The following is a 72,089-nucleotide window of genomic DNA, read 5'->3' as shown; positions in this document are numbered from 1 at the left end:
AAAGGGCCCTCCTGAGATAGTGTAACTGTTTGAAGATAGCAAACTGGTGCTGAGAGGAGAGGCGTTTCGACGATTTTAGTCAGCGTCATTGTTATCACTTTTTCACTGATAAATATTTTCATTTTTATCAGTGTCATTTGTTGTTAAAATTATTACCATTATTACCATCATCATTAGTATCAGTTTTACGATTTTTTTTTATAACCTTCATTACATCAGATATTTTTGTCACCATTATTATGTTTTATCACCATTATTTACCAGTCATCGTCATTATTACGATTATTTGTGTTCACATCATTATCGATATGAGTACTATCATCGTGATCATCAACAGCAACAGCAGCGTTACAATAAAAAATCTTACTACTGCCTCTCAGCGAGTTACTTGCAAATGACATACCTTAATTCCTTTGTCACCATGACTTTCATTGATGTTGTTATAGGCAGTGCAGCTACTCAGAATTTGAATAATTATTGATATATAATAATCTGTAAATGAAATAGAGACGTGTGTGTGAAGTACGAGACACCTGATGTTTTGTGGTCATTGCAATTAACGTTACATGTGTAAAAAAAAAATATAAACACTCGGGATCCTCATTATTTTTATCATCCACTCAATTAATCTTACGTTGAAATTAATTGCACATAATTGTAAGTCCAGCTTACAGCTTTCAGGAACACAATAATTAAATCATCATCACATCGTTTCCACTTAATTACGTGTTCTTCTGCAATACACACACACACACACACACACACACACACACACACACACACACACACACACACACACACACACACACACACACACACACACACACACACACACACACACACACACACACACACACACACACACACACACACTTTTCTATTCCTCAGAACTGCATCACTCGCATACCCTCTCATAGTCAGTCTCTTACTCTCCAAACTATCCAGAAACATGTTACTGGACGCAATGTTTGCCACACACACACACACACACACACACACACACACACACTTTTCTATTCCTCAGAACTGCATCACTCGCATACCCTCTCATAGTCAGTCTCTTACTCTCCAAACTATCCAGAAACATATTACTGGACGCAATGTTTGCCGCGGCAGAGTCATTAATAAAGCTGTAATTATCAGTCTGTTGTTTCTGCGTGTTTGGTGGTGGTGCAAGTGAGTAGTGATGGTGGTAGTGGTGGTGGTGAAGAATAGAGTGCTGGTGGTGGTTCAATGAGTCGAGTGGTGGTGGTGATGGTGGTGGTGACATACACCCTAAGAGTTTTATCGCAGTCACTGTGGATAAAAGGAGGAAGCTTAGAATTTAAGCCTATCGCCTGCACCAAGGACTGTTAAGGCATATAATGAAGTTTTGCTAAGGCCCAGTCCTTCCACAGTATACAACACAAAACAGTCGAATTTACATTCAGGTTGCGAGCTAGATATGCTGTCATTTCACCGCCGGCTACCATAGGGTATGCTGTAGATACGTTTGCGCTGGGGCGGCTTGCGAGTTTTGCGCTACATGGAAGCTCAGAATACCGACATTAGAGCAAATTGCGTTTTAGATATATGGATATCTTGTGAAAATAGCTTTGGGAAAATAACAAGTGCTTGGAACACAACGTTCGGCTTCGATTTAACTGTAAATAAGGAGAATAATAAGAAGTTTCTCAACTCTGTGGAAAGACGGACGGTTTCCTTATTTATGGATAAATTGAAACATTACATTGCTCAACAAGTACTTGATATTATGTCAAATCTATTTACACACGATATTTTCTTGTTTTCAACGCGCTATATGGTAATACTTCGAAAGTTATTTGTCGTTATTTTTATCATTGTAGCTCAGAATTCGCAAGTGGTCAGTTATGGTGAAGGTGCTCATCGCTTCAGTCCCTAAGGCTGGTGATTGGTTGACTGATTCTGGCAGCATAATGACAAAGGTCGTGACGGCTGTGCAGTTAGGGTAGGATTACATCATCATCCCAACCTCTTTGTCAATCAGTGGTGGGGCGAGGGAAAAAAATTACAAAATTACACATTGAGCTTCACACACACACATACCTCAAGCACTATTAAGCAATACACACACACACACACACACACACACACACACACACACACACACACACACACACACACACGCACGCACGCACGCACGCACGCACGCACGCACGCACGCACACACACACACACACACACACACACACACACACACACACACACACACACACACACACACACACACACACACACACACACACACACACACACACACACACACAACCTATAACTTTTTTTTTTTTAACAGTAGAACAGAGGAAGGAAAAACAAATGAATAAAAAAAATAATCCATACACTAGATTACAGGTGTCCCCCATTCATAAAAAAATCTGTAACTGTTGGACTTGAACAGCTGTAGGTTGAAGTTTAGGGGGAAACAACTATGGGGAAGCGAGTTCCTAAGAGATGCAGTTCGGGGAATAAAAGATTTCTGATAGGCGGAAGTTCTGCAATAGGGCAGTGTGATATTCCAGTTATGAGCGCTACCAAATGCCCATGTAGCACAGGGGAAAGCATGGAAAAGTGGCAAAATGGATGCAACTTCGGTGAGCTTTTGCCATAAAAGTATCTGTAAAATAATGCAAGGGAGGCAACATTCGATCTTACCTGTAGGGGAGGTAGTTCATTTGTAATACCAGGGTTAATAATAATTCTAACAGCTTAGTTCTGAATTTTGTCTTGTTGCATTAGTGCAACCTCCCCACATCCACTCCACAAGGTGACCAAGGAAGCATGTCTTCTTAACAAGTGAAGCGATGGTTTCTCCCATCATATGCTTCTTCTCATCAAGCACTGTTGACGATCACCTTTCCTTAACTCTCCATGTAATGACGTCTTATTTACAATATTGTAACACGGCCCGACAAATTTTATTCAGTGTATGGAAGTCGAAACTGTATGTTTCAGAATGCACATACTCTGGAACTAGTTTTTATGTTCATGTATAATGATCTACGGTGTTGATTATTGCATTTTATTCATATTGTTTTTTTTTTTTAAATCTTGTAGTCATCATAGTTAAGTTATATTCATAATGGAGAACAAGTATCTTTCATCTGCTGTATCAAGGATATCATTTCACCCGGTAATGGACAGGTTATAAAGTCATGGGTCTGTAGTCTCGTCGGGTAAGGAGGCTCCGTAGCACCTTTCCCTTAGCGATTATTTTTTCCATACTGTACAAATAGTTTTTCTTTTTATGTAATTTACTGCATGCTAACATCGATATAATTTCCATCTGTGACATACAAGAGAAGAGTAACGTGTCATGTCCAGAAGTAAGTTGGTAAAGAAGAGGTGTCAGGGAGCTTCCATAGCCGACCAAAATACGTGCCATAATTTATTGTGCTCATACCTGCTTGTCCAAGACTTTGGCCCCTTTGCAGCTTATTTCACATAGGTCAAAGGCGAAGTAAGTCAATACTTTAGCTCTGCTTCCTCTTCATAGCAGTTCTTTGCAGCTTGCATCCTATTCTAGTTTTATTCTGTTGTCACAACTTAGTATTCAAGATGGAGAGATAGCAGTTTTAGGCCCAGTTAGAAAAAAAAGAGTATAGTATAGTAGGGAAGTTATAGATTAAGGAGGTAGAAATGAAGTAATTAGTATAGTACGGTATGCAGTATAAATATAGTTGGAAAATATAACGTAATTAGTACAGTAAATAAATATACAATTGTAGGTAAATATGCAAAGTAATTATTAAGAGTAATTAGATTTAGTATAGTAGGTACATAGGAAGTAAACAGAACCTTAAGTAAATATAGTATATTAGGCAAGTATAAAGTAATTAGTGTAGTTAATAAATATAGCAGGTAAATGTAAAATAATTACGTCAGTAAGCAAATACAGAGTAATAGATAAATATAAAAATAAGTACAGTAAGTAAATGTAAAGTAAATAGTACAGTAAGTAAATATAAAGTAATAAGTATTGTAAGTAAATATAAAGTAATAAGTACGGTGAGTAAATAAAGTAGGTAAATATAAAGTAATTAGCAGGGTGTTGGTGGCGGCGACAAAGAGCCTCGTATTTTTCAGGCCACTCACGGGGAATGAGTTCTTTCGACTTGGGGCGCCATTTGGGACGCGAATCCTTAAAATGCTGGAAGTTCTTCGATCATTTTACCCAGAAATTCACTTATTGTGTAAGTAGTAACAATCAGACCAAGAAATGGATGCCTGGATGTCAGGTAGTTTAAGGCGCCCCAGTTGGATGTAGTCCTTAATGGTTTGAGTCTGAGGGCTGGTTGGGGTTTATTTCTTTATATAATGCCTCATTGGGGAAAGCGGATACTCACTTGCATTAAATGTTTGAACTAAATAGCCTAGCCCTGGGCCCCTGCGCTCCTGATGGGGCAGTCAAGAATGAAGAAAGTTTGAATTAATTCCAGGTTCTGTACGCATGGATTTGAATCCCTGTAATGCGTTTGAAGGTTTTTCGATCTTGTATTGCTACCATCATGGGACTAGACGGTCATCTGTTTTAGCATGTATTCAGCTTGGACGATGGGTGGTAAGAACGAAGTCGTGACATGTGAAAGATGTTCGGGACATAAGAATGCCGAACATTAGGGAACAGGCTGTTAAGCCTGTGCACAGAGTCGGACGAGAAGAGAGAGAGATTGAGAGAGAGAGAGAGAGAGAGAGAGAGAGAGAGAGAGAGAGAGAGAGAGAGAGAGAGAGAGAGAGACGCCTTATGCCCTTTTAAAAAATTCTAGCTAAATTCACAGTTTTATCCAGCTTCGGAGAACCCCGTAGAAGTAATAGGACTATCCGCTTCAGTTCGGTGACGTATTTTGTATTTTAGTGTGGCTATCTTACAAACGATTTTATTCAGATTGTGAAGTTTTTCGAACTACTGTACAGTGATTAAATTGCCTTCATTAACCCCTTCACTACAAGAGGTTTCATATCAAGTTGATTGAAAACGTTTAGTAGCAGACAAAAAGATAAGAAAAGAAATACGCCATGGGATCAGAAGAGTTTATTGAAGAATATATCGAACACCTCCAGTTCGTAAAATTCTCTCTCTCTCTCTCTCTCTCTCTCTCTCTCTCTCACCCAGCTTTAAAGCGACCGTCCTCCACACTCCCTCCACATTTAGTCTATTGTTCTCTAAACTTCCCCGCGAGGTATAACTCTGGCTTAATGGTCTCTCTCCATGTGGGGTTTCAACTGTTTACTTTACACGCTCCCCACAATTTGGTATACTTTCTCGGCATATCACAGATTTAGAGTCAACTGCATTTTAATCCTGGCACCTGCGCCTCTGAAATTCGTAGTTTCCATTAACGTATTCATATGGGATGCTCGAGTTTGTTATACTTTCTCATCACTGCACTGATTTAACAATCAACATTATTTTCCTCTTGCCTCCTGCACTTCTATAGTTTAGCTTCCACTACAGCCTACTCATAATGCTGTACTTTTCGCCAGCAGTAGTTAGGCTTTCTATTTTCTTATATATACATGATTTTTTCTTTTATTCATCACTAGATCTTCACTATCTTCACCTAGTGTCAGTCCTTTTCACAACAAGGTCCTTCCTTATTTCGTTTCTCTAATCTGTTCCATCGCAATTCTGTACAATTGCGGACGTTGTATCTGGTTCTCTGTTTACCTTTTGTTATATTATTGAGCCAGCGCAGTTGGCTGGATATCTGTCGTTCAGTTTTCCACATTTTTCTCTCATAAAATTTTTGAGTATCTGTTAGTTGCAAATCTGATATCAGTTCTTCAGCACAACCCCTCATTGGTGTCATAAATATTATATATCGCAATGATTAGTGAGGATGGAATCATACTAGGCAGATTCAGTTTGGGGATTAGGCAAATAATATTCCTTTCACTAAATGTAAGTATGGCTCAGTCATCCCCCTCCCCCCCAAACCTCTGTGACCAGCCCAAGGAAGCAGTGACCTCCAGCACATAACTGAGAGGTGTGGCGGAGTGATAAAATGGAGTGAAGAGGACAGCTAACTGCAACAGAATTATCGGTCCTGTCGAGGTCGTTTGTTACAGGTTTATTATATCTAAACTGTCTATATTAATTCATTAGAACGATTACGTATTTTTCATTTTACTCTTGCCAACTGACAGTTTTATTCAGCTTTTGGGAGACATTCGTACTGAGGAGGTAAGATATGACCTTCAATTGCCGCTAAAAGAGTTTGTAAAAAAAAAGTTTAAAAAAATTGTTTGAAGGTCGAAAGGATAAAGCACAAAATATGTTACTGAATTGAAGGGGTTAAGCATCTCCAGTAGAGGAACTGTCAGTAAAGGCCAGTGAAATGGCCTGGTGGTAGCAAGAATAAATCAGAAGGAATGTCATGTATTAAATAGGTGTCGTAGTAATACTAGTTGCCACCCCAGGCTTATCTGGATGTCAGCCGGTGGACTGCTGGCTGAAGTTACCGTGTTTGTGCAGTCCAGAGTCCTCCTTTTGGGGGGAAGAAGTTGACGGATGTATGTATAACCTGGCAGTAGGTCCGCCGAGTTAGATTGGTGCCACCACGTGAAGGTGTCCCTCTCCAACATCGTTGAACGGATGTGATAGGGCAAGGCAGTGGGTGAAGGGGGCCTGCAGATATCACCCGCTGTACATACTGGTGGCGCCAAACAGTCTCGCCACAAAACTGGAGCCGAGTTATACAGTTTGGCGGCAGGAGAGGAAACCCATTACTGTGGAGGGTAGTGAATGAGTCTGCAGTGGTAGTGGGCGTTTAGAGGCCGGACCAGCCAAGATGTAGGCGGGTGTGGCCAAGGTGGTTGGGTCGAGAAGCGTGACCAGTTTTGAAGGTTGTTAAATAGATAGCAGCAGGGCCAGCAGTAGCTGTAGTACTAGATAGTAGTAGTAGTAGTAGTTGTAATAGCAGTAGTGGTGGTGGTGGTAGTACTAGTAGTATCGTGGTAATAGTAACAGTAGTAGTGGTAGTATTAGTAGTTCCATAGTAGTAGTAGTGGTAGTAGTAAAGTCGTGGTGGTGGTGATCGTGGTGGCAGTATTAGTACCGTATTAGTAGTAGTGATAGTAGTAGTAGTAGTAGTAGTTGTTGTTGTTGTTGTTGTTGTTGTTCTAGTGGTAGTACTTGTAGCAGCGGTAGCACCAGATTTATATGAAGTGTGATCCCGGTCGATTTCTGGGTGAAACCGTCCTCCTGCAACCCATCTTCCTTTCGAGAGATAAGGGGCAGTTAAAACACACACACACACACACACACACACACACACACACACACACACACACACACACACACACACACACACACACACACACACACACGTACATGGCAGCAGAGTCGTCCACATGAAGGCGTCCCTCTCCAAAACTTAGGCAGCGAAGGCTATTATCATGGTGAATAGATAAAGATATGCCCCATAATTTTAATGCATACGCCCGTATGCTTAAAACCTGAATGCGATGGAAAGGCAAACCCAAACTTTATGACTGACTGAATATTGTAATACGCCGGATATGGAGAGCGAGTCGCATATTGTGAATGCAGCATTAAAGATTAGTTTTGAAAATGGGCTAAACCATTTTGAGTCTGGTATATGTAACAATTGGAGAGAGAGAGAGAGAGAGAGAGAGAGAGAGAGAGAGAGAGAGAATTTTTTAGAATCGTCATGGTCGTTGTGTGTGTGTGTGTGTGTGTGTGTGTGTGAGAGAGAGAGAGAGAGAGAGAGAGAGAGAGAGAGAGATTTTAAGATCGTCTTGGTCGTTGTGTACATTTTATAATTACATGATACAGTAATAATAATAATAATAATAATAATAATAATAATAATAATAAATAACAATAATAATAATAGCAATAATAATAATTAATAATAATAATAATAATAATAATAATAATAATTATTATTATTATTAATTGCTGTTATTATTATTAGTTCATACTTAATTAATTTATTTATTTATGTTGCTAAAATCTTCTCCAGCTTCAACTCTCAGCCGTTATGAGTAGTAATAGCTGATGTTGACGAGGTGCAGGGGTCGGGGGCTAGTGTATACAGTAGACCTCCAGTACTTTCAAGGTTAGGTGACCAAGAGGTGACATGTAGAGGTCTGTGGTATGTAGGGGGACTATTGGGCCTTGGGAGCAGGCTGTGAAGCCTTTGCACAGAGTCGGACTCGTTAAAAAAAAAAAAAAAAAAAAAAAGATACCCCCTGTATGGCATAATATGATGGATCATATCTTAGACATTGAAGCCATAGTCAGACGCTCCATCTGAGTGTTCCAACCACAACACCCTGTTCCTCTTAACATGCCTAAGTTCGCCTTCTCTCCAGTTGATTGCTGAAATGTAACAACAGATTGACACGACTACGATGTTAGTCACACAGCAATGCGATGGCGGTGACGTACAGCTGTAGCATTGTTTCTTTCTTCCTTCGTGTTACGTGAAACAAACAACAAAAGAATGGAATTCTCCGTCAACATAAGATAATAGAACTATAGATCACTAGATTTCCCCTAAATGTTCTGATGTTACAGCAAGAATACAATACTTGAAAACTTGAATCACCTAAATTTTCTGACGTTATAGCAGGAATATAATACTTGAAGGTTTGAATCATGTCTGAGTACACTATACTGTATTGTGTATTGTCCATTTCGCTGGGTACATGGAACACACACACACACACACACACACACACACACACACACACACACACACACACACACACAGACGTGGTTGTTTCTGTTTTAAGTGTTCCCTTGTATATTTTGAGCCCTGCCAACTTTTATAACAGTGGGAATAGGTTAATGCTGATGCTGATGATGGTAATGAGGATGATGAAAATGATGTTGATAATAATAATAATAATAATAATAATAATAATAATAATAATGACGATGATGATGATAGTGATAATAATATTTCTACAGTAATGAAAGCATCAAGGATATATTTCTTTCTCAGCGTCTGTTTTTACATAATAGCAACGAAGATAATGTAACACAGTAAAGCAAAGCAGGTGGGAGGGAAGGGAAACAAGGTGAGGCCACAACCTACCAACAAAGGCCCCGCCCCTGCTGACTCTGGGGATCCCGGTGCCTCCCCGCTGCTCGTGAGGAAAGATTTAATTACTAGGACAAATATTTCTCTTTCTGGGCCCTTCTTGATGGAACAGCCATGGAACTCACGCCACTTTTTCCTCTCTCTCTCTCTCTCTCTCTCTCTCTCTCTCTCTCTCTTCCCCCCCCCTTCAGTAGCAGACTTCCCACTAAGCAACTTTTCCACATGCGGGTAATGCCTTAGTATCGTATTACAAGTGGCTGTGGGTATTTCGTAACACGTTTTCCTTAGCGGTTTATTCTGCACATCACACTTCCGTATCTTTTGGTACTTGGTGGTTGATGCAAATTATTATATATTAAAACGATATAGGTAGTATAGAAGGGAATGTTAAGGTGTATTAAGCACAGTCCTGTTTTATATTCATCCTGTCTCACACAGTTTCTCAGAGACATTTTCCATGACTGTATTGTAGGGGCACAGGAGTCTTCGCAGCATCTCTGCCTTGTGATTTGCATTGCACATTATACATTAACATTCAATTGCCTGTTATTTTTATCGTTATAACATCGACATCGTTTGCATCACTATCTGGCCATTTAGACTACGACCGTTTGTATCTCCATTTTTTTCCCTTTCGTCATTTTTGCTTGATATGGAATAAGTGCTGATGGGAGAATATGAATATTTAAAAGATCCAGTGGGGTGATGTGCACTGAAAAGAAAGAATGAAAGAAAGAAAGGCAGAAGAAAAAGATGGAGATAAAGATAAGATGAAACTGGAGTAAAGGTAATGAAAGTTAGGCAGAAAGAAAGAACGAAAGAAAGTAGGAAGGTGAAGTGGGAGGTGAAACTCGAGTAAAAGTAATGAAAGTTGGTTAGAGGTTTGGGCAGCACCTGAGACGTGCAGGTAGGTGGTGGTGAAGGGGACGGGAAGACACTAATTGTGAGCTACGGTGTTGGCAAGTAGTGGCACGCAGGAACAGTGTTGCTGTGTGTGTGTGTGTGTGTGTGTGTGTGTGTGTGTGTGTTTGTGTTTGTGTTTGTGTGTGCGTGGGAAGGGGGATGATTGAGTTGTGTTGAACAGCGCCTGTTGGTGCATCGGTACACCTCGCGCGATCCTTAGTGAACGATCGAGCTCATCATCGCCGGAAACATGGCTTAAAAAAACAAACAAACAAACAAAAGTCTGAGTCAGGTAGGACCTCATTCGTTGTTTCAGGACGTAGGGAACTCTGTGTAAAATGCCCGTCTCTGCTGCCCAAGTTCCCCCGACAACCTGGCTAGAATTACCCCTTGCTAGCTCCCTCCAGACCTGACTGTTAGATTTTTAGATATTCTTTCATTTGATGTTCACAGTTCATTTGACGTATTTATGTCCTAATGTCAGTCGGTCTTATTTAGTGATTCATATAACTTTACATTATTTACGGAAACTGTGTAGGTATTTAAGTCCCATAAACAGTATAAAAGACAGTATTAAGGTGCACTATGAAAAATATATACTTAACATTCTCTTGCATGCTGTTTCTGTGGCTTTTGATATCACCAAAGTTTGTATCACTAACACACAACAAGATATCGAGGCGTAATATGCAGAATAAATCGCTAGGGAAGAGTTGTTACAAAAGCTTCAAAACCACTTATAATACAGCCCAGTGCCTGAAGGACTTTGATAGTCAAAATAAGACTCAGAACAGGTCCCTGATATACTCTTCACATAATTTAACCTTTTCAGTCATATAACGTCATTTTAGTTTATTCCTTCTACTTCCAGACTATTATTATTCGGTATAGGAATGCATTAAATCATTAAAGCTTTTCATGAAGGTTATATATGACTCCTCCAGTTCGAAAAGTCGGTCAAATGGTGAATAAAATCCGAGAGTAGCAAGTATTAAAAAAACAACATATTATTTGCGGTAATAGTAGTTGCAACCCCAGGCTTACCTGAACTTGTACCTGGTGGACTTCAGGCCACAGTAACTCTACGCAATCCGCGATCCTCTTTTCGGGGGAAAGTGAGTGAATTAAGGGACGTTTTTATAACTGGACAGCTCCACCGCTTGGTCATATCAGTGCCACTACATGAAGGTTTCCCTCTCCATCGCCGCCATTGGACAGATGGCTTTAATGCAAACTCGTTTCTCTCAACACCTTCCTCATCCGCACATATTCTTGAGTTATCATACATATTTATAGCCACGTTTGGACAGGGACTACTTCGTGTCCTGGCACTGATATGAATGTGCGGCTCAACTGCCTGGTTATACAAGCGTCCCTCAGCTATGGTAGGCTACTTTCCTCTCCCTCGAAAAGAATATGGTGGATTGAGAGATAAGGGCAGCTTGGGTCTGCAGTTCACCGGGTTCACATTTCAGGTGACCCTCTGGCCACAACAAAAACAACAACAGCAACAACAACAACAACAACAACAACAACAACAACAACAACAACAACAACCACTACTACTACTACTACTGCTACTACTACAACTACAACAACAACAAAAACAAAAACAACTACTACTACTACTACTACTACTACTATTACTTCTACTACTACTACTGCTGCTGCTGCTGCTGCTGCTGCTGCTGTTGCTGGTACTACTGCTAGTACTACTACTACAGTTAGTTATAATCACAACTACAACAACATAACCACATTTAGAGTATAATAAAACAAGAGAACCGATCCTTAATTTTATTGAAAAAATACATATAAATATCATACAGTTACCATAATTCACGATGACATAAATGAAGTAATAACCTAGGTGAAATAATAACACAGACGAAATTGCATTGGGCACTGGAAGCAGGGAGTGGGATTCTAGAACATATTATCGACTGATTTCCTTTTGTGATTTAGATTTCGTTTTGCAGGGGGTATTAGAGACAGGGGAAATTCGGCATCATCTCTTCCATTCTCCTCCTGCTAGTAGTAGTAGTGGTAGTAGAGACGAAGGTAAAGAAGGCTATATCAATCCCTTCTAGTTTGAAAGCTTTCGCAAGGTTAATACAATCTTCTGGAAATAATCAAGATTAAAATTTAATAAATCCAGTGAGTGAAGGGTCTGATTATTTATTTTGCTTTTTAATTAATGTTAATATCAGAGTCCCTTATGATCTCTTGTGCCGTTCTTGCACAGTTCCCGCGGTGGGGTGAAGTGTGTATAATAACTAGTGATAAAGGATAGGATATAGCTGAGAAAGCCTAGGCAGGAGTGGATTATTTATGACATCCTGCCACTCCCCCCACATTCGTTGTATTCCAAATCAGTCCGAAGTTGTATTATCGTCAGCTTAGGAGGTGTCTGTCCCGATCTTCCTCCGGGTCCACACACCCACTTTCCACTGGAGTTATGTTCATGATACCTTTACCATGTGCACTCCCAGTATTGTATGCTAATATTTTACCAGATGGTAAGTAAAGTGAGTCTTGTTTATGGAACTCCATCAGAGTTCATCATTTCTGATACAGAAAACTGTTTTCTCTGGAGGAATTCCCTAGAGTCCTAGACTATCTAAAATCATGCGATGTTTGTCACTGAGCAAATAAAAATAAATGCTTCTGTTTCCACGTTTGGGTGGAGGGTGTTCGTATGTAATTTTGAAATGCCCTCAGCCACAGTCCTTGTTCGATAATCTCTGTTAATTTCTAAAGCAAAGGCGATTAACTATTCAGGAAGTGACCAAAAAAAAAAGAAAATGTACTGGCACTACATGTCAGAGTGTTTAGAGTTATTCACTATATGCCATCCTTTAGATTTTTTTCCGATAAAGATACAGTCTACAAAGAGAAGCCTGAAAGTTATTCATCGTACACTGTTTTGGCGCTAAGTAAACGAGAAAACTTATATTTCATAACTGTTATGATTGATATTTCATAACTGTTATGATTGATGACAGAAAAAAATATGAACTTGAAATCCAATAAAAATTCTGTTTAAAAAACATTGCGCACTTTTTGCTGTACAGATTACGCTTATTTAACACGATAGTCATACAAACAAACTCTGCCAGCTACTCATCCATAATATTTCCCCAAGTACAGCTATTATCAGAATCACTCTCTAACCCTTTCAGTACGATGGCACTTCAGATCAGCTTCAACTCTCGTACTGAAAGGATTAACTGAAGCGAACATGGGATATGGAAGAAGAGAGGAGACGTAGGAGGGGGGAGAGGTAACCATAGGTGTTGTGGGTGTATGGAGGGTGTTGGGAGAATATTAACTATGACACAGACGATGAGCCCCGCAGTTACCAGTGTTAGCGAGGCGGGTTGGCATACAGAAGAGATGCAGGAAGAGAGAGAGGTGATCATAGGTGTAGGTAGGATGTTGGCAGAATATTGGTGATTACACAGACGATGAGCCCAACTCCTGCCACTGTTAGAGGGGCAGGTTGGCAGCACACAGCATCACCACCCTCCACCTTGCCCACACCGTGCTGCATAGCTGCCGGGGTCTTGCCTGATGTGGACAGAGAAGTGATATGAGATATGTATCAATAGAATATAAAAGTTAGGATAGTAAAATAAATAAGAGGTGAAGGAAAAAACTTCACCTATTATCGCCTGTATTAGGGACACTCCCCCCCCCCCTTCTTTTATTAATAGATTTGAGAGGCTTGGTATGCGTCCCTGCTAGTGGAGTATTTGCTTTGATATGATGTGTCTGGGAAGAAAGTGATGAATGTGCCACTTAGGGCTTATTATTTTAAAAAGCGGGAAGATATGGAAAAGCCCTTAGTTTTTTTACGAGACTTTCAGAAGTATGTGGTGATCATATGTCTGACTTTTCCTGAACCGTTTTTAGTTACATTGCAATGTGAGATACAGAATGATCGCATCTGACAATTACAGGTGTTCCAGTACCTATAAACATTGGTGATTAGCTTACATCATCGCTTGCTCAGTTTTTATAATATGGACGAAAGTTTTAAGAATAAATCATTCACTTTTACCTGGCGGAGATTGCCGTCCATTTGCAGCCTGTTTACCGTAGCTCATTGGTAGGGTGACAATGCTATATGGCTTCACATCCTTTCCGTGATACTTTTTCGTGACTAGTGCCATATTCTAGTGTTAATCTCTTGCTACAGTTCGGCATTCGTGATGGAGAGATGACAGTTTGCACCAGGTTAAAGTGAACAGAGTATAGATACAGTGGAATAATGTAAGCGATTTCTTTCCTGTGACTGTTCCTCTTGTGTGTGGCATTGAGTGAGCACTTGTGAGGCTGGGACCCCGGCACACACCTCTCTCCCACTGATGCATGGATGGCTATGAACATTATTTACCAGCTCACTTTCCGGTTTCCCTTCCCTTCCTCCTCCTCCTCGTTCTTTTCCGATCTCTCTCTCTCTCTCTCTCTCTGTCCATCTGTATACCTATCTGTCTATTTGTCTTTATTCTTTTTCTCACCTGTGACGACATGCACGGTAATGTTGGCAGGTGTGGCGAGGTGTGGGTCGCAGGTGTAGGTGCCAGCGTCAGAAGGCCTCACCCGTGCCACCACCAGGCTGCTCGTGTAGTTGTCGTGCTCCACCTGTGCAACGGAGAAACACGCACGAATTCTAATCACTGTTGTTAGACTTGATGAACCTTTTTTATGCATTCGACTCTACAGTAGTATCTATCGTATACTGAACGGGTATATTAAGGCTGTATTAACCACCCTAGGACGAAAATCTCTACTGAGCTGAGTAAATTCGTCGTGTGGTAAAGAAGACAGAGAGTACATCACCAATAAGCTTTCCCACCTGCAGTGAGTTCTGTCGTCCGTAGTTAACCATGGTAGAGTTGTGGTACCAAAAGATGTAGACGGGAGGGGAGGTAGCGCGATGGACCTCACACTCTAGGGCCAGCTTAGAGCCCTCCTCAATGTGCATCTCGCTTGGCCCGTTCACCACAGCCTCCGCCTCTGTGGGTGGGAAAGGGTATGTGTGGATAGTGGGTGAATGAGGAGGAATGGCCTTAGTTGAAAGCTCTAAGTTTAAGTTGCGTGCAAATTGCTTGTTTTTGTCTTTACCCATACAGATACCAAACACTTCACAGTCAGATCAGAGTGAATATTATCCACCGACCTGGTAGCTCTGTAGGTCTGATACTGGCTTCATAGGTTTGGTACTGGCTTCATGTTCGAAGGACGTTATGCCGTGAGGTCTAATCCCCGGACTGTCACTGAGCTTGTGGGATGGACGGTCACAAGCTATCGCCAGTCCGCAACAATAAAATAACCAAACCTACATCATACCACTATTTCCAGTTTCACGGTTTGTGTCATGTATCTATCCTATTCTTCTAATCCCCTGTGTCTTTACCATAGCCTGCACCATATCACTGTCTGCCTATCTTCTGTTTCACTGCCTGTGCCATGTGCTGACCTACCCTCCTCCTAACCTCCATGACTTTACCCTTTACTACATAAAGGTGACGCCTACTCACGTGTCACTTTCAGGGTGAAGACGAATGTGACGGGCGGGTGTGTGGTGAGCTGACATTCATAGTGGCCGGCGTCGTTCAGCTGTACGTCCTTCACCCACAGCTGCCACGCCTACACGCAGACGGGTTGGCAGGTTATAGGTGGGTGAGAGGATGATAATTATGATGACTGGTGGATGATGATGATAGGTAGGTGAGGCGATCAGGAAGATGAAAGGTGGATGAAAAGGTGTAAATGTTGTAGATGACGATCGGTGGATGTGAGGATAAAGATGGTAGGTGAGTGAAGAGACGGTGATGAAAGGTGAAAAATGATGATGGTGTTGGTAGTGGTGGTAAGTGAAATGATTATGGGAGAGATGATGATCATGATGATGGTAGGTGGATGAGAGGATAAAAATGATAAGTGGGTGGGACGATGAGGGTGATAGGTAGGTTAGAAATGATGATGATAACGATGATGATACGTAGGTAAGTTGATAATGATGATGATGGGTGGGTAAGAAAAGTATGATAATGATGCTAGGAACGCGAGATGATGATGATGGTCAGGTGAGTAATGATAACAAGGGGAAGTCGTATGCAATTATGGATGATGAGGGAAGCAGAACAGAAAGTAATCCGTTCAGTATTGTTACGTATTTATTTATTATTTTTTCGTGTCCTCCAGATTATTTTATTCACTTCAACTCTTCACAACGATATTTATATTTTATTCTTACTATGCTTGAACGATATTACTTGATTTAAAAAACATTCATAATGAAGGGGTTAATGAATCTCTCTCTCTCTCTCTCTCTCTCTCTCTCTCATCTTTCAAGCACAAAAAGTCCCTCCTACCCGGAATATAATCGTCTAGAGACAGCAAGAATTTAATTTTAAAATACGTCCTGTGGTTGAATGGGTTAAAAAAAGAACTCGCACTGAACAGGGTAGCATATGGGGGGAAAAGTAGAAAAGTATTTGACAAATGCCACTGTTGGAGTACCGTATATATGTGAGAAATTCAGGAAGTAAAGAGATGTAATGAAAATGGACAGTGTGCGAATGAGAGAGAGAGAGAGAGAGAGAGAGAGAGAGAGAGAGGTTTGATGGAAAGGTGGATAGAGAATTTGGGGCAATGGCTGTGATGGGGAGTAAATTAAAATCTGCAAACGATGGTGTGGGTGTGAGTGATGATTGCGGATAAATAATGGCATGGATGGAAACTGTAAGCACTGAGCGGAATTGGAAATGCATGAGAGGTTATAACAAACTCAGCACCACGACACCACGCTTCACACCAGTAAACTACAGTTTACACCATTACACCACGCTTCACACCACTGCACTATACATTACACCACTACACCACGCTTCACACCACTACATTTCACACCACTACACCACACTAAACCAGACTACGCTGCATCAGACTTCACAGTACTAATACCATACACTATTAAACACTCCACACACCACACCAGGCTCCACTAAGCCACTACTCCACACCACTACACAAGTAAACCACACCACACCTTACCAGAAACCAACATTATACCACTATACCACTCTATGAAACAGTCCTCACACCATACAGGCACCGCTACACCGCCTCACACCAACATTACACCACTATACTGCCCGTGCAACACTCCCCATGCCACCAGACACCGCTACACCGCCTCACACTCCACACACCAATTTGGGCCCCGTAACGCGCTGAAATTGTAAAAGGCCAGCACCAGTAAAATTTTAAATATGCTAATAGTTGCCTGTAATGGAGATTTTATGAGGGCGAAACAGGAGAATATTGAGTTGTGGGCCATTATTGCTGGCACGCTAATGAAAGGTCGCCTACTCTTTTTTTTTTTTTTTTTTTTTTTTTTTTTTTTTTTTTTTTGATACTGCCCGTTACACTCACGATAGCGGTAAGAAGGCTATGGTTGTGGCGATGATGATGATGATGAGGATGATGATCGTTGTTGTTGTTGTTGTTGTTGTTGTTCATCCAATCTTGGGGTGGGAAAGAATTTGTGGTTGATGATGATGTTAATAATGATGATGATCATGATGATTGTTGTTATTATACTTTTTTTTTTAAAGAAATGACGACAAAGGCAAAGAGAGAAATTCTGATTCGCAATCGTCCAATGTACCACAGACCTCTACATGTCACCACTTCAACGCTAACACCCACCTTCAATACTCAATACATGCTAGGACTGTCCCATACAGGACATGGGTACTGGTATTAACGGGGGTATTTTTAAATATTGATGGGTCTCATGGTAGATCAGTAAATTATGTTTTAACAATATTCTAATCGTGAAACTGTTCTCTGGCCAAGTTGGGAAGTGAACTCACGTCAGTTAGGTTAGGAAAGCAGACCATCATTCAACCGACTTGGCCACCACAGATATCGTAGATTTTTTTTTTTATTTTTTTATTTTTTTATGTGTCTGACTCTGGGCATAGGCTTCACAGCCTGCTATCAAGGCCCAGCAGTCCTCCTACATACCATACACCTCTACATGTCACCACTTCGGCGCTAACACCCACCGTCCATATTGAATACATGCTAAGGCTGTCTCATACAGGACTGGTGTATTGGTATTAGCGGGGGTATTTTTACGACATGTCGGCGGGTCTTCTGGTAGATCAGTAAAACCTGATTTAATGAAATTCAAATCCTTAAACTGTTCCCTGCCCCAGCCGGGATTCGAACCTGGGTCCGTTAGGACTGCAGGCCACATCTCTACCGATTGAGCCACCGCTTCCCCTAAATGGTCTTTTACGGGTCCTTAGGGATAATTAGGTATTCGATATTATTGGCTGTTACCTGGATAAGTACTTCAGAGAGAGAGAGAGAGAGAGAGAGAGAGAGAGAGATTTCAGAAGTCCAAAAAATTATAAGCTAGATTTTAATATTGATAAACGCCATGAAGAACTATGTATGGATTTGAGGAATATGAATGTGATAAATTCCTTCAAAAGTATATCGGGATTTTAAAAAAATCATGTTTATTATTTTTTTAGAACTGTATGCATAAACTAGGTCTGTTCCCTGTGACCCAGCTGCCCTCCCACACAATGATAGATGACCCCCACACACGCACATGTCACCGCTTGGGCACTAATATCGAACCACTTTAATTGAAATACCGGTTTGCTCTCTCTCTCTCTCTCTCTCTCTCTCTCTCTCTCTCTCTCTAATTATCTATCTGTATTATTTCTGTCTCTATCTGCCTGTCGATACGTATAGGAATCTTTCGATGTATCTATCTCTCAGTAAACCATTTCGTCATTCTCTGTTATATCTACTGTATATCCGTCCATTCATCCATTCATCCACCTGTCTATCTATCTGTCTGTCTATCTGTCTGTCTATTTATCTCCATCCATCATTCCGTCTAACAACCCACTTATCTGTCTATCCATCTGTCTCACCCACCTTATTCTGACGTGAATATGTAGCGGTGAACCTGCCCTCAGCTGCATACACCTGCTGTCCCACTGTCAACAGCTGGTCGTCATCCCGTCTCAGCCACGTCACCTGTTACGTACACACAAAGAGGTTGGAGAGGCGGGGTGTTGGCAGGGAGTGTATAGGAAAAGAAGTTTGTTAGGGTGTAGTGTGCAGGAGACGTAGTAGGTGGTGTGGTAGTATGTTAGAGGATAGTGTGTTAGCAGGATAGTGTGTCAGCAGGGTAGTGTGTTTAGTAGGGAGGCCGTAGGAGAGTGTTAGGGTGGTGTTAGGAAGTATGTTAGTAAGTAGTGTGTTAGCAGGAAGTCTGTTAGCAGGTAGTGTGTTAGCAGGTAGCGTAGTTGTAGACAGTGTGCAGGACAGGTAGAGTGTTGATGTGCTTTATTAATCTCCTTCATTCTGGGACTTTATTAGCACCCATCGTTACCTCTTTCAGTACCAGTCATATGCTGTAGACTGACATCTAATTCAACTGCACGTAGTAAGAATGTATGAAGAAGGACGTCCTCGGGCTGATGGAGTAAACAGGGAGAGTCATTGCATGAAGGAGAAACTGGTCAAAAACTTGCAGCCTTTTGTACTCTACCTTCCAAGTACTTCATTCCTAAAACCCTTGATATAGCTGAGTGGGGAAGTGCCGACTGCACCAAGTCATAATGAAGGACAATGTGCAGTTATTAATTACGGCAATATCGTACATGGCTTTCAGGTCGGTAAGGGAGAAGCTAAGTCGCCAAAGCGATTGCCTCGTTAAAATGATGCGGAACCCTCGTTTCCCCAGAGGGACAACTGGACCGAGAGACCCAGGGCATTTTTTCTGCATTGTATATTAAGCCAATCTCCTCGCTACCCTGTCCCAAGCCAGCGTGATGAGGTTTAACATGCATTCATGCTGCATACTTTCCACTTTTCCCCTGCTTTTACAAGCAACTGGAAGGAAGTCGTGACCAGCGTTTCACACTGAATGAAAACTAGTCGTTCAGTGTTAAGTTGTTGGTTGGAAGTTTTGTTAGCCGACAGGAGGAACAGTTCGCGATGGCAGATTTACTCATCTGTTTTAGATAAATTTTCGAACCATCAGTAACTGCTCTTTGCTCGGTGTAAAACCCTGGCTACCACTCCCATTCACCCAGATGTGGAATTAGAGGGTGAACAGAGACTTTGGTTTAGGATTGTGCTTCTGCTGATAGAAGAGGTCCGATTCAGTAGTGAACCAGTCACTGGTTGTCTGTGATGATGCTGACGCTAGTGTATCCTTGGATCCAAGCTCAGTTACACGGAGAAATGAGTTTGTTGATATATAAGTGACATGACGTAAAATATTCATATTCCTTGTATTTTTGGCCTCAGTAAGAACAAATCAGAATAACAGACAGATTGGGTGCACAAGGATTGTTTAAATATTTGGCAGATGCATACAGGACAGAATACATAATCAGCTGTGCAGTAAGCTTCTAAAACCACATGACTTATTCATACCCACAAAGTTCATCAAGTTTACAACACCAACTTCATATCTCACGCATTATTCCCTTCCCCATCTACATCTAAATTCGAATAACTCGGCGGCAGAGTAAACGGCAATATTCGTTATATTAATTCAGTCAGACTTTATTCTCAGTTTGTGCAAAGCCTGACTTCATTTTCAATTTGTGTACGAGGGAGAGAGAGAAATAAACTGCATTTATATTGCACATGAAAATTAAGTGGAAAGGAAAACGAAATTACTTTTGTCATTTTGTAAGATCGCGCCATGAATTTAGACACTCCTACGTATAGTTTTACCAAAATTATAAAAATATTTAAATTTTATTAGCATGTAAGCCATCCACGAGCAGAGGTCTCTTGTATGCTGTATGGAAACGTCTGGCAGAAGCAGGACAATAATAATAATGCAGATTTCATCGTCGTGAGAGGGTTAATGGAACTGGTTTCCAATACCCTTACCACAAGAGGTCTGCCCAAACATGAAAAAAATAGTTTGGGTTTGGTATTCCCTCTCCGTTACGGTGGGTTTACCATGCCGTCTGTGGTTTACCATGCCGTCTGTGGTTTGCCATGTCAGTGGCTTGCCATGTCATCAGGGACTTACAGGTCGTCAGTGGCCTATATCGTTAATGGCTCACAGGTCGTAAGACCAGGTCGTCTGCGGCTTACAAGTCCTCTGTGGCTTACAGGTCGTCAATGTCTTACCAAGTCGTCTGTGGCTTAAAGGTCGTCAGTAGCTTACTGGTTGTCAGTGGCTTACCAAGTCGTCTGTGGCTTACCAGGTCCTCATTGAGTTGATGTGTGTTTCAGAGTGTCAGTGGCTTACCAGGTCGTTACTACTTACCAGGTCGTTACTGCTTACCAGGTCGTCAGTGAGGTGGTGTGTGTAGCAGGTGAATGTTGCCTCGCCTCCAACTTGGGCCAGAATCTCAGTGTTATTGTGTCCCTCTGGCGGTGTGTCTGTCATGGCCGCTAACCACATGGCTTCCTCTTTTTCTTTCTCATCCTTGTCTGTTTTCCTCTTCTTGTCCACTGCCCACCTGTCCTCCACCCCCACTGCCGGGAATACGTGGTGCTGGTCCCCCTCCCTCCTCACACCCAGCACCAGGGACGAGGTTGATGAAGGTGGTAATGAAGGGCCCCCTTCCCTGGCCACCGCCATTACTACGTCTGTCAAAGAACAAGAAGTGGCTTGTAGTATGGTACCGTACCAAGAATAGCCACTCCAATCAGCCAATCAATCAATTAGTCAAGCAAATGGAAATGACAATAAAAATTATGCTGACAGTCACTTCGGTCTTTGCGCTTTGTCATTTTATGTAAGTATTGAGTACACACACACACACACACACACACACACACACACACACACACACACACACACACACACACACACACACACACACACACACACACACACACACACACACACACACACACACACACAGACAGAATTAAAAGTTTGTGATATTGGCTGTGTTGAATTGTGCGCTGCTGTCAACAACCCCGAATTTACAGCTATAAATGCATTATTAGTGTACGGGTTATTACAGTTTTATCATGAACCAGCAGCTGAAATGTAGCGCACAGAGTAATGTTTATCAGAAGTTGTCGGTCTTCTTTAACATCCCACAAATTCCGCGAGCTTTTAGACTGCGACACCGGACGAGCCGAGTCGATCCAAGTCACTGTGAGTCATGACCCGTCTTGACTCGTCATTACAGTTTACATTGATTAATATATTTGTGTGCAGAAACCTTTCACACCGGGAGAGTCCAGTCCAGTCGAAGAGAGTCATAGACATGGCTAGACTTTTTTTTAATTTACGTCACTACACGTCCACTGTGGTGTGAGCAACGTTATCATCATGTAAGTTGAAGATTTGTGTACCGCACGTTTCCTCACCACATTTTAGACCCATTTCATAGCCTCGATCCCACCCATTTTATCACCCGTTCCGCCCATTTAGTCATTACTTTCTGCCTGTTTCGTCACGAAAATCTTCCCTGTTTACTCTGTAGCAGACAGTAAAATTATTTCAAAAGGATTTAGAAATGAATAATTTTTTTCCGTTGCTTAGAAGGAACAGGATATGTTCTGTTAGTACATTTTAAGGATAACAGTATTTATCAATCTTCGTTTAAGAGTCTTAGACTTGTCGGGTATTCAGTGCAGTGAATTTTAGTGAATATTTAGTTGTTGGTTAACTAATTACCGTAATAATGAAACATTAAAACTTATATAAAATCCCTAACAAACAAGGCGATAGGACCCAGGGAGGGGAGATCAGTTCATAATCTGTCAACAGTTTGAACTGAATTGCCTTTTAACTAAATGTTCAGGTGACTAAACGGGATATGGTGAAGAAACGGGCTAGTGGGTTGGTGGCAGAACGGAGTATGGTGACGAAACGTGTTGGTGGATTGGTGACAAAACGAGATGGGGTGACGAAACAGTTTGGTGATATCATGTTTTCATGGAGTAAGTATAGTGCGTAGTGTGTGCCGGAAATTCTCATATCACAGGAAGCTTTGTTGCATCCCTTCCTTTGACATGTCACACCATCACGTTTGTCATGTATGTTTTATACATTCCTCAAATATCAACATACTTTGTATGAATAACATACAAGAGGATAATAACGTGTAATAGGCAAAAAAAATTAATTGACGATGTGCTAGGAAACATCTGAGGCGACTTGGGATATCACTTACAGCGCCACTCAGAAACCCATGACCCAGAATTCTCCAGCCGTACGTAACTCCCTCCTCCCTTCCTAGTGATCGATGGCAGGACCCAGCAGATTCTTAAGACCATTAGAGAAAAACGGAACCAAAATAAATCTCCGTTTCTTCCCTCTTGAGCTGCCAGGCGGGAAATATGGGAAGGAGAGTACGCAGTGGATCGTACCTTTACTTCCTTACTCCACTAAAACTCCAGGCGGTGCTGGACAGGAACGCCTTCATGTATTGGCACCGATATAGCTGGGCGGCTCCAATGTCTGCTCATACAAACGCCCGTCATTCCAATGCCTACCCCTCAGAAGGAGGAGGATGCGAGAAAGGGACAGCCTCGACCTACAGCCCACTCAGTTCACATACTGATGAACCTGGGGCCACTACAACAACCTTCCATCGGCGTTCATGTCAGGCTGAATTTTGGTCTTACTGTTAACCTTTTCATGGTCGAGACAACTTTAGTATTCGATTCCAGCGAACATTAGACGACAGACGATCTCATTCAGTTATTGTGCCCATTTATGTAAGTCTTCCGGAAGCCTGAAAAGATGAGTGAATGGAGGTGTGGACCATTTGTGATGCGCACTACAGTGATAGATCTTTACTACTCTGTGGTGCAGGAGAGCACCATATGATGCTTTTATATAGTATTATATAATATTATATAATATAATACTATTATATGGCAGTGATACAGCCGAGCTTCTCCGCCGCCCGTTATGCAAACGTCCCTCACCTCCCTCCCTATGCGCCGAAAGTAGGTTAGTGAGTTGCAGGTGGAGTCCAGCTTCAGCCTGCAGTTAACTGGGTTCTCGTTCAGATGAGCCTGGGGTTGCAACTACTGCCATTACTACTACTTGTGTTCTCAGTTTTCCTATTCCAGGGCCTAATTCACCCTGCTAAGCACTTCAGGCCGATTACATTTTTATGCTTGCTATCTCCAGACGCCTTAGTCTTTCTGAGCCGGAGAGTTGGATACAGTCTTCCTTAAGCCCTTCACAGCAGTAGATTCTCCCTTGGTCTCTTCATTCCGATTTCGTAATTTTATAGTTATTCTTGCTACCTCCAGACGATTTTATTCAGCTAAGAAGAGCTCCAACTAGTGATAAAGATGTTAATGGGTGTTACATCTAACCTCTCCAGTTCGAAGAGCCTCTCCCAAGCTGAAGAGAATCGTCTAATAATAGTAAGAATAATCTGAAAGCTGCATCATCCGACTGAAGGATTAATCTACATAAAACCGTCTGGTGGAGGCCTGACTGAAAAAAGAAAAAACATCATCGGACGGAATGAGTTAATAGTGGGAGGAATACTAGATTGAGGTCGTTTTATGTATACAGTATGTGTTTATTTTCCAGTTCCTGCTGTTGCGCCGTATTTCCTAAATGGTTTAATGTTAAGTCAGCGTTCCATTTGTTTTCGGTGAGATCATAATCCATTGTTTCCAGTTCCTGTCACTCTGACTTATTTCCCAAACAGTTCGATATAAAGGTTCCATCTTTTCGGTAAGAGCATAATTCATTGGTTCCATTTCCTGCCAGTGTGACTTATTTCCTAAACGGTTCGATGTAAAGCAACATTCCTCTCTTTTTGGTATAGACATGATTTATCGTGCAGGTTGACAGGCTTGGTTCTCTAGCTGATCTTGGGGCTGTGTTTGCATATTTCACCTTTAATGTCTGGCTCATCGATCACCAGATAATGGTGCTACGGGTGCAATTTAAAGCAACAAAGAAATATTACCCTCTCCCCTTCCCCCTACCCTCAACTCACCCACACCCCATCACAACCACCATTCTCTGTGCCCCATTTATTTAAACATGGCCTAAAATTGCCATCTGTCCACTTGAATGCTGAGATATATAATTAGATTAACATCAGAATGAGATGCTAGTCACGGAACAATGCTGTGAAAAGGATGTACATAGAGCTTCCGCATTGTCTTTTTCTGCCAATGAACCATGGGAATTTAGCTGTAAATAGACGAGAATCTGCGCCAAACTAAGGTGAAGGAACTACGAAGCACGGTGGGGCCAGGAACCATAAGCCGTATATTCGTGGGTCACCGTGGCCTCCCAGCACTTCTTCGTTTCTGTTATTTCGGTTATGGCATGTCAAGCCCTTCAGTCCGATGACGTATTTCTGATTTTATTCGTACATCTATCAGACTATTTTATTTAGCTTTGGAAAGACATCGGGTAGGGAAGAGGTAAATAAAGGCTATTTCTAATTCCTTCAGTTACAAAAGTCACTCAAGGAAAAACAAAAAAAATCTAAAGGTACCGAGAATTATATGAATAAGACACCATCTGAGATAAGCGGTTAATAATCACTTATATGTTATTTATGCACCACATGTTGATATGTAAAAGACATACATAACATACGAGAGAACAGTAAGGTGTAATAAGGTGCAGAATAAATCACTAAGGAGAAGGTGCTGGTAAACCTCATAATCCAAAGAGAATACGACCCCACGAGATAGTTGTACATGTAGAAAATAACTTGCCTGGACCCGTTTCTCGTATTGGGGTGGAGGTTTTTATCTGGAAACTATATATCTGTATATGATGTTTAGATATATTGATGTAGCGGTAATAGTTGTGCCATATCTTGATACTTTACCACCTCATTCCGGCGATTCATGCGAGATTTAATACAGGGATTGGTTACACAGGCAGTTCCCGAAATGCCTCCAACATCCACAAGCTATCTACCTATCTGTCTATTGCCAGACGCCATAATCCCGTTAGGGGTGGCCATTTGACTCTGAGTTATTTGTTTTACAGGGAGGGGCACTAACCCTCCACCAACCCACTTGTTGACACGTAGGGAGCACGTCTGGTTTGGTTATTTGGTTACCACCCAGAGTTGGAAATGGTTTCTTGGCTTACAGGATACCATAAGGGTTGTCACTCAATGTAAAGCCACCTGTAAAGGAAAGAAAAGCAATAAGAAGTGACAGGAAAGATGGGAGAAATAGCAAGAGAGGAGGACAGGCACAGGAAAAGAATGATAAAAGCTAAGGAAGAAGTAGGCAGCACTACATCAAGTGAGTGGATGATGGTCGCCACCGCCTACCACTAAAGCACGAGCGTTTATATACCGTTTTTATTTTAGGTTGCCGTAATTTATTACAGACATTTTAGTTGAGCATCTCCGATGACGAATCAATGAATGATAAGACTGATTAAATATGCCGGTTCGCATGGAATATCCTCGCGTAATTATGTTGATGTCATTATATAATAAACCCAGCTACTTCTGACTGTCTTTTTACACTGTACGGCGATGGGTTTAATCTTGCATATTTATGAACTTAATATACAAAATGTTGCATGTTAGCCAACCTTTCCCCAAAATTAGTAGGCAAGATATTTATACTTAACAGATTTGAATTTTTACAACTTCAAACCACAGACCTGTACAGACTAAAACGTAACAGGGTTTTTAAAAAATGAAAAAAGAAAAATCATGGACGCTTTTTTCACGTACATGTTATTCCGTCAGTAACGATGTTATTGATATTCAGTAGTAAATGGCAGTGGCACTGACAGTAGGAAATAAAACTTCAAGCGGCAATTATCCTATAAAATGGGAAAAATGAAATAGATTTTTCATACAAACTGACGAATAATATTTTTTCCTTGGAAACAAATGGCCTAAAGATTTTTTTTTTGGGGGGGGCGGAGGGGAGGGGAGGACGAAAGATCTCTTGCTGACTGACAGAGCCAAAAATTGGCTTATATTTGCGAATTTCTGTTTGAGTGACTGGTAAATCTTGAATTGATTTGTTCAAGCAACACCATTTCGTCAAAATAATTGAAAATTTTCACTGAAATGTCATCTTTTACATTCCTGAATATGCATCACACGAAAAATTCGAAAAATAGCTCCGTTTTGAGTGACAACTTGTGCATAAACCCATTCTTGTGAATTGAAAACGTGCAGTGTCTGCCGTAATATATTTTCCTTTCTTTTTTTCATTTGGAGTGTTTTAAAACTTCCTCCCCTTTATGGTATATCTTCCTGGTTTGACTTCTTTTCGTTTTAAAGCCCTCCTTTCCCTGCTTCGGTTCCAGTCAGTCTTATTACGTTCAGTCTCTTCCTTTTTTAGCAATTATTTTCCACCGATCTCAGTTGTTTCTACTCTATTATAATGTTTTTATCGTTCCATCGCTTGATCTCTGGATCTTTTAGAAACTCTCGCAGCTTATCATTTATTTTGTCATGAATGTATCAAAATCCACTATCCCTTAACGAGAAAAAGCCACTCTTAACCAGAATAAATTAATCATGCCTGCCGGTAGAAAATTTCAGCCATCATCATCATCATCTGGAAGTTAGAAATTCACTCTCGTCTTCCACAGACATGTCTCATATTCATTTGGGCAAGAAAAGTCTTCCTGTATCTCGTGTCCATTAGATTGTTCTGTATTTACTATTTTGTATTCCTGTTTTATCATCCACCTTGGCACTTTCTTCCCGAAACTTGAGGAATACTGTGATTCCCTTTCAGCACAGATGATGGCCAAGTGTAGTTAGATTGGATGGTAGATTTGACAAGTAACCAAGGAAAAACATGAATAATGCTCATTGAATTTCGTGCAATCGGACATTAGTATTAGAGTTGTGGGAGTGGCCCAGTTCCGTCAGGTAAAAACATACCAATTACAGATATTACTTCATTCACCCCAACTTTTGTTTCCATGAGCGTTCGTATCTCCCCTCACATCCGTACCTTCCCTTCCCTCTCTCTTTCAAGCACACACTCTCCCTCTCCCTCTTTTCCATCGTCCTTCCGCTCGGATAATTGGGTTCCTTCCCCGTACCTATTACGACTGCTAATTATATTGTGCACGTACGTACCAGTATTTCCAGCACCTGATTGATGAGTGAATGAAGGTGCGCTACATTTACTGCATTCATATTATACCTTATTCTGTACTCCAATATCCTCCTTTTGAGAGAAAGGGAGGGAGTTGAGCGAGATTTGTATAACATGGCAGCGGATCATCCCGGCTGTATTATTGCTACAACGTGAATCCTACACACCCCCATGCATAACAGTAGGAGTAATGAATATTAATTTTTCATGAAAAGAAAAAAAATCGCAAGGATCAGAACTTCCAGAATTTCTCCTCTTTGCATAAAACAGTGAAAAATTGAAGCCAAATTTAAGAGTCGTTCATTTTGAGATGCCTGGGCACATTGTATTTAAAAGACTGGAGTTCATAGACAGTAAGAAAACAGTTCTGGTGTTGACCAGTTACATTATGAAACCCTAAGACTGCCGATTCACCCTTACATTGAAGAGTTGAAGAGGAAGTGGGTGAGGATGTATAGCTGGACAGGTGCCCTTCGTAATGGGGAAGAGATGCAAGCAAGATTATAATGGCAGTGTAAAGGTCTCTTGGCGTCATCCTTCTGACAGTATTCAGTATAAGAGAGATTTTACGAACTACGGGTTTAGATGCAGCCTGCGCCAGTCCATTCACTATAAATGTCTACCCCAAGGTGTGTGAAATTGCCTGGCCAGAGCAAGAATAAACCGAGAGATTGCAAGAGTTAACCGATACTCTCAGTTATTCATATGTACAATAGATCAACTTTGGAACTGTCTTGCTAAGTCTGTTTCCCTCTGCCTATGACTTCCAGTCTTTCAAACGCAGTGTGTCCAGGCATCTCGCAGCAAACGGATCATGAAATTGGCTCTTTTTTTTTTTTTCTTTCCTTGGAGGAAAGAACTTTGAGGACTTAAAGCATTTGCATCTTTCTTCATAGCATAAAAAAAAAGTTACATCACCGAGCGAAGGGGTCAGTGCTTCTCCATCCTAAGCTGATTCTTGGACCCTGACGTGACTACAGTACAGTTTTGTATACAGTATAGTTCATCTTAAATTTATAGGTTCATTTCAGATGTTGATTTACTTTTCCGCTGGAGTCCCTTGGAGCAAATATTTGGTTTCTACCTGTGTCAGTAGTCATGTCTGCAGGTTTCAGACTCCAATTCTCAAAACTTTCTTGGTGATGGATATGTTTCGTTTTCATATATCCGCAGATTTCCTGTTTTTGTCGGGCTGATGAGATTTCCCATTGCTATTTTTGTCTGATCCTTTAATTACGAAATTACGATGTTCCCTCTTTTGCTATAACTCTTTGGCGTATTCTGATGTTTACCACTATTTATGCGTCATAGGTAATATTACTTCTTATTTTTAATGCTGATGTGCTCACTATTTCAAGTGTATTTATTATGCACCATGTTCTTTGTGCTCCTTTGTCTCATTGCATTAAAAAGAACCGTGAAATTGATCCACCAGACTAAACTGATACCTTCTCCAGTACCTAGATTGTTTCACCTTATCTAGACAATTAATATATCACAATCTTTTCTGAATTAATAACGTTATATTTCAAATCACCTTGAATATCTTCTGTTTTTTATTTAGTAAACACACACACACACACACACACACACACACACACACACACACACACACACACACACACACACACACACACACACACACACACACACTCACACACACACACACACACACACACACACACACACACACACACACACACACACACACACACACACACACACACACACACACACACACACACACACACACACACACACACACACACACACGTCCAAAAATGCGCATCTGGGGGTCGAATGGTCTGACAGGGAATAAATTGGGTCTATTATCCGAGCCACAAATGCTGAGAGTACCGCCGCTGAGGCTGTTCCTGGGTGGAAGTTGCCTTTATTTTAGTTTTCTGTCTACCTGTGTCGTTATGGCTATCTGCCCATCTGTCTGTCTATCTCTCTAACTGTCTGTTTGTCCGTCTGTCTTTCTGTCTGTATATATAGCCAGGCTGCCTTTGGATGTATGCACTGTACGTAAATATTTGTATATGTATGTATATATGTATGCATCATCTCTCTCTCTCTCTCTCTCTCTCTCTCCGTCCATATATGTCTCTGTTCAATGCTTAACGCCGCATCATGTGAGGGATGGCCTAAAAATCAAAGAAAAAAGCAAACGATGAAAATTTTCTCCACGGAAAACCCGATAAGGAGTCTCACTGAGCCCAGTGGATGCCAGGCAGCTCCCTAAGCAATGGCGAACACGGCACTTCGGAGGATTTTATTCTCTTTGAAAGTTGAGGCTTCGTAGCACTTTCATCTTAGCGAGTTATCATGCATATTACATCCCGATATTTCCCTTTATGCTATATGTTTTCGCTTTCCCTAGACCGTTTGACTCACTGAGGTTAGTAACACACATTTCTTATGATCTGGTGTGTAATCAGTTCCTTTCCCTTACAAACGTTTGTCCCATTTTGTGTTAATTTTTGAAGCACTCTGTTTCACTACAAACGTTAGTCCCATTTAAGTGTTAACATTTTTATAAGTACTCTTTCCCAGTACAAACGTTAGCCCAAACATTAGTCCCATTTAAGTTTTAACATTTTTGTTTTAATCATTCTGTAAAGAAGACGTCACCACACTGAAAGGGTTAAGAGTCCTTTTCGTTTTAGGTTTTCTTTAATTTCTGACGGTTAGAAACGCCCCAGCAGTGAGCCAGGTAGATCAATAGTTAAACATTGTACCGCGCCTCCCGCCCTTACCAACTTCACTCACACTCTCACCAGCACTCACTAAAACATCTTCTAACCGAATACTCTCTGACTAAACAGGCTTTTACCTAAACATTCTCAGACTAAGCATTCGTGTTGCTACATATTATCTAAGCTTTGTCTCGCTTAAGCATTTCTAAGTAAGCATTTTGGAACCTTAACATTCTCGAGCAAAACATTCTTATTTATAAACATTCTCTAACTGAACATTTTCGTAACTAAACATTCTCTGAGCAAACCATTCTCTAAGTATTCTCTTACTCAAACATTTTCCAAGTAAGCATTTTAGCACCTTAACATTCTGTAGCTAAATATTCTCGTACTTAAACATTCTCTAACTAAACAGTATCATACATAAACATTTTCTTACTTAAACTTTCTCCAAGTAAGCATTTTAGCACATCAACATTCGGTAGCTAAACATTCTCGTACATAAACATTATCTGCCTAAACATTCTCTTATATAAACATTCTTTCACTAAACATATCGTAGTAGGACATAAACGTTCTCTAACGAGCTCGTTCGTCGACAGCGTGATCTGCATCGCGCCATGAAACGGTCAAAAAGGGGTTAAAAATGAGGGTGGAGAGGAAAGGAATGGATGGAATGAAGTGGAATGTTGGTGGGCGATGGGAGTAGGGCAGCAAAATTTAACCTTTGAAAAGTGGGGTAAGAGGAGAAGTGGATTGAGTGCAGTGAAGATTTTCTGAACCAACATTCTCCAAAGTAAGCACACTCTAGCCAGCCACTAACATTCTCTAACCTTCTCATACTCACCTTGTAGCACCAACTAAAGCATTTTGAAACTTAAAATATCGAACTACTCCAGGTAAAATTTTTTATCCTTAAACTTCGTCACACACCAAGTAAAACATTTTCTAACTAAACACTCTCAGAGCTAAATACTCTCTTAACTTTCTCCAGCGTTCTCTGCCTAATACTCTTTTAAACTTTCTCTAACATTATCTGCCTAAAACTTTCTGATACTCAGCCTGCAACACCAAGTAACACATTTTCTAACTTCACATTCCTTAAACTAAGCAGTCTCTAAGCAGTCTCTGACATTTTGTACTGAAGACTTTCTCACTGCCTGTAGCACCAACTAAAACACCTTCTAACTAAACATTTTCTAAACATTCCCTGACTAACATTTTGTACTTAAAACTCTCACATTTTTAACTAAACATTCTCTATCGAACATTTTTTCCCTAAAACTCTCTCACATTCTACGTGTATCACTAACTAAAACATTCTCACACCGCAACCATCTTTTGCCTAGATACCTGTGCATTAATTTTTCATCCGTCATCCAGCCTTGTCCGGAATTTGTTTTGTCTACGTCGGATTATTGTGTTAAGTTAATTCGGTATCTAGGCGCTTGATGTTTGGGCAGTGACTTCATCATTATCGTCATCATCATCATCATCATCATCGTCATTATAATTTTATCATCATCACCATTATAATTCTATCTTCATCATCATCTTTGTAATTCTGTCACAGTCATCACCATTATAATTGTCATCATCATCATCATCACCGTTTAATTCTGTCACCATCACCATCCTGACTCTACCCCCAATGTTACAGATGCAGTGGGCAGGATCTGGAGAAACGATAACACAAAAGTAGCCGAACAGTAAACCAGTGTGCTTCGTGAGAATGGGGCGACGCCTCCTTTCACTCACCACCCGAGCTTTCCAAAGGTCAGCAGAATGTGAAGTGAGTTTTCTCGTATCCGGGGTAATGCTGGATTCACCACTTCATTCCGATGTCGTATCTTAAGTTCTGTTTTTTGCTGTTCAGTTCAGTTCGTATTCTAGTTCCATTATTGCTACCACGAGACGATTTTTTTAACGCAGCTTTGGACTTTAAGAACTGGAGGGGTTTTGATATATCCTTCATTAACAGTCTTACTATCAAACGGCTTCCCTAAGCTGAATAAAATCATCTGAAAGTAACAAGAGAGAGAGAGAAAGAAAAATACTTAATGGAATTGAAGTGACGTGGTAACTCGCATCAGGAGAATTGGGGGGAGTTTTTGCCAGCCAGATAAAAATTAATTTGAGAAAGGTCAACAGTTTCACTTCGGTGACGTAATTTTCATCACATTTTCCCTCATTTCAGATGATTTTATTCAGCTTAGGAGAGACTTTTGAAACTCTAGGGGTTTAAAAATAGCCTTTACTAACCCGTTTATTTACAAGATATTTCATAAGGTGTATAAAATCATCCAGAGGCAGCAAGGACAAGCTTTCGAAAAACGTCATTGGATTTAAAAGGTTCAGCACGATCAGTCCCAGGTCTTACTTTTCATTAAATTATTGTTATAGATTTTTAGGGGGATCTTTCATATTTTAGTATTTTAACCCCTACACCATAAAGACGCTTATTACTTTTATTCTGACTATATCCAGACTATTTTGTTCGATTCTGGAGATTTTTGGAACTGGAGGGGTTAGATAAGTTTAACTCCATCGTCACCAGAGATCCTTCCTAGGTTAAATACAGTCGTCTGGTGGTAACTTAATTATATATAAAGAAAACATCATCGTACTGAAAAGGTTAATGGACATTTCTAAATCTTAAATTGCAAAAGATTCCCACACAGTTGAAGATAGTCGTCTGAATACAGTAAGAATGGATTAAAGAATAGGTCATCGGACTGAAGGAGTTAAATTCAGCATACACTTGTACGCTTTTCAGTTTAACTTGGCCGAAAATTACCATCTCTCCATCTTGAATGCTGAGTTGTAATAATAGATGAGCATAAGAATATGATGCTAGTCACGAAGAAGTGCTGTGGAAAGGATGTAGACCCGTAGTAATATCTATTTGCCACTAAGCTAATGAAGTAGGCTGGAATAAGGCAAAATTCTAGGCCAAGTTAATATGAAAAGATTATAGTGATATTTGGACAACATTGGAAGTTACTCAGGGGATTTGTAATTTTTCTGTAAAATGCGGGTATACCATTAACCCTTTCAGCCTAAGGACGCACTTTTGTATTTTATTCTGTTTAAAGGCAAACGATATCGATTTTATTCAGCTTTGTGAGATCTCTTGGCGTGAATAGGTAAAAAAAAATATAATTATCCATCCATAACCAGACTCCTTAATCTCAAAAGAGGTGGCCACAAACGAATCGCCTCCATGTCATTCCGTCCTCCACCATTACGCTGTCTTCTCCCCAGCTCATACACCCCTCACTCATATGCCTCTCCATCCCATCCCTCCATCTCTTTTTCGGTTTAAAAAAAAAATGCTACTAGATAAAAAATGTTTAAAATGGTGCTGAACAGTACATACACACACACACACACACACACACACACACACACACACACACACACACACACACACACACACACACACACACACACACACACACACACACACACACACACACACACACAGAGGGGGGGGGATAGTTTTTGTTTATCAAAGCAAACACTGTAGAATTGAAAGAGTGCATAAACAGGAGTCAATTAATTATAAGAGGCTCAATGATAGATAAGTCTCTCCCTGGTATAGTCAGATGAAAGAGAGAATTATCATCGGATATTACCCCTTCCATGATTGCGATGATTCTTGTATTCTGTTCCAGCTATGGCCAGACGATGTAGGCAACTGAGAATGAGTCATAGGAGCCTGAATGTTAATGCTTCTAGTACATATTCTATTTCACCTGACCTCAGATGATTTTATGCAGCAGAGAATAAGCCAGAGGAGCCTGAATGTTTATACGTAAATCATTATCCCTCTCACTGTCGGTGCACCTTTAGTGTTCAGTCACCAAACGCAAGGCAGTTTTTTGAGGTTGAGAGTGAGCCATAGGAACCTGAGTGTTAATATTGGCTTGACAATGATCCAACTATTGCGGCGCTCTTACTAAAATTCTAAATGAATAGAATAATAAAATGATAACAGTACTAGCTCTCAGGTTCCTGTGAGTCATCCTAAGCAGAATAAAATCGAATGGTGTCGCACAGAGTACTAGATTAAAGAGTTAACTTCAAATTGTAAATCTATTCCGGGGAACCTGCTCTTTCATATAATTCACATTTCATCACTGTATCTGTAACGTGGCCAAAAAAGTACAGAATTAACCTTCACTGACATAATATTGTAGTTTATCCCTGCAACCTTCAGAACATTTTATTCAGCTTATGAGAGACCCTGTAGAATGCTGTGTCATTTTTAAGGTTCAGTAAATCGTCTGGTGGGAGCAGGAATAAAAAAAGACTTCATCGCACTAGAAAGGTTAAATTGAGATTAGTTACAATCTCCTCATTACGAACACCTTTCATAACCTGACAAGAAAAAAAAAGTCGGATGGCGATAACAAGAATGCCCTAAAAAAGACATAAAAAAAGACGCGAAAGCAATAAAGAGATTAATACGGCCATTGTGAGAGCAAAGCCGGATTATGGCCGACACATGGCCGTCCATATCACATCGCCGGAACTGAGACCCACCACGATTTATTAATTTTTTATCGCTTTTTCTTTTTCTGTGCGATCCATCGTACGTATTTTATATATATATATATATATATATATATATATATATATATATATATATATATATATATATATATATATATATATATATCCCATTGGAGCCCAGTGTCCGGAATATTGGACAGATCTGGGATTTTTCACGTCCTTATAAAGTAGGGAACCCTCGGGTAGGGACCTATGAGCTTCGCGACCATGAGCCGATAGGCGGAGGGCGGTACGCTTAGTGCCCTCCCAGTGCAATGCCTCGCCCAGCACCCCTGGGATCCAATGGGATATATATATATATATATATATATATATATATATATATATATATATATATATATATATATATATATATATATATATATATATAAACACCCTGATGATGCACTTTTCCTCTTCTTACCGCATCCATACGATTTAATTCAGCTAAGGAGAGAGACTTGGCAGTGTGGGAGGCTGTTTATAACGCTTCCGCGTCGAAAACCCTCTGAATAGAACGTCTCCAGGTAGAATGAGTGTAAATAAATAAATATCGGATTGCAGGAGTTACGGAGACTGTGTAACTCTTTAGAGACTAATTTTACACACTACCCCTTCCGCCATGAATACAGTGCCCTCATTGTTATTATTATTATTATTATTATTATTATTATTATTATTATTATTATTAATATTATTATTAGTTGCCTTATATTTATAATTGTATTCAGGTAAAGTAAGATGGCGTAATGTTACGGTAGCGTTGGAAACAGTCTCTACCAACTTCTTCACTCGTAAGGTGGTCCCTTTTATTGTTGTTGTTGCTGTTGTTGTAACCCTAGGCTCATCGGGATGTGAGCCCAGTGGACTGCAGGAAGGTAGGCACTTCAGTCGGTCGCTCCCAGATTTCCTTAATTGAGGTTAGGCTGAGGAATTATCGCTGCTGTGATAGTGTGGTCAAGTCATCCTTCCGTAGCAGGAATATAAAATATAAGATGTCTTTGGACTGAAACGGTTAGTTTTTTGTCGTTGACAAAAAAAAAGAAAAAAAAAAAGAAAAAGAAAAAGAAAGAAAATCCAAACTGTTCATTAGATTCATCGTTTCAGAAGATTCTGTGAGGCCTTGAGGATTCCTGAAAGATTCTAAGACAAACTGTTAATTAGAGAGCTACTGTGTTGAGAGAACTTGCGAGAAAAGAGATAATTACCTCACAAAATACCCGGACAGGCTCTAAGTTTGTAGGCTCGAAGTTTGTGAATGTCAGAAACACTAGCCTTGTCCAGAGTTGGGTGGGTGGGCGGAAGGCAAGGGGGCAGTGGAGTTGAAAGCGGTTGGAAGTGAGTTGCAAAGAGGTTCTGAGGTTGGGTGAGGGAGAAGTGGGGTTGAAAAGGGTTGAAAATGAGTTGCAAGGAGGTTCTGAGATGAGACAAAGGAGACTAGGGGGTTGAGAGCGATTGGAAGCGAGTTGCAAAGAGGTTCTGAGGTTGGGCGAGGAAGGAGTGGGGTTGGAAGAGGTTGAAGATGAGTTGCAAAGAAGTTCTGAGATAAGGCAAAGAAGACCGGGAGTTGACAGCGGTTGGAAGCGAGTTGCAAAAAGGTTCTGATGTTCATCGAAAGAAGTTGGATCGAAAAAGGTTGAGAACGAGTTGCAAAGAGGTTCTGAGATTTGGCTTGGGAGAAGTGGGATTGAATGAGGTTGAAAGCGAGTTGCAAGGAGGTTGTGAGATAGGGTGAGAGAGACGCTGGGGATGCTAGTGGTTGGAAGTGAGATGCAGAGGGATTGTGAGGTTGAATTAAAGATAACAGAAGTAAAACGGGAATTGGCGAAAGGTTGATGAGTTTGGGTAGATGTGAAAAGAGGTAAGTTGGCGTAAAGCTGTAGAATGATTGATGAGTTTGGGTGAATGCGAAGTGAAGAAAGTTGTAAGAGTGAAAATAGGAAGCAATTTTTTTTTTTTTTTTTTTTTTTTTTAATAGCGAGTTGTGGAGATTTGTGTGTGTGTGTGTGTGTGTGTGTGTGTGTGTGTGTGTGTGTGTGTGTGTGTGTGTGTGTGTGTGACTTAAAGCTAACAGAAGTAAAACCGTTTGCTGGCGTGAAGCTGTTGAATGGTTAATGAGTATGGATTCATGTAAAGCGAATGAGTTTGTAAGAGTTTTGAGAGCAAGAAGAGAATTTGGGTTAATTTTGCGGGCTTGCTGAAAGATACCTGAAGTTAAATTGATAGGGAGCTGAAAACGAATTTTGGTGAAATTTTTGAACTAAAATATACTTGAAGGTAAACTGATAAAGAACAGAAAACGAAGTTGAGTGAAGTTTTGGCGTTGACTTTAAGAAACCAAAAGTAAAATTGTTGGTTGGGATAAACTTGCCACAGGGTTATAGAAATACAGGCTCTGAGTTTGTAGCCCCAAAGTTTGTGAATGTGAGAAGCACTAGCTAGCTTACTGAGACTTAGGAAGATAAAAAACGAGGGAGACAGTGGACTTCAAGGAAACAGTAGCAGTAGCAGCTGATGCAGTAGTAGTAGTAGTAGTAACAGTAGTAGTAGTAGGAGGAGTAGTAGTATACTAGTAGTAATGGCAACCCAGGGCTTATGTGAACGTGAACCCAGTGGACTGCAGATTGAAGCTACCTTTTTCCTGGAGTCCCATCCTCCTTTTGGTGAATAGAGAGGGAGATACGTATAACTGGGTAGTTCCACCACCCAGGTATATCGGTGCCACCGTGTGTAGGCGGTCTCTCCATCACCGAGGTTGGAGATATGAAGCGAGTAGAAGAGAGGTTGAGACTGTCCCCGTTCACCCAGCAGTACGATTAAGGATTTGAATGTAACATCATTACTACGGCATATTCTGTAGGGGAAGTTTGAGCCTTAGAAGAAACTGAACGTCTACTTCAGTGACCCTCTTGTATATATCAAAGCCTTCTTCTTCTTGCTCTTTGGTGTGAAGTTACAGAAAGGATAATGGGGTTTGGGTGTATGTGGAGAGAGGGAGGCTGCAAGAAGACCGAGAGCAAGAAGTGAATTTTCGGACAGCGAGTATTAAAAAAGTTTTGATGCTGACATAGAGATAGTAGAAGTTAACCGGAAGCGTCCAAAGGATGATGAGTTTGTGTGCATGTGCAGTGAAGAATGTTGTAGCACATTGAGAATGGTATTTTTTTTTTTTTTTTTAAGGGAGGATGGGGAAGCTTTGTGGAGAGATAAAAAGCGGAAATAAGAGTGAAGGTTAGATATTCAAATAGGTTATGTGGTCGTATTATCGTTGGCATTAGAGGCATCATACCAGCTCTTTTTGTGCGATATATTTTGCCATATACCCCATCATGTCATGCTCTGTGGTACTGTCGCAAATGATGGCGATATTAGGAAACAGTGTAATAATGAAGATATTTCCTTTCCGATAGTTTCGTCTTTCCTGATTTTATTCCATTTAACGTCAGGCGATTTTATTCAGCTGAGAAGTAATTACTGGAATCAGAGTGTTGATACTGGTACCATGAATCCTCTCATGGTCGGGACAGTTCTGATATTCCAGTTCTGGTCAAGTCAGAAAGCTTTCTTCGTCTGAAGGTGAATCATAGGAACCTGAGAGCGTTAAGGTGTATTATGCAAATTAAATCGCATAGGAATTGGTGCTACGAAGTCTCCAGAGCTAAATACAGTACGAGTCATTGAGATATAGAGGCGAGGGAGGCTGTGAGGCTGTGAGAAGTTGTAAGCACTAACCCTTTCGATTCGATAATATATTAGTTTCCATAATTTTTAGCTACGGAAAGCTATATTCAGATTATTTTTCTTGTAGTTGCCAGACGATTTTATTCAGCTTGTGAGAGTACCTTAGCTTTGGAGAGGTTGATTAAGACTGTATCTACCTTCATCAGTTTGAAAAATCCCTTTAAAGCAGAAAGAAGTCGTTCAGCAGTAGATATAATTGTTCGAGCGAGCGAAACGAGCGAGAACTGTCATACATTTAATAGGATGTGGACTCCTTTACCGGGACTTTATTATTTCGAAGACTGTTAACACTACAGTGGCTTTGTGCACGTCGCTGGAAAGTCTAGTGGGAACAAAAGGGAATGAACTCTCTCAGGGTATGCTAATTGGTTACTTTTTTTTTTTTTTTTCAATTTATTGAATTTAACAGTCGAAGCTGAATATTGCGATGGTCTCAGGGCACTCCGATGGTTGGTCTATTTTTTTGTTGCTGTTTTTCCTGTTTGTGAATCATACCCACCGATTTTACAGTAGTGACTAGATCGTAATATTGGTGATGACGACGGCAACAACGACGACGACGACGATGATGATGATGATGATGATGATGAGAGAAGAAATTAGTAGATAACACTTATTGTGATGATTATTTAGTGCTTTTCATCTAGGAAGTTTATCTGTCTGTACTCAAATCCTTTATTATTTCATCAGGAGAGTAGCGGCTTGATATTAGGCTACTTAGTATAGACGTATAAGGCAAATTGACCAGTTGCTCGTCCCTGATTGGTGTTATGTGAGCAGTAAACCCCAGCCATACCTCCGATGTAAACCCTTGTGAGCCACATGATCACCAGATAACTATTTGTTTATATGGTTACCAAGCAACATATTAAATGGTTTTGTGGGCTACAAGAAACCGTTTAGCTTGACAGTACAGAATTAGCTGGAGGTAGCGATTCATAAGTGAATGGATGGTGTGTGCCCCTACTTTCCACCGTATATAAGCAAGGAGGCAATATGACGTTACTGAACTGGTAGCATATTTTCACTGTCGATTTATTCTGCATATTACTCTTCAGCCATTGCTTATATATTGATTCAGGCTTTTGAATGTCGACGTAGTTTGCATGACTAAAGTATAAGTGGATATGCATGTGTTTAGGCAAAATAAGTCGCTGAAGAAGAGGTGTAACGAAATCTCACAAGCCAACGAGAATACGGCTTATTGACGTGCCTCACCTGAGAGACAGCCGAGTGTCAGAAAGAGCGAGGGGAACTCCTTACTGAGGGTTGATATGGCAAGTAGGAACTACATAAAATGAGTGGATGGTGAGCGCTCCCACTTACCAGCATAAATGATAAACAGAGAACCAATAACTGTTGATGTCGCTCACCTGAGAGGCAGCAGAGGGTGGAGGTGTAGACAAGGAGCCAAGGCAGCTCCATACTGAGGGGATGGAGGCGGTAGGTAAGGAGTCTTTCACCTTACCTTACTCTACCAGAACCCCAGGTACGTACGATTTACTCTATTTTTGCCACCATCAGACGGTTTTATTCGGCTTAGGAGAGATTTTTCGAGCTGGAGGAGTTAGATTTAGCCTTCACTAACCCATTCAGTTCGACAGACCCTTCCCAAGATCAATAATATCGTCTACAAGTAGCAAGAAAAAACTAAAAAGTCACTTCAGTGGACCCAGGACTGTGACCAGCAAGAGTTCCGCACATATTGCCCATTTCTGACTAATTATGTCACTGAACACACTTTGAGTATTGCGTCTTGGACTTGCTGGTTGCAGCTGCAAACGCTTTCAGAACGATGCAGTGCAGTGTCAGAATGTTTCTCTGTAATTTCACTTTTTAGTATGACAGAGTATACAGTAGGTTCAGAATATTACACTGTAATACAAAATTTTTAGTACGATACACATCAGTTTCAGAAATATTTCACTGTAACATCACTTGAGTATAATAAAGAGTGCAGTTTAAGAAGTTTTTCACAATAATATCGTTTTTTAGTATGATACAGATTGCATTTTCAAAAAATGTTTCATTGTAACATCAATTTGCAGCGTCATACGGAAGGCAGTTTCAGAATGTTACACCTTTATATCGCTTTCTATTATGATACAGTGGATTCAGAAATTTTTCACCATAATAACGCTTTTATAAACAGTATGCGTAAAAGTGTGGCAGTCTGCTTTTCCAAGCCGCTGCCTCAATCTATAACCTGGAAGTTGAATGCCAAATACCGGATCACCAGAGTGGAACTTTACTCTGAAATGTCAACATCTGGAGCGCTCGGAATGGCAAAAAGGTCAGGTGACAGAAACACCTGGGGCTAGAGGTGATGATTTGAGTGTGTGTGTGTGTGTGTGTGTGTATGTGTGTGTGTGAAGTATATATATATATATATATATATATATATATATATATATATAGAGAGAGAGAGAGAGAGAGAGAGAGAGAGAGAGAGAGAGTTATGTATCATCTGTCTATCTATCTATCTGTCTATATATATATATATATATATATATATATAAATAAATATATATATATATATATATATATATATATATATATATATATATAAATGTGTGTGTGAGAGAGAGAGAGAGAGAGAGATAATCGGTGGTAGTAGTAGTAATATCAAACAGACACAGAGTGAGGGAGCGAGATAGAGTGAGGGAGAGATTGTGTGTTTGTGGAAAAGAGATGCAAATGTAATGTGTGTGTGTGTGTGTGGAATGTGTGAGTAAGATTGAGGAAGAAAGATAAGGTGAAACCGAATGGAGAGAGGGAGAGTGATTGTATGTGGGACCAGAAAGAGAGTGTGATTGTGCGTGGGATCAGAGAGAGAGAGTAATAGTAGTAACAGAGAGTGAAAGAGTGAGAGCTAGAGATGGAGTGAGGGAGAGATTGTGTGTTTATGGAAAAGAGATACCGGTAGTGCAACTGTAATATATGTGTGTGTGTCTGTGTGTGTAATGTGGGAGTAAGATTGAGGAAGAAAGATAAAGTGAGACCGAATGGAGGGAGGGACAGTGATTGTACGAGAGAGAGAGAGAGAGAGAGAGAGAGAGAGAGAGAGAGAGAGAGAGAGAGAAAGGATCGCAACACCACCTACCACACCTGCCTGTGGACTGACTGAGCCAGCCCTCCCTGCAACGCCCATCCAAGCATGCGTGTCACCCTGTCTCTTCTCTCTCTTCCTCCCCTCCCCCCCGTTGCTCTCTCTCTCTCTCTCTCTCTCTCTCTCTCTTTCTTTCTTTCTCTCTCTCTCTCTCTGTTTATATATCTTTGTATCTCTTTTCATCTGTCTATTTGTCTACCTGTCTGTCTGTCTATCTTTCTCTCTGTCTATTTTTCCATGTATATGTCTGTCTATATATCTATCTATCTGTCTGTCTGTCTATCTCTAAGTCTACCTGGTTTCCAGTCCACACCCTTACTCTCTTCTTTTCCTCACACCTTCCCGCAGCACTTGGCCTTGTTCTTTCTTCATGCAAACATTGATTTTTTCATCTTTTTAAGACTTTACTCTCCTCTTTTTCTTTTCTTTTTTTCTGACCTCTCTTGCCCTAACCCTTTCGTCGTGACCTCTTAGTTTTTTTAACTTTTAACCAAGGACAAACGATTTTATTTTAGCGCCCTAAGAGTATTAATGTTCACACCTTTTACCCTCTCATGGTCGGGATAACTCAGGGATTTTTTTGCAGCTAACACCACAGGATTTCCTTCAGTTGCGAGTCATACGAACGGGAATATTAATGTTATTACAATTAACCCACTCATGGTAGCGACAACTCCTTTATTTTATTCTGTCAGTGCGAGACGATTTCACACAGCTGAGAGTCAGACACGGGATCCTGTGAATGTTAATTGTATTTTTCATTACTTAAAGTCGATAGAACGGCTCATCCCAACAAGTGTTTGCAGAGCGAGTTAATTCCGATGACGTATAATTCACTTCATTCTTGTGTTAAATCCAGTTTATTGTAACTACCTGAAACTCTCGCTCCCCACTTTGGATGGTGAGTTGCGGAAGTAGTTTAGTACTAAAATATGGTGCTTGTCACGAAGAAGTGCTGTGGAAATGGTATAGAGTCGTAATATTGGCTTTTTCTACCAGTGGACTAAGTGAATTCAAGCTACGAACGCACGTTAATCTGGGCCAAACTAAGGGGGAAAGAGTGGAAGTGTGCTCCTTTCCTCTGACTCTTACCATCACGCTGCAATACTTCTCGCCAGCAAAGTTTTCCATAGAGCTGCACCTTCTCAACCACCATCCAATACTTATGGAAGGACAGTGTGAATTTTATACGAATATATGAGACAGATAGCCACTTTATGAACAGGAAAAAAATTACCATAGCTAGTTACAGGTGACTGTTAGGAAAAGGTATGTATGTATGTATACCAAGAAGTTAGCTAGGGAGGAGTATATTATTGTTTTTTCCACTATTCACATGACTGGATCTCTCTCTCTCTCTCTCTCTCTCTCTCTCTCTCTCTCTCTCTCTCTCTCTCTCTCTCTCTCTCTCTCTCTCTCTCTCTCTCTCTCTCTCTCTCTCTCTCTCTCTCTCTCTCTCTCTCTCTCTCTCTCGTGTGTGTGTGTGTGTGTGTGTACTGGGGATGCGTGAGTTGTATGTCAGTGCAGGATATATTTCCAGTTTTCAGGGGAGTGTCACTGTACCCTGTTGTTATGTAATTCTCTCTCTCTCTCTCTCTCTCTCTCTCTCTCTGTATGTATATATATATATATATATTTGCACCCGCGCTTGGCTAATAAGACAGGTACTTAGAAGTTGTGAAGCAGTTGGAAAGACATTAAAACTATATACATGTACGTGCGTGTGTGTGTGTGTGTGTGTGTGTGTGTGTGTGTGTGAGAGAGAGAGAGAGAGAATAACCGAGGGAGGGAAATCAAATACAGTAATTGTTGAGATGACGAAAATATGCATTGAGTGCAAATGAATGTGAGAAAGAAGTTAACAGAGCCACAGTTATTGAATTTTGTTTAACTTTCATAAAAATTAAGAATATTCATATCATTTATGTAAGACGAAAAATGAGTATGATATATAGCCACTGATGATGATGGTAGGTAGTGACCGTGTGAATGGAAATTTTGAGTGACTGGTTTGGCTTGAGCCTATGTGGTGAACCGCCCTACAAATGAGACTTGTAATAAACATAGTGGAGTGATACGGCACCCATATCAACCCAGGAACTGCGAAGGTTTAAAGACGGTGTGAAGTCGGTTGAGCACAACCAGCCTCAAGGAATCGGATTTTACATGGGAAAGTAATGTGCTGCTACCCCTTCCTTTATCAGATTATTGTCGATCTGCCAAATAAACCTGTCTGAGCAAACATTAACCCAAATTTCAGTGAAACACTCTGTAATCATGTCCTTTCTACCATTAGTTAAATCTACTGCAGTTGAAATTCCTGCGCACAAAGTGTTATAATGAGGGGGACATTACTCAGCCCTCGTCTAAATTCAGAACTTATCGTTGGTACTCACGCAGTCCTTGCTCTGGCACAGAAATCATCATTATGCAAGCCCTTCACTGCATTCACCAGTTCTTTATTTATGCCATAAATGTGAAGCTGCTCACTGATCAGTGTAGGCCAGTATAATTGGCATGATTTTGGATGAATCCAGGGATTCACATAACGGCCACACTTTGGTGTTAAATGACTGGTGCATGTTTCAGCGTATATTCAAACGTTTCGAGTATATTCATCCTTGTGAAAACGACTATGTTCTATGTCCCTCATATATTTATTTTATTTTTTTTACCCCCTATCAGTATCCATGGGTTGTGAGCGTAACGGGAGTCTACCATAGTCATACATTCGGTATTCATTACAAATAGGGACCCTGATATCATATGTTAAATCAACAAGCCCAGTGATAATGATGGATGGGGGTGCTTTATCACACACACAGAGTACAGGCCGAATGTGGGATCAGCTTGCATGTTATGTGATGGATATGCGCAGTGTGTGTGAAGCTGCAGTAGTCTTGTGCTGCCTGTACTGGTTATACGTGATTGCTGTATATTTACGACAAACCAAGAATAAAACACAGAAGTACCGTCTTCCTACCATTTCTTCAGCAACATGTACGATCATGTATCTGACATATGCAATTCCCTCTAATAAGATAGCCTTCCCTGCAAACATGGACAGCAAACAGGAATAAATTAGACTGTTGAGAAGGCAAATGTTAAGGTACACACCATCTTTACGCAGGTGATCGATGATTTCATATTGAGCGCAGTTGCTTATCGCGTTTTTTTCTTCAAGTGAATATTTCTGATGAACTTAATATGTTGCATAAAGTTTTTCTTCATGTCGTACTGACGAAATTATTAGCTATATACAAATATGAGTAGTTACTGGAGAATATTTTCACAGGTCTTGTCTACTGTTTCAAAATGTAAAGAGTGAAAGTGTGAAAACAGTTTTTTGACCGAGTGAACAGCGTGCTGGTATTACAAACGCAGATGCGTAATTGTCCACAGAGCGGTTGTGGGACAAGTGATTAATGATGCACCAATATAGATACAATAGTAGTTTACGACAATGATATAAGGACTTTCTCCACCACACTACATCTGAAGTCTTTATGGACATACTGCAGCACTGTCTATTTACATCAGTAGTTGCAACCCAGGCTCATCTGAACGTGAACCCTGCGAACTGGAAACAGAAGCTACCTTACTTCTGCAGTTCACCATCCTTCTTTTGGGAAATAGGGAGGAAGTTGAGGAAAGTTTGTATACCTGAGCACCGGAGTCAACCAATTATATCGGTGCCACCGTAAGAAGGCGTCCCTCTCCAGCACCTCTTTTTACAGCATATGGTTGAAGTAGTGATGGGTCGTGAAATGTGCATGTACAGTACCTACCGTTTCGACGTTCCATGTCAGGAAATGGAACCACACAATTATTTGGTGAGATTAGCGAATTGCAATACCTGAAATTACTCCTCACCCCAGATGCTAAGACCTGATGTTCATGTGTTTGGAGATGCTGCTGCTGCAAGTGAATACATCCACAGTATGATGAAACATGTATCATCTCTTAATAAAACAGTTATCTTGATGCGATGAAACCTCTTAAATGAGCTCTGGTACGAGGTTCACTGGGCGTGACGGAGTACTCACTGAGCAGTATAAAATGTGGCTGCAATAGTAACCTGTGTTATGTATGGATGCTCAACCTAAGCCTTAGCTTATATATACATTTCATTGCAGTGATATTGGTTAGTATAATAATTCTGCAAGTGATGTGTCCTTTCCTAATGATGCTGATGATTATGGTGATGAGTGGATCGTAAACATTCAGCCCTTTCATCACAAGGTATCTCCTCAACCTGAAAAAAATATATCGTCTAGATATTGCTAGAGGAATTAATAATACGTCCTAGTACAGAGTAGATTAGGGCAAATTGTTTATAATCCCTCACCACGACCACGAGATGTTCAACGCCATTATTTATGTGGTAGTATTTATTTTTATCCTCTCGATGTGTCCGATTCCCAGCATAGCGTACGGCTAGTTCTTTTGGCCCAGCATTCATCCTCCGTTCCACATACCTTCACATGTCACCACATCGGCACTAATACCCACTGTCCATATTGAATACATGCATGGGCAGCGCGGAGAACATAAAAGAAAAGTCATGAATACCTTGGGAATTCCTTTGTCACATATGTACGGTGTTATTGTGAACGTGGAAGTTTTGTGTTATTTGCACACACACACACACACACACACACACACACACACACACACACACACACACACACACACACACACACACACACACACACACACACATTTAACGATAAAGGGGAACCAAAACTGTTAAACTAATAAAAAGTGTATACTTTTAATAAATTTCAAAAACTGCGATTTCCCGATGACAAAAATACACTCTGCATTTTTTTTTGTGGGTGGGGGGGGGTCTAGTTGAAAAGTTACTGGTTATATATTGATTTTCCTGTTTCTGGTGTTGGCCATATTCAGTTATGTAAAAAAAAAAATGGAAGTTCCGCAGGGCAAATTATGGTAAATTTATTATTATTCGTTCCGTATATACGAGATAAGCAAACTAATATTAATAATAATAAAAAGATAAAAGTACAGTACTGCTACTACTACTACTACTACTACTACGCCCACTACTACTACCACTGTTACTGCTGCTACTGCTATGACTACTTTATTTTCCATTCGGTTGTCAGGTTCATAAATGTCAGCAGTATTATGTAAACTGTCATGCATAATTCCATCTACATAAACTGCATCTGATCCACAAATATATTACCATTCCGGGGCTAGATTTGCATAGTATACTTTAACATTCTCGTGTATATTATCTAGATCAGTTTGCGTCAGTAACATACCAGAGGATATTTAGATATGGTATACGTATAATAAATCGCCAGGGATGGGATGTTATGAGATCCCCAAAGCCACTTAAAATATGGAACTTTGCTACTGAGCTCTACATTCATTTTCTCCATAACTGAATCATTAAAGAAGAAGTGTTAAGAGATCTCCCAAGCCATTTATAATACGACACTTACCCACAATGTTCAACAGGCATTTCGTCAGTGGCTGAATCGCTAAAGAGTAGGTGTTACAAAGTCTCCATAATCACTCAGAACACGACACAGGTACCACGTTTTTCAGTCATTTCCTTGATAGCTTTTACCCTCATTTCAGTCACTTTGCAGGTCACGTCTGCTTGTTACGGAGGCGGGAGGGAAGCGAGCTAAGGGGGCCACAGATTAGAGGCAAGACACAGGCGGATTGAAGGGTTCTTGATGCGTAGTGGAAGTTAAAAAGATAAATGAAGCGAGAAAGATTATGATGGGGATGTGAGGGAAGACTTACTTTAACCACTTCTCTCCAATAACGTGTTTTTATTTTTTTTTTCCCACTGCCAACATACAATTTTGTTCGATTTTTAGGGATTTTTTCCTAGTGGAGGTGTTCATGAAAGTTCAGTGTAGCCTCTCCAGTTCGAAAACTCTCCAAAGCTGAGGAAAATCGTCTGGCGAAAACGTGAATAATACATCATCGAAGAGTACACTTCATAACACTCAGACTCCTTTGACTCAATGTAAGCTGAGTAAAATCGTCTGGCGTTAGCTGAAATAAAATGCTAGTTGTCCGGGTCTTGAGAGAGTTAATGGTAGCAGTATGAACACCCTTAGTCTCCTGTACGTAATTCAAGTTGAATAATATCGTCAGAGGTTAACTTGAATGATAATGCTAGAGCTGTTCGGATGATGAGAGTGTTAATGTGTCTTGTTTCACGGTACATTCATTACTCACATGAATGACTTAAACCCACTTGCTGAAATTGTGTTATCTGTTAGGATAAAGCCGCTTCTGGATATTAATTGTTTCTTCTGAGGCAACAACAGCTTTGGAAATTAATTAGTCAAGTGGTGGACATAAGACGCGAGTAATGAGATTGTCTATTGTGAAAACGAAATGTGGCGTAGTTGTAGTAGTGGTAGTAATAATAGTAGTAGTAGTAGTAGTTGTAGTAGTAGTAGTAGTAGTTTCGTATTAGTAGTAGTAGTAGTTTCGCCCCCAGCTTCATCTGAACGTGAATGCTGTGGACTGCCGGTCGAAGTTTCCCTTCTTCCCCAGTCCACCATCCGCCTTTCAGGGGATAGGGAGGGATGTTTATATATGTTGGCAGCTTCACCGCCCGGTCATATCAGTGCCACCACGTGAAGGCATATATCTCTAGCACCCAGTGATGGGGTTAATGAAGGTTTCATCTTTCCCCAGTTGTTCGAAAAGTTTTTCCTAAACCGAATAAAATTGTCGAAGTAGCAAGAGAGAAATTAATACAATGCATATATATAAACCTACAGGTCAACACCATTTGGTAATGCATGTGGATCCCCATTACAGTTGCCTCTACCCCTCATAACCCCCCCCCCCTCCCACGCCACTGTCCTCCACCATTTCCGCTCCACTTTCTCCAAAAGGCAGCATCCCCGTTGCCCCTCTCCATCACCCGTCGTTCATTCCCCTTATCATCCCTCCTTCATCACTCCCTCCATCACCCGTGTCATCTGTCCACCCCCCCTTTCCATCTCCCTTTCATCACTCCGTTCTAACACTTACCACTCCCATTGCTCCCTCAAACATCCCCATCACCCCCCATTACCCCCCTCGCCCGCATGATTCCATCATCCCCTCTATCACCCCTCCTTCATCCTTCCCAGCACCGTCTCCATCACTCCTCCACCACTCCCTCCATGCGGCCTCCATCACTCCTCCACCACTCCCTCCATGCGGCCTCCATCACTCCTCCACCACTCCCTCCATGCGGCCTCCATCACTCCTCCACCACTCCCTCCATCCGTCCTCCATTACCCTCATCAACATTATTGCCTTCGTTACTCTTCGCCTCATCCTCTGCTTATTGTAAGGAAACACCCACCTGCGGATAATAGGATCTTGCTCTTTCTGAAAGGGAAAATGTTTTGTATTTTCCCTATTTCCTTTTGATGTTATATTCTGTTCACCTTAACTGGGGCTAAAGTTACCATCTCCATCTTCAGTGCTGAGATATAGAAAAAGATTAACATAAGAATGTGGTGCTAGTACAGAAGTGATAAAGACAGGATGTAAAGCCGTAGTAATACCTTATTCTAACACTGGGCTATGAAATTGCCTAAGCTACCGAAGGATAAAAGTCTGAGTCAGGTTAAAGTAAATCAACTGCAATGTACTTTCAGTCTATGCTCGTTGCCTTGGTCTCACACCTTTATTTTTTGACCGATTGACCCCAAAATTACCATGCATTGTACAGTACGTGAACCTCATATATCAAAACATTATCAGACTAATCTTCAGCCATTTAAAAGTATTTTTATAGCCCCAAAACATGTAAAAATACGGGCGCGGAATCATCAGATGCCAAAATAATTCTTACAAAGGCATGTATTCTATCATAATGATGATGAATTGAAGCTATCAGACAACTCTGTTCCTCCCGTTCTACCCCTATCCCACCGCCTTCTCTCCACCAGCCCTTGCATCCTCCTCCACTCCATTTTCTTTCCTCCCACTTACTCGTTTCTTTTCTATTGTCTTAGAATATTAATTATTATTGTTGTTGTTGTTGTTGTTGTTGATGATGATGATGATGATGATGGTGATGAAGATGATGATGATGATGATGGTGATGAAGATGATGATGATGATGATGGTGGTGAAGCTATCAGGCAACTTTCTCCCTCTCTTCCTCCCTCTGTCTTTCCTCTGTCCTCTCTTCTTTCCTATCCATCTAGGTTCTTCCCCCGTCCTTTGTGTATCTATTTACCTGTCATAAAATATTAATATATATCTTAGAGATGATGATGATGATAATGATAATGATGATGATGATGATGATGATGATGGTGATGGTGGGTCGGACTTATGACGATTGATGATGTATTAATACTATTTGGCAACTCTCTCCCTCCCAACTCTCTGTACCTCTTCGAAATTTCCTCCACCAACCCTAGTTTCCTCCCTCCTTCCATCCTGTTCCCTCCACTCGTCTCCCTTTGTCTGTATTTCCATCTCAGTGTCCTAAAGGCAGATTTTCAAGTACGAGACTGAATTTTATAATATGCAATATCAAAAATCTACCTAGACATGATGATTTGTCGGGGAATTGGAAGGAAAGGTGTGTGTGTGTGTGTGTGTGTGTGTGTGTGTGTGTGTGTGTGCGTGTGTTGTGGGGGGTGGGGGCGATGATTTGGGGGATGATGTAAGGTTGCCACATTGACGGATTCGAATACTATTGTTAATTCCTTTTGATAATACAAAAGTTCATTTGGTTTATAGCAACAGACTCCTGTAGACTTTAGAAGTTACTAATATTGTAAGGGTAACAAACTTGTATGATATCCAAGTGTCGCTTCTGCGTAGTTTGTTTTTGTGATGAGCATAATGGTATCAGTACTGAGGGAGGACAAGGGGGGATCAGAGAAGTGCACAGCAGCACTCCCCTCTCTCCCTTCTCTCTCTCTCTCTCTCTCTCACTTGCCCCCGGAATCATGGAGGTGTGCGCGCGTGGTATTAGGAGGCCTCTGACACCGCTTATTTATTTATTCATTTTGCACATCGCACTTAAATACCTTCTTGTACGTTACTGTTCCCTGTTTGAGGTTGATATAGTGTACATAAATATCATCGACACGAATTTTAACGGACCATACGCAGAAATTAGTCGGTAAGGAAGAATCTCTAGAATGCTCCTCCACCAACGAGACGACGACCCTTCAGTGTTGCGCATGTGTTGCGTGGTGATTTTGAGTGCGTTTGAGAAGAACTTAGGAATGATAGACGAATATTTGGAATACACCTTAATTTTGCAGGAAGAAGAAGGAGGATATTAGAAAAAGGAAGAGGAGGTGAAGAGTCTGGAGAAATACGACGAACGTCTAGTTGAGGGACTCGTGTGTCGTGCCGTCGCCATAGAGGTAAGTTTGTTTGATGTGTATTTTATTGCACACTATGCACTGCACTACATTACACTGCACTGCACTACAACACTATACTGCACTACACTGCACCACAACAGTACACTGGACCACAACACTATACTGCACCACAACACTACACTACGCTATGCTACACTACACTGCACTGCACTGCACTGCACTGCACGACACCACACTACACGACACTACACTACACCACATCTCTTACTGACCTGCTTTACATCACCTTACTTTGCAATACATTGTCCTAAACTACTTTATTGTTCTGCTAATCCACACTCAAACCTTTTCTGCCCTGCCCTACCCTGCCGTGCCCTGCTCTACCTTATCCCATCCTACCCTACCCTACCCTACCGTACTTTACGCGACCCTGCACTACCCTACTCTACCTTACATTACTCAGCTTCACTCTACTGTATTCCTCTCTTCTGTACACACACACACACACACACACACACACACACACACACACACACACACACACACACACACACACACACACACACACACACACACACACACACACACACACACACACACACACACACACACACACACACACACACACACACACGTGTACCGTAATATTGTATAGGTTTTCAGTTTTTATCATGTACCAAATCATTGTTTCAAGTTTGTCCGTTATCGCTAAGTACGGTGACGTCTTTCTCGTTTTATTCTTCCCTGCTATAGACCATTTAAATTGGTTCAGGAGAAACAGCTAACTAGAGAGGTTAGATTTCATTAACCCCTCCACTAATAACATGCTCTCCTAAGCTGAATAAAACATTTTAGTAACCGCAAGAATAAAATAGAAATGACGTCCAGAGTGTTAGGGGATTAACAGAATTATTTTTGATTTACATTGTATTGGATAAAGTTTATTACCTTTTTCTTGAAATACGTGTCTTTGTTTTTTCTGTTTTCGTTTATTTTAGGTTTAGGTTCGTTAAATCTTCGTTTTTCTTCGTTTTTACATTTTAAGTTTACCAGAGGTAAAGCTTATAATTATGTTCTCTCTCTCTCCTTGGTGGTACCCTATTCGTTTTGCTTACCAGCTCTTGTTTCCACTGCGTTACTTCGGTGTTCTTGCCCGATTGACCTGAAAATTGCTGTACTCTGCATGTCACTGGTCATGCTCTCTCCAGACACGTTCATTATAATTTCAGATTTTAGATTTAAGCCATCCAGATTGCAGTTGTTATCTTTATATATGGTTCAATGTTAGCTATTTAAAGTGAAATAACTGAGTTCATATAATATATTAATTTGGCAGAGTGTTTCTTTGTTGAAATACAACGCAAAGTGAAAAGATATTCATGCAGAAACGCATTATAGGAGAGAGAGAGAGAGAGAGAGAGAGCCATGATTTAATAAACCATTATTTTCGTGTGTCATGTGCGCGTAAGGATTTTCTCATTTAGTTGCCACTTCACTCCGTCATTTACCCACTCCCACCACCTCGCTGCCTCCACTTCATCATCCACTTCATCACCACTTCTCACTCGCCACTTGCCCGTAAAGCAAAATGAATCATCCTTTCTTCCTCTCACTTTGTTTCTCTCTCTAACACCCAACCTTCTCTTCTGTGCTGCAGGTCAGTATGCACTACGTCTGTCAGTGGAGTTCCTTTCTATACATGTCTGTCTCCATGTCTAGATCTGTCTGTCTATCTTTGTTTCTGTGTCTGTCTGTCTCCATGTCTAGATCTGTGTTTGTTTGTGTTTGTCTGTCTCCATGTCTAGATGTCTGTCTGTCTATCTTTGTTTCTGTGTCTGTCTGTCTCCATGTCTAGATCTGTGTGTCTTTCTGTATTTGTTTGTGTCTGTCTCCATGTCTAGATCTGTGTGTCTTTCTGTATTTGTTTGTGTCTGTTTGTCTCCATGTCTAGATGTCTGTCTGTCTGTCTTTGTTTCTGTGTCTGTCTGTCTCCATGTCTAGATCTGTCTGTCTATCTTTGTTTCTGTGTCTGTCAGTCTCCAAGTCTAGATGTCTGTCTGTCTATCTTTGTTTCTGTGTCTCTGTCTCTTTGCTTGTGTCAGTCCACCTGTTCATATCTGTCCATGTCTGTCTACCTTTAAGTCTATCTGTATCTGTATATGTCTGTTTCCGTCCATCTATCAGTCCGTCTGTCTGCCTATCTGTCTATCTTTTGCTATCTCTCATGACCCATCTCTGTGTATCTGTTCACCTATATCTTTATCTATCTAATCTATATCTATTTGTGTATCTGTCAGCCTGTCTGTCCCAGTCTGTCTCTATATATCTCTCTCAGTATTTCTCTGTGTCTTTTTATGTATCTACCTATCTCTGTCTGTGTCTGTTATTTCCTTTCTGGCTTTTATATCTTTTGAAGCCTATTATAGTCTCTTATGTTCTCTGTTCTGTTCTGGCTACCATCAGACGATTTTATGTAGCCGAAGGGGATTTATAGGAACCAGAGATGAAGACTTACCATTAACACCCTCACAGTCAGCACAACTTTAGTATCCTCTTCCTGCTAACCTGTGGCGATGGTATTCAGATAAGAGTGTGTATAGGAGTCCGAGTCTTCAGAGTCCGTATAGAGCTTGAGTGTTAATAACCGAGAGTGTCCGTATGGAGCCTGGGTGGTAACCAAGTCCGTATAGAGACTGAGTGTTAGTGACTGAACATTTACCTTGGGTGTTAGTAACTGAGTCTGTATAGAGCCTGAGTGTTAATAATTGAGAGTCCATATAGAGCCTTTAGTGTTGATAACTGAGTCCGTAAAAAGCCTGAGAGTAATTGACTGAGTCCGTATAGAGCGTTAGTGTTAATAACTGAGAGTCCGTATAGAGCCATAGTGTTAAAAAGAGTCCATACAATAGCCTGAGGAAGTAAGAATCCGTATAGAGCCTGTGTGTTAATAACTGAGTGTAAACAGAGGTGAAAGTGTTAATATTTCATAAGAGACGTGCCAGAAGAAGCAAGAGACGTTAACTGTACGAAAATGGAAGCAAGATAAGGTAAAAAGAACAGAGATATTTCCTCAGAGAAAACGGCACCGATAAGAGAGTGATAGGGAAAAGTGACGCTATATTTGAGAATGTGGACAGGTACTATTAGCAAAGGAAATTGTTAGAGAGAGAGAGAGAGAGAGAGAGAGAGAGAGAGAGAGAGAGGAAATGAGAATTGGGAAAGAAGACGAATATTGGACACCGGATGGACAAAAATAGCAACCATTGTGTTTGTGTTCTGAATCGCGGTGTTAAATCAAGTTTTGGAAGAGAGAGAGAGAGAGAGAGAGAGCAGTTATGTGCGGGCATGTGAAATTATGTATGGTTATAGTGGGTGAGTGTCGTTGTACTGTACATGGAGGGTTGACATTGTGTGTGTGTGTGTGTGTGTGTGTGTGTGTGTGTGTGTGTGTAAGTGAGTGAGTGATGGTGGAGAGAAAAGATTGGCTCCATTCAGCCGCAGGGGACGGGAGAATATTGCTTTTTGTTGATTACGGATATTGGACACAAGGTGATGGTGGCGGTGGCTGTAGTAGCGGAGGACATCACTGGCCAGAGTAATGGTAGGGAGGTGGTGTATTAATGGTGCATAGTGGTGTATAGAGGTGGTGTAAAAGGGGTAAGGGGTTGTGGGCTGGTGTATGACGGTGTAAAGGGTGGATTGGTGAAGTGGTGCAAGGGCGGTGTGAAGGATGGTGTGAACTGGTGTAAGGGGTAGTGTGTAGGTGGTGTATAATGGTGTAAGGGGTGATGGGTAGGTGGTGTACACATATGTTGGTGTAGGGGGTGGTGGGTAGATGATGAAAGGAGTGGTGAGTACGTGGTGTAGGGGATGGTGGGTAAGTAGTGTATAGTGGTGGGTAGGTATTGTAAGTAGTGGTGAGTAGGTGGTGTTTTGTGGTGTAAGAATGGTGGATATGTGGTGTATAGTGGCGTATGGGGTGGTGGAATGGTGAGAATGTGGTGTAAGGGGTGGTAGGTGTGTAGGTGATGTATGGAGTGGTTATGTGTTATGAGTATATTGGGACGGTTGTATACCCTTCCCTTAATGTACTGTACTACGATATCCAAACCTTGTAACCCTACACTTCGATAGGGAAAATATGGTAATGTTTGTGACTGTTTACCATATTGTCTGATTACTTTGGGCTTGTTATATGTTACTCTCGTGAGTTATGAATTATTTCCTTCCTAATCTTCATCGCTAATAAAGATCACCTGACCAGATTATGTGCTTGGCTAAAATTAGACGTCGACAGAATTAATGAGACTCATAAAGGTAATGCTTTTTATCATTAGTTACAGGGACACTAATTTTGCTTGAATAAGGATAATTTTTTTTGCTTGAATAAGGACACGAATTTTGCTTGAATGATTAATAGTCAAGAGGGTAGCGCACCTGATTAACCCCTTCACTCCAATGACGTATTTTCTGATCTATTATCGCTGACATCAGACGATTTTATTCATCTTAGGAGATTCTGTACTAAAGTTTGGTGTTAGCAAGAATAAAATTGAGTCACCAGAAGAAATGGATTAAACAAGAAGCTAGTAATGTGGAATGGGATACTTATTACATTCCGATGTTATATACTATAGTGGCTTAATGACAGCACCGAAATGGTACCTGTAGTTACTAAACGAAAGCATCCAGTTCATTAAGAGCTACTGAGTGAAGCTGCTGCTTGTAGCCTTCAGACCCAGTAGCACAGTTGGGGACCTGGATGTAAATTCAATGGTTGCGTGCGGTATTCTAGAAAAAGATCAAGACAGCAAAAACTGATTATCTTCCTTAACGACCCCTCTATAGACAAGCGTCGATCCTAAATTCTCTCTCTCTCTCTCTCTCTCTCTCTCTCTATTGCGAGGGGGGGGGGTACAACTTGTTACATTTTTGGTGTTATAAACAAAATCAGATGTTGGCAGCATTATGAACGCCGTGATTAGCATCAAATTCGTATTAATCTCTTTGCTGTAGCATACCTGGCATAATATTACAATAATACAATTCTGCATCCTTTCCATAGCACTTCGTGAAACGCAGTTCAGTGCATATGACAGTACCGCGACTCTGCATTCTTTCTAAAACACGTGTTCGTGACAGGTACTTAATTTAGCTATTACTTTCTTGTTATAGCTCTGGGATTAAACTGGAGAGGTGGCAATTCTAAGCTGTTAAAGTGAACACAGTATAACCTATGAGTTCATAAGGTGGACTTTAATAAGGGCTCTGTTACTGAGTTTATTACATGGTCTCTCTCATATAGCCAGCGAGGATACTGCAGGAAGCTTACTCATTTTTTTGCGACTGTTCGATATTGTCGGCATCTACTTGGAGCTGGCGATTTTATTGGGCTATTTTCCGAGCCGAGCCAGTGCAGGTTATGAGGTGTTTATTCTGACCCAGTGTAACCCGGTCGTGTAACTTTATAGCCCGCTTCCAATTACATTATTGCTCGCCCCACAAACTGCAACCCATAAATGTTATCGGGGTCATAAAAATACGTTTCAGCCACTTTTAATTGAAACTGTTAGTCTAGCTGGAACTGTGCATAAATATTATACTTCAGCACTGTGGATCTAATTTTAGCAGCTACACGTGGAGGTAAGGCAGAAAGGGGAATGAAGTAGGTGTGGGTAGGATGGTGTGGGTGGGAGTGAGGGTTCGTGTTGATAGGGGTTTGATGGTGTGGATGGGTGGGATGGAGTGGCTGTGGGTGTTTGTGTGGGTTGGATGATGCGGGTATGGGTGTTTTGGGGGTGGAGTGGTGTGGACGTGGATGCTGATGGGAGTAGGGATGGATGATGTGGGTGTGGGTGTTGTGGGGTTGGGATGGTGTTGGTGTTGGTGTTTATGTGGGTGGATGAGGGGAGGACGATGTGCGTGTGAATGTCTTAAGTTCCCGATAAACTTTTCAGGTCATATATACTGAGAATATAACTTTGTTCGTTTTTGTAGTATCATTACGTCATTTAAATTGAAATCATGCGTCTGACTTCTTTCCTCGTGCTTTTGTATTTATGATTCCAGTGTATTCAAATTCTTATTCCCACAAACACAAACATTATCCAGTGTTGCTCCACTCCAACAGTATCTTCAGTGTTACTGCATGATCAAGCGTTTCCACATACCCCTACATATTTTCTACAGTTTGACATATCCACCAAAATCATCTTTAGTGATGCTATATTTCCGAACATTATCTACAGTGTGCCACATATCCTAACATTATCTACAGTGTGCCACATATCCCAACATTATCTACAGTGTGCCACATATCTTAATGTTATGTACAGTTTACCACACGTATTAACAGTGTTGCTACATGCTAACATCTACAGTGTTGTCACTACTTCCATTGCCTACAGTGTTGCTGTGTCCTAACGTTATCCGCATTCTGCAGTATTGTCATGTGGCCAGCATTATTTACTGTGCATCCACATACCTCAACACTATCTACATTTTTGCCACATACTCTAACACTGTCAACAGTCCTGTCACACACCCAGGCATTCTCTTGTGGTGCCACACTCAACATAATATTCAACAGTGCCAAATTTCTCAACATTATGTGTTATGATCAAGCAGTCTAGAATAGTCTGTAATGTCTTTATGGTGTACGTATATGTGTAAGACTGTCCTTGTTCCCTGTTTCCTCATCTTTCCTCCCCCCCCCCCTTTCTTTCTCTCTCTCTCTCTCTCTCTCTCTCTCTCTCCATTACTCTTAATTACATGGCTCCCAAGCTGCTCATGCTAGGCTCTGCTCTGCGCAACGACCCCCCCCCCCTCTCTCTCTCTCTCTCTCTCTGTGTATCCACCTGTCTGTGTCTCTGTCATTATCTTGTTTTTGTCTATCTTCCTGGCCAGTTCTATTGTCCTAGCCTCGGTCCCCGAGATCTAGATTTATTTTGTAAATGTGGTAGTAACAAAGTACCTTACAGCACTTATTATGACTTCATTGTTCAGCTTAATTTTCAGTATATCTCCATTTACTTAAAAAAAAATTAAACTCAGTAGCTGAGAAAAGAGAGAGAGAGAGAGAGAGAGAGAGAGAGAGTGGGGGGGGGTAGAGGAGGGGGGAAGAGACACGCCACTTGTCACTAACAAGCGAGGAGAAGATCGAAGGTCCCTCACCCCGCTTGTGTAAACCATTATATTGAAACATCTGGGGTCGCAGTTATAAAGGACTCAGACCAGTTTTTGCACAGACGAACCTACGCAGCATTTTAATTATTTTCAGATGTCATATGCTTTGCCCTTCAGTATTCACTTTGGTTGTGAAGTATACTGTATATTGGTTGCATGAGTGAAGAAAAAATTATATGTTAGAGAGCGTGTGCTCTAACCTGACAGAGATCCCTACCTTTTTCCAGCTTAGTTGATGGCTATTGTGTTAGACTGGAGGGTTGATCTGACTGTATCCTTTTTACTTGGCCAACAGTTGCCATTCATTTTCATAATTCAGTTATAACAAGAGATTAACACTAGAAAACGATGCCGGTTATGAAATAGTGCCACGGAAGGGATGTAGGGCCATGGTATTGTCGAATAGTGCCATTGTTGTATGTGAAGTAAACCTCAAAAGAATGAAAATGGTCAGTGTTAAGGTAAACGGACTGTAGTATCCAGGAAACTCACTCGTCCGTCATAATTACAGGTCATCGAAATTCATGCAACTGTGGCTTAGTGTTTAAGTTTTAAGTATGGCCCAGTTGCGTCAGATGAAACCAACAATAGCAGTCTCTTACACAAATAAGAGAGTTTGTAAATACAATTCTCATGCCCGCCAGTTAGGACCAATGTTTAGTGTGTTGTCGGCACGAGAGACAGTTCTGCATTGACCTGTTTTCTTTATTACAACTAACCCAGTTCCTCTAGCAAAGTCTGTCTGTTTTTCAGCAGGTGGAACTAGATCACCCCTACAACCTGAATACGGTTTCATGGGTACATGAAACTATATGTTTCAACTGTATGGAAAGATTGAGTTTCTTTGGTTACTGTACGAATCAGCCCGTCAGTCTGATCATACTTAGTCATTAATCTAGTTGAAAGGTGCTGGAGATCATTATTAAGTTGGTCAGCGCGCTATAATGATTACCCAACAGTAGTAGAAATGTAGGGGCTATATTAATATGCACCCAGTGGATTGCAAGCTGAAGTTTTTTCCTTCCTGCAATCCATCCTCCTCCATTCGTGGTTTAGAGAGAGTTAAAGGACGATTGTAGAGCCAGTCAATAGTGCGGGCTGTTTGTATCGGTGCCGCCACAAGGTGTCTCCATTCCAGCACATAGTCATGGTTACATGAAGTTCAGTAAACTGTAGGTATGAAGTAGGAATGAATCTCCTTGGTTATTAGTTAAATCGACCCTCCAGTCTTCCTACACCTGGCCATCAACTAAGCTGAAGGGGGTTTAGGGATCATTAGCAGGTTAGAATAAACGTGCTATAGGACTTCCTTACCCGTTTAAGCTTCTTGTGCCGATGACGTATTTTTTTCCTTCATTTTGTTATCTCCAGTACGGTTTATTCACCCTAGAGAGACTTTTCGTAGAAGATAGGTTCGATATGGCTTCTGTTAACCTTAGTTTAATATTAGAGATTTTATTGTTTTAATAAAATCGTCATGAGGGAACAAGAATGATATAATAGTACGCCACTGGTTTGAAGAGGATAACTTTATACGTAGCATATTAAAGTTTTCTCGTATGCTGAGTACATTTATAATAGAAATAAAATTAATGTAAAGAGGGCAAAATAATCGGTAAATCTCATATCGTAAAATCTCCGGAGGTTTTCCAGTGGCATTAATTCGGCTGATGTTAACAAGAATAGAACATACCCGTATATCGTCAGGCTAAGTTTGACCCCTTCAGTCCGGTGGTATATATTTTTGTTTTTCTTTTTCTTTTTTCCCATATTTATTTTTTGCCATCAGACGACTGAGGTCAACATAGGGAGAACTTTGGAAAAGGATGGTTAGATACAGCCTTCATCAGTCCCTTACTTGTGGTCTCCTAACCCAAATAAAGTTGTCTGGGGAGAGTAAGAAAAAATAAAAATAAAAATCTATTGGCTCGAAGTTAAAAGTCAGCCTAAAAAGGTAAAATAATTAGGAAAAAAATTAGCCTTGTTAGTGTTGTGATTAAATCTTACTGACAGTGGTTTTAATTAAAGTCTGCTTATGGAGTTTAGCCGTAAATCTGAAAGGGAAAAACTAACGTATTAAACTAAATCATAGAGTCGCATTCTAAGTAGCATAGGAGACTTCGTAGCATCTCTTCCGTAGCGATTAATTTTGCATACTAAACCCCTTTTATGGTCTGATACGTTACTGAGGCAAAATGTGTCGTTCTAAAAATATATAACGTAGAAGTGAAGAGTTGGATGTAAAGGACATAATAAATTGCTCAGAGAAAGGTACTACGTAGCCAGCAATGCCACTTAGAAAACAGCCAATAGCAACAGGATTGATCGCCAGTTCGTTTGTAAATCCGGACCCAGAACCAGAAAAACTGAAGTCTGATATTGGAGCATGAAGGTCAGGGCCGTTCATTACTTTTTTTTTTTTTTTTTTTTTTTTGACGAAGGGGTGCATTTGAAGTGGCTTTGAGGGATTTCGTAATACATTCTCGTTAGCGATTCAGTGTACATGTCACATTCCAGTATCTTCAAGAACGTTATAGATGTAAACGATGTCGTTATCAAAACTATAGGCTTAACAACACACAAAAGAATTTTAGGGCTTTAAGGACTCTCATAACACCTTTTCCCTAGCGATTTATGATACATGCTGCTCCTAAATATTCTCTTGTTTATTATTTGTGCAAGTGTGGTTGATACACACGAGAAAACGTACAAGATAATATTAAGGTGAAATATGCAGTATAAGTCCGCAAAGAAAGAGGTACCACGAAGCATTCTGTGCCACGTACGAACCCACAAAGCCTCCTAAGCCCTGCGGAAAAAATTGTATTGGCGTTTTAAGGGTCGCTCCCGTCCATTACACTTTTTCACACAAAAAACAGAACGAAGTGATGAGGATGGTAGAGCGAGCCTTTGATATTGTTTTCTAGTGGAACCGTTAGTCGGGTGTGCGTTTAATACCCTGACTGGTATCGCTTTGGTTGGGATTTCGATGGGATTTCTGTTTCTTTCGTCGCTGGAAAGTAAAGGTTTGATTGCTGGGATATTCACGTCAATACCAGTATCATCATAAATCATCATCATCCATTATCACCACTACAACCATCATCATCCATCATACCACTACAGCCATCATCATCATACATCACCACCACTACAGTCATCACCATCATCATCACAACTACCACCACCACCACCACCACCACCATCATCATCATTATCACTCTGTTCCCAAATAATTTTAAGTGAAGAGAGAAGAATGAGCAACATTAATTTCATCACAACGTTTACGCCCTTTATATTGCATCCTTGCCAACCCAAGACGATTTCTTTAGGAGAGCGCCACTATATTCAGGGGGTTAATGAAGGCTACAGCTAACCCCCAGTTCAAAAATTCTTCCCCAAATTGATAAAAAATAAAATCGTGTGAGGGTTGCAAAAATATCAACGAAAATAACATCATCGAGTTGAAGGGAGTGAAGAAAAATAAGTGGTCTTCTGATATTAGTAAATGCAGGGATAAAATGAAAGAGAGAGAGAGAGGAGAGAGAGAGAGAGAGAATCCCTTGATGCAGCCTGGCTCTCTCTATCTCCCTCTCGACCCGACAAATTAGGAGGCAAGTCCGCGCTAATTGCTGCTTCCTGTGAGGATGTGTGTGGGGGGCAGATAAAAGGAACAGGCGCCACAGATGCACGCAGATTTACACGCAAGAAATGGAGATCTTAGAGAACTGTGAAGCCACTTAAATAATTATCGTCGTTAGCATGTTCTCTCTCTTTTACCGTTCATCATCATCATCATCAAAGAAATAGGTGCCACTGATGCATGTAGATATTCACAAGAAAAAAGAGATTCCTGGAGACCGTGAAACTAGTAATATAAGTCATTAGAATTTTCTTACATATAAAACCGTCAGAGACGTATGGTAGTCTCCTGTGGTTTAAAAGATACTATGGTAGTCAAGCCCCACGTCCTCCTCTATCCCGGCCTCTTCGGGGCTCCCAGAGCGGTAATATAGGATTTTTTTTTTTTTTTAATGGGAGTAAGCTAAACACTTTAAGAGATTGTCAAAGCCCTTAAATTACGCGCGCGTCCTTCAAATCTCACGTACCAGAATATCGCCAAGGTAACCATATGTTGAAGTACGTCCTTACTACCCGGTATTACGTTTTATATTTCGTACTTATTTTACTGTTGATGGGAAACTGGTAAATCGACCTGTAGGTAACAGTGGAAGTTCAGTATGCAGCATTTTTAAAATTTACTGTGTACCGGTACTTAACTGTAAAGAGGGATATATGTAGGCGAAATACGAGTCCCGAATAACGAAGACTTAGTGTATTATGTACGACCACCCTAACATGTGGAGAGATTGGAGAATGAGAGATTATGTAGGAAAGTGTGAGGAGGTAGAAAGGGGAAAGGGGCAAGGAGAGACCGAGGATGAGATGGGGGGATTGAGTGGAGAGATATGAGTGAGGGTGGTGTGAGCTGGACAAAGGGCAGCTTGATGACGGAGGTCAGGGTGACATGGAGACGATTTCTTTATAGCCACCCCTTCCGTGATTTAGGTGTCTGGCTATAGATCCTTAACCCTCGTTTCCTGCCAGACTCGGAGGATGTGTGGGCGAAGGTGACGGGTGGGTGAGGTGTCAGGGGTCCCGGAGGTGGAGTCACGTACGGCTGTAAAGTCGACCCGGAAAAAAAAAAAATAGTCTTAGCTGGGAAAGTGGGGGCATTTTCTGGCGACATTTTTATATTACCGTCTCATGTTCATGTGCTCACTCAACTGAATAGATTCGTCCGAATTTTCCTGGACCAGAACACGAGTATAAAGAAAAAAGTCCTAGCTAGGAAAGGGAATTATTTTTTTTGTGACATTTTCAAATTAACTCTCACAGATTCCTGTACTCAATTTCAGCTGAATAAAATCGTCTGTCGTTATCTGGAATAAATACTAGAGTTGTCCCGACTTTACAAGGGTTAATGGATCTTGTTTCTTATTACCATCAGACGTCTCTCATCAAAATAAAATGATATGGTGCTAGGAAGAGGCGTTAGAAATTCACCACATCCTAGCTAGGAAAGGTGGTACATTTATTTTAGTGCGTTCTTCCTAGCCTGATGAAAATCCGTAACCCCATTCATCTCAGCTGATAGCCAAAACCCGAATTCTGGCTGTTCTAGCAATTCACGGGTTAAAAGAAGAGTGGAGAGAGAGAGAGAGAGAGAGAGAGAGAGAGAGAGAGAGAGAGAGAGAGTGCAGCAGGGAGAGTAAAGGGAAGGGAGTGGTTTGAGAATATTGTTGGGAAGGCCATAAAAGAGAAATGAAGAGACGGGCGGCAGTAGGCGGAAAGAAGTGTGGGCGGGATGGAGCCAAGACGCTGGAAGAGATGGTTTAAGGACTGGGTTCGAGGTGCCTTTGGACTTTTCGCAACACCACTTCCATGGCGATTTGTTCTGCACGTGACATATGTTTGTCCATCATGTATGCTATTTATGTAAGCAGTATTTATATATGCATAATAAGTCGCCTAGGAAAATGTGCTGTGGATCCTCCTGTGTACGTACTGTAGAATACGGCTTTTAGACTGAAATTAATCGTGATAGAAGGATAATAATGTTTAAGGGTCGCTATCGGTGCTCTCACTGTTTATTTATTTTAATTTCGAAAAGAATCTCTCTCTCTCTCTCTCTCTCTCTCTCTCTCTCTCTCTCTCTCTCTCTCTCCGGTATATATATAAATGTGTGTGTGTGTGTGTGTGTGTGTGTGTGTGTGTGTGAATGCATAATACACTGCCAAGCGCTACCGTTATTGCACTCTCGATGAGGTTACAGAAATTACTGTTATGGTCTGAAGAACCAATACAAAGGCATAGCTGTTCCAAGGTTGCATTTCTAAAGCAATTATTCCATGTTATATATTCACCATTAGGCTATATTCATTCATTATATTTACCATTAGGCTATAATTATTCACTCATAATCACCATTAGACCATATTCACTCATTATATTCACCATTAAGCTATATTCACTGACTATATTCACCATTAAGCTATATTCACTGACTATATTCACCATTAAGCTATATTCCTGAATTATATTCACCAGGCTATCGTCATTGGATAGGATCTGGATGTATTCGGTGTTCTATTCACTAATACCGAGGCTTAGAAATAATTAGATCGTAATGAGAGTTTAAGTCTGGTATTTGGGGGATTGTTTACCATCCAGTATTGTTGACAGTCGATAACTCATTTCGCTTTGTTCAGAGGGAGAGAGAGAGAGAGAGAGAGAGAGAGAGAGAGAGAGAGAGAGAATATTGGAGGCAGAAAGTCACAAATGCACACATCAGTAAGATAAGGGCCATACTGGAAATAGAAAAGTGAGAGGAGGAAAATATGAGACTGGACGCCATAATATTTTGTGCATAATACGCGCTGCTTTTACGCGCGCGCGCACACACACACACACACACGCGCACGCGCGCGCGCACACACACACACGCGCACGCGCGCGCGCACACACACACACACACACACACACACACACACACACACACACACACACACACACACACACACACACACACACACACACACACACACACACACACACACACACACACACACACAAGGCAAGCTCACTCACTCACAGAGTCTCTCTCTCTCTCTCTCTCTCTCTCTCTCTCTCTCCAACACATCTTAAGCTGGTTTTACGTCATTTACGATGATGAAACTCACTTAACTTGTGGATTGCTTACCTTCCTTTCCAACACTGTAAACATATTTCCATATTTTCATTCTCAGTATCATATTTAGAAATGTGTACAGAACCGAACCAAGATGTGTGCAGAAGTGATGATGATAATGATGATGATGATGATTGCACAAAACCTAAACCAAAAAGCCTCCGTGTGTGTGTGTGTGTGTGTGTGTGTGTGAGAGAGAGAGAGAGAGAGAGAGAGAGAGAGAGAGAGAGAGAGGGAGAGAGAGAGAGAGAAAGAGAGATGGAAGCACGGTAAAAGATTGACTTACTCTGGGACTTCCCGTTTTACGCGTACTGACGGCCCAGGTGCGAGAAAGTAAGCGGAAAAACTGCTGATGCGGTTGGAGAGAGAGAGAGAGAGAGAGAGAGAGAGAGTGTGTGTGTGTGTGTGTGTGTGTGTGTGTGTGTGTGTGTGTGTGTGTGTGCTTCAGAATATATTGGAGAACGATGTATGTTGTTTAAAGCAACCTCGGTGATATCAATAAGAAAAATCTCATACCAATGTAAATGAATATGAAGGTAGTTGTAGTGGTTAGAGCCCAAGGTTTATCTGAATAACCCAGTTGGCCACAGGTTGGCTACCCCTATCCTGCCGTGCACCACACTTCTTTCAGGGGATAGGGAGCGATTTGAGGGACGTTTGTATAGCCAGGCAGGAGAACCATCTATTATTTCGATGCCACCACGTGAAGGCATCCCTCTCCATCACCAGAACATCAGATTCTCATAATAAATCGCTAAAGATTTGCAAGGGAGCCTCCTACGGCTACTGGAAGACGGATCCATATTGCTGAGAAGAGAATGTCAGGTTATAAATCCTCGCATCCTCCCAGGGAATTTAATTTTAGTGGCTCAGCGTCGTCCTGATATTGGACGCTTGGATGTTTACCGCAATAACTGGCATGAAATGAATGATGAAAACAACATATGGCACAATCTGCAATAATCTGCCTGTCTATCAGCCAACGCCCCTCCTCCCCCCCCCTCTTTTTTTTTTAATCTAGAGCGTAAGGAACCGGGGCTTGGGCGCTCATTCTAAAGCGAGGGTGATCAGTGAATCCCAACCTCCCCATGAAGTATTTCACTAAGATTACCGAATATTTATTGTATTCTTGCTACATTCAGACTCATTAATTCAGCTTTGGAGAGACTTTTCGAACTGGAGGAGTTAGGTATATCCTTCATTAACCCCCTTTACAGGTCTTTCCTACGTTAAATTGAAAGCCTCTTCCTGTTATTTTTTTTCCCACTATCTTGCTTAAAGGATTCTGGAAGGATTAGTTACACATTTTTTTCCTCAGCTGCTGAAAGAATTACCCATTAGCTATAATGTAGCTATACAAAAAATAATAGACCCTGAAATGCAATACTAGAGTTTGTCCGACCATGAAAAGGTCAAAAGGAAATAGTAAATCTTGCAATGCAATAAGGGAGTGGTCCTGACCGTGAAGAGCCTAAAAAGACAATCATAAATCCTACCTAACGCCACGTGTGCGACCTCGGCCGTGTAATATCTCCCAGTGACACTAATCAGTCCAACTCAAGGACAATTTACCTCATTACTACACAGCTTTACGGCGTCCGGTGGTCTGGTGGATTAATGCGCCTGTCCGGGTGAAGGCTAGGTGTTTTGATCTCTCTAAGAGGCGAGTGGAGGTTATGTATTTGACTGTTGCTGATACTGCTTGAAATAATCGTTGTAACAAATAATGGTCTCATGGGCGCGGACATGAAAGTGAGAGAGTGATTGAATGAATGTGATAATGAACGAGATACTTGAAGGTAGTAAAGATAGACACAGATGGATAGATAGTTGGATGGATAGAGATAGAAAGATGGGTATATAGATAGGTAGATAGATACAGTTGGATATATATATATATATATATATATATATATATAGAGAGAGAGAGAGAGAGAGAGAGAGAGAGAGAGAGAGAATGTGGAAGTAAATGGGGAAACTGATAGACAAAGGAGGGCTGATAAAATAACAGGAGCTGTAGTTATAGAGTAAGAGAAATTAAAGCAAAGAAGAAAATCAGTATACAAATAATAAGAGCTTTAGTTAGAGTGAGAGAAGTTGATAAAAGTATAAAAGGTAAATAATTAGAACTGAAGTAAGACTAAGAAAAAACAAAACAAAAGAAGAAAAGGAAGACAGTATTAAAGGTAAAAATGTAGGCGACGACGCTGGCAAGGGGAAGAAGAAAGACGGAGGAAGGAGATGAAAGAGAAATTGAAAGTTCATGAGAAAAAAGAATGGGAGAGACAGAGTGAGAGAGAGAGGAGTGGAAGTGAGAGAGACAAAGCGGCCCTGATGAGGATTACCCTGGATTACACAGAGGGCTGGGGGTACAGCTGGGAGAGAGAGAGAGAGAGAGAGAGAGAGAGAGAGAGAGAGAGAGAGAGAGGCGCTGTAAGAAACTTGACGACACAGAAAAACTAACACTAAGAGCTAAACAAAGAAATTATATACCTAGGGTTACACAGACGGTAAGACAGGCAGTGGAGGAAATGGAAAACAGAAAAGACAGAGACAGTGCGAGCAAGAGTAATAGGAGACTCAGACACAGAAAACGAATAAAAGAATTAGATTAAGAACACGGCCGAATTACACAAAGGGAAGGCCAGAGTGAGGGAAAGAGAAAACACACACACCTACACACACACACAGACACACGCACGCACACACAGATAGATAGATAGATAGATAGATAGATAGAGAGAGAGAGAGAGAGAAAGGATGTTAACAATGTCTACATCCCGAGAATATTTTTTTATATATTTTTGCTACCAGTAAGTATTTTATTTAGCCGTGGGAAGAATGGGAAGAGCTTGCATACCAAAGGAATTAATGAAGTATGTTCCTATATCCATTACTGGGAGACTGCCCCTGCTTTTAGTGTAGGCTGATCATCTGTAGGTAGCCAGAGTATAATATTGATGTAGAAGTTCTCGATCTGAAAGGGTTATCTTGAGAGTGTAGCGAAGTCAAATGTAACATATAGTCGGGGAAGACTGTTGGTGAAAGTCTCCTTATAATCGGGAGGTGCTTTTGACATGTCGGTGGGTTGTGTGGAAATATCAGTGGTCTGTTTTAGCCAAGTCAGTCGTGTCAGCCATTCCCCTGCCTCAGCCTAGGATGAAATGCGCGTCCTTTAAGACAGAAGACAGAGGAGAACCTTATTCCTTATGTTTATTTTAGGTAACATTCAGTATTTTGTGATTCAAAGCTACAGTACGTTTCATTGAACATAAATCTCACTTGTGATCACCGGTCAAAAATGCTTTCTTTTCTTGAGGTCATGAAAGAGTCAAAGAGAGAAGCATGTTTCAACTTCTTATTCACAAGTGGCGGGTTCTTCTATATTGTTGAATGTCATCTTTTCTTTTATCTTCGTCAGTCCCACGAGCCATGATGCCTTTCAGTAATGTTTTACACAGCATTCTTTCATCATATACAGGTGGGAGCAATAGATGTAAGAGAGTATACCCGACACTGACAGGTATATCAAATTACAGCAATACAGAACGACGCAAGATGTATTTAAGAACTCAAATTATGTATAGGTGGAAACAATAGATAATGTAAGAGTATACTGAACACCGAAATGTACCGTATATCAGATTGTAGTTATATAGGTCAGGAAGATACATTTTAGGACTCAGCCTGTAAGAGTCAAGGAACACTTTACTACTATTTCTTTGGAGGTGGGCTGATTATTCGGAGTTTGATTTCTCTTGCTGTTTTTTATATTGTTTTAGTATCGACTTTGTGTTAATATCATGCAAGTAGATATTGTGGTAAAACATGCAAAATAAATCACTAAGGATGATGTGTTGCGAAACATCCAAAGCCACTTAGAAGATGACCGTGGACATTATCTTGCAAACCTCCAAAGTTGAGGCAGAACATATATAAATTGGCAAAGATGTGTTGCAAAATCCCCGAAGCCACATGGAATGCGACCCTGATAGACCTCCACACTTTCCCCAATCCCCCATCCACGTATCACATTTAATGGCAACCGGCTCTGCCCTGCCCTGCTCTGCTGTGCTCTGCTCTGTTCTGCACTGCACTGCTCATACTTTCCCACCGCCCTTCTTATCTTGACACGCCCGCTTCGCGCCGCCCCCAGCGACACGAATGACGGCAGAGTGGCAGTGAAGCGACGCCATATCTGCCCTACCGAGATGTCCTTCTTACCTGCCTCTCTGTCTGTCTGTTGCTGCGTTCGATTACCTGACACGCTATCCTGTGTCATTTCGCTCTAGGGATCGGGCACCCTGAAACATTTTACCCGTCAGTGTCTTTACTTATTTCTTATCTCGAATGCTCGGATGCTCTTATGTGTCAGTTCTTTGGAAGAAAAGGCTACGTCTCAACTTCTTACCTGCCTTTGACTCATTCACAATGTTTCTGCGTTCAATCACCCGACTCGCCATCCTGTGTAATTTCACTGCGTGACGTTTAATAGTGTCATAAAATATAAGAAAAAGCTTTCTCCTTATGTGTTTCTGTCTGTGTGTTCTAGTACCTGCCGTCTTTTGTCAGTTACCTCGAGGATCGTACGTCTTCCAGCCTTTTACCGGCCTTTCTTTCTTCTTATTTGTAAGTTCACTCTCGGAAAATGACGTCTTACAATTTTTACCTGCCTGTCTGTCTCTTTGTTTGATTACACGACTTATCCTGTGACATTTCACGTAGGGAAAAGGCATCATCCATCATTTTGCCGACCAGTCTCTGTTCATTTGAGTCATTTCACACATTGTTCTGTTTGTGTGTGTGCATGTGTTCGGTCACCTGACCGTCATTGTCATTTCACTCGAACAAACATAGGGTTTTTCAACACTTCACTTACGGTACCTGTCTCTGGCTGTTTTTGTAGCATTTTCACTTGCAAGGAAATGTGTCCTTCAACTTGTCGATCTTTTGTCTTTCTGTGTGTTTGTTTTTTCGATTACGCAACTCTTTCCTGTGTCGTATAACTCTTTCAGCAGGAAGATGTCATTTTCATTTTGCTCTACCTGGTACCACAAAATCTTATTTAACATTGTAGAGCACCCTAGCAGTTTTGGGGTTAATGCAGGCAATATTCTAACCTTCTCTGGTTCGAAAAATCTATCCTGAGTTGAATAAATTTGCCGAAGCAGCAAGAATGAACTGAAAATTATCACCTAATTAAGGAATACCGTACCATCTATCCATCCATCTATCATCCAATCCATTTCTATCCCAGTAGAACACAGGGGCCCGGGGCTAGGTTACTCAGTCTTGGCATTTAAGATAAGGGTGACGAGCCTCACTCGTCCCTGTGTGATATTATGTGACCAGTTAACCCCAGCTTAACCCCAGCTAGACTTCCTTTTGGGTATAAACCCTTGAGGGTCCTATCTGGTTCGAGGACCTTAAACTACAAGACCACCAGGTGTAACACATGAGACCGCCATGTAACGCTAGTTACCACCCAACGTAGTAAATTATATCATGGGTTACAGTTAACCATTTGGCATGTCATTCAGTGTAGTCACTTGAAGGTAACACTACATCAAGTGAGTGGATGCTGAGTGCCTAGAGATTTAACTCAAGGAAGAGGAGTCTTCCAACATTTAACTGGCCTGCCACTCCATTATTTATCCCTTTCGACTACCTACCCGCCCCATGTCAGTCCATCTTAGGAAAAAGACGTGTTACAATTTTCCCTCCGCCCTGTTTGTCTGCTTTTCTGTTCGTTTACCGAACTGTTCCTGCGTCAGTCTCCCATCGGGGAAAAAAAAAAAAAATCTCTTCCCAGTTTCTTCACTAGGGAAGTATTTGTTGTCAGCGTGTTTTGTTTTCCTGATTCATGTGTCAGAAGTGGTGATGATGGTGGTGGTGGTGATGATGATGCCGTGGTGGTGGTGCTGATGGTGGTAGTGTCGATGACGATGATAATGACGATGATAACGTTGACAGTGGTGATGGTGATGACTGTGATAATGACAGACGATGATGTCGTTGATGGTGACAGTGGCGTTGATAATGGTGATGCTGACGTGTACTCTCCCATTCCCTTATATGAGAGCTCGTATCTCCATGCCTGTTGTTAGGCCAAACTTCTCTCCCTTCATCTCCAGGCTGTTACCTGTATTGTCTACTTGTTATCTGTTGTACAAAGGACGCCACCTGCCGGCATCCACCTTTTCTTTTCCTAGTGTTGTGTTTATGACGTTTGTGTTCGTGTGTTTATGTGTTTGTATTTATGTGTTTGTATTAATGTGCTTGTGTTCATGTCTGTTCGTGTTTTATGTTTGTGTGTGTTTGTGTTTGTGTGTTTGTATTTGTGTGCTTGTGTTCATGTGTGTTCGTGTTTTTGTGTTCTTGTGTTTGTGTTTTTTGTATTCTTTTCTTTGTGTGGGTGTTTGTATTCGCGTTTGTGTTTGAGTTTGTGTTCGTGTATTTATTTTTTTCTTGTGTTTTCGTATCTGAGTTTCCATTGTCATATACGAGAAGTTTCAGCTCCACCTGTACACTTACCACTGGTCGGAGGAACACACACACACACACACACACACACAC

General features: G+C 41.0%; 1 protein-coding gene across 1 annotated transcript; it reads right to left on the bottom strand.

Moving 5' to 3' along the window:
• Positions 1-13,057: 13,057 nt before the first annotated feature.
• On the bottom strand, positions 13,058-40,577 carry LOC145415596 (lachesin-like). Its single transcript, XM_080284819.1, has 7 exons — positions 40,489-40,577; positions 21,355-21,662; positions 18,972-19,073; positions 15,542-15,650; positions 14,857-15,017; positions 14,519-14,642; positions 13,058-13,565 (listed from the first exon to the last, which is right to left on the bottom strand). The coding sequence occupies exons 1-7, from the start codon at positions 40,538-40,540 to the stop codon at positions 13,414-13,416; spliced, it is 1,008 nt and encodes a 335-aa protein (XP_080140945.1). The 5' UTR covers positions 40,541-40,577; the 3' UTR covers positions 13,058-13,413.
• Between the last annotated feature and the right edge of the window lie 31,512 nt (positions 40,578-72,089).

The sequence above is a fragment of the Coenobita brevimanus genome, chromosome 103, assembly GCF_032717465.1.
Source record: "Coenobita brevimanus isolate Jiangsu-jjx chromosome 103, ASM3271746v2, whole genome shotgun sequence".
NCBI classification, from domain to species: Eukaryota; Metazoa; Arthropoda; class Malacostraca; order Decapoda; family Coenobitidae; genus Coenobita; species Coenobita brevimanus.
Note: the sequence above shows the minus strand (reverse complement) of the source record. Positions and strands in the feature narration are given on the sequence as shown.

What these genes read in the sequence shown, in the direction of transcription:
- LOC145415596 (XM_080284819.1), bottom strand. Translation starts at nt 40,540, where the DNA reads ATGGAGCTGCCTTGGCTCCTTGTCTACACCTCCACCCTCTGCTGCCTC. An exon ending in CATATTCACGTCAGAATAAG is followed by an intron (nt 15,651 to 18,971) that starts GTGGGTGAGACA and finishes GTCTGCGTGTAG; the next exon opens with GCGTGGCAGCTGTGGGTGAA. An exon ending in TACCGTGCATGTCGTCACAG is followed by an intron (nt 13,566 to 14,518) that starts GTGAGAAAAAGA and finishes TGTCCACATCAG; the next exon opens with GCAAGACCCCGGCAGCTATG.